The sequence below is a fragment of the Pelophylax lessonae genome (genome assembly GCF_965119305.1).
Source record: "Pelophylax lessonae genome assembly, chromosome: 5".
In the NCBI taxonomy this organism is placed as follows: domain Eukaryota; kingdom Metazoa; phylum Chordata; class Amphibia; order Anura; family Ranidae; genus Pelophylax; species Pelophylax lessonae.
This window is the reverse complement of record NC_138772.1, coordinates 327,827,216-327,899,304: the sequence shown is the minus strand read 5'-3', so window position 1 is coordinate 327,899,304 and position 72,089 is coordinate 327,827,216. Positions and strand designations below refer to the sequence as shown.

The window sequence follows — 72,089 nt, the reverse complement described above, 5'->3', positions numbered from 1 at the left end:
ACTGAAGGGGAAATTTGAAAGGTGGCTGAGAAAAAATTAGATGGAAAAAGATCATACATTAGTGGACGGTTATATTGGCTGATGGTCTTTTAGATGATTTTTATCCTCTTTTCTACGGTGTTTTTTATATATATATATATATTTTTATATTTTTTTATATATATTTTTATATATATAGAAAAACATTTTTTAAAAAGAATAATGATATTCTTTAGTATAATGATACCATACATATATTTACGGTTTTATTATTATTATTATTATTATATCATTGTATTATGATAATATATCCCTATGTGTAACAATATGTGGATGTATACATATACAATGTGCATTTTAAACTTGTATAATTTAATTTTAGCATTTTTTAATTTTTTATCATTATTTCATTATATTATTTTATTTTATTATTTTTAGTTTTATTTTTATTTTTATTTTTATTTTCTCATTATTCCTTTTTTTCAATTTTTCATTTTTTCTTATATTTTTTTATTTTTTATTTTTCTCCAACCATTATTATTATTATTTTCCTTATTATTTATATTATTATTTATTTTATTCTTATTTTTATTTTTATTCTTATTTATTTTCACATTAATTCCTATTCCCATTTATTCCAAAATTTCTTATTTTGTTGAGAACTAGTTGTAACAGATTTTTTGTTACTATATATTTGACTACTGCTCTGGTTTCTTTTCATAATGTACACTGCCCCTGTTCAGTATCACAGCGGGTTCCTCTTGAATGAGGATTATTGGCACTCTTTAGGACCCAGCTGGCTCTGCCTCCTGGTCTACTTAAGCCCTTGAGCAAAATGGCGCATTATCGGCCTGAGGAAGGAGCGCATGCTCCGACAACGCGTCGCCGGCGCCAGTACGTATCCCGGAAGTGACGTCAGAGCGGCCAGCGCTGTGTCCCCAGTAGACGGGAAGTATCGATCCTCCACTCGTTACAGCCCGATGCTTTGAGACCGCTTGTGCCATCCTGAATTTGGACACTGGGATTACCATTTCCTTTACCACTGATATGCTGTTTTTATATCATCGTTTGTGAGTACCTTTCTATTTGGTCTATTAAACGTTTATCCAGATATACTGCACTTAGTGTGGCGCCTGTTTTTCCTCCTACAGTTCGCCACAAGTCCCTTCTACTTGCTTACAGAGCAGCCTGCGGAGTGTAGCATATGGAGACGTATGTACATGGACTTTTTATGGACTCTTCTAATTCAATTTAATATCTTTAGGCTACTGTGTCATTTAAGTAGCATATGTCTGTATTGGAGCTTGTGGAAGTTTTTGGACACTCATTTCCCTAGTTGTGCGCCAGGTTTAACCCCCCTCTTTCTTGACCGGGTCGGATGGCCTTTTCTATTCTCAGTACTCAAATATATCGGGATGGGAAATTCGATGCTAGATAAGATAACTAGAGTCTACACAAACCCAGTAGCTAGGGTAAAAGCCAATGGGTTAATATCAAACGCGTTCCCAGTAAAGAATGGCACTAGGCAGGGGTGCCCATTGTCACCCCTACTTTTTGCCTTGACGTTGGAACCCTTCCTTTGTAAAGTCCGCCTGAACCCAGACATCGAAGGAGTGAGAGTAAAGGAAAAACAATTTAAAATAGCCGCTTATGCGGATGACATGTTATTTTCGCTGACTAACCCAAATATCTCGCTGCCGAATTTGATACAAGAATTTAAAAGATATGGGGCAGTTTCGAATTTGAAAATCAATTTTGGGAAGTCGGAAGCAATGGGAGTTGGGATACCATCGACCCAAATACAAACACTGAAAAATAATTTTGACTTCAAGTGGAATGAAACTATGGCTGGGCGATATGGCTGAAAACTGTATCACGATATCAGTGTTTCATATCGGTCGATATCGATATATATTGATATTTTTTATTACCCATTTAAAATAAGGAACCTAGGGTGAGAATGCAGGGTACTGGCATGGTGCAGGAGAATGCAGGGCACTGGCATGGTGCAGGAGAATGCAGGGTGACTGGCATGGTGCAGGAGAATGCAGGGTGGCTGGCATGGTGCAGGAGAATGCAGGGTGACTGGCATGGTGCAGGAGAATGCAGGGTGACTGGCATGGTGCAGGAGAATGCAGGGTGACTGGCATGTTGCAGGAGAATGCAGGGTGGCTGGCATGGTGCAGGAGAATGCAGGGTGGCTTGCATGGTGCAGGAGAATGCAGGGTGGCTGGCATGGTACAGGAGAATGCAGGGTGACTGGCATGGTGCAGGAGAATGCAGGGTGACTGGCATGGTGCAGGAGAATGCAGGGTGGCTGGCATGGTGCAGGAGAATGCAGGGTGACTGGCATGGTGCAGGAGAATGCAGGGTGACTGGCATGGTGCAGGAGAATGCAGGGTGACTGGCATGGTGCAGGAGAATGCAGGGTGACTGGCATGGTACAGGAGAATGCAGGGTATTGGCATGGTACAAGAGGATCCGGGGTTGTGGGCATACTACAGGAGATGCAGTGCTGTGGGCATGGTACAGGTAGACTATGCCCGCAGCACTGCATCCCTTGTAGTGTGCCCGCAGCCCTGCATAACGGCAGATAGTGAAGCTGTTTCACTTACCTGTTCCAGAGGCGCCTTCGTTTTAAAAATGGCGCCGCCCGGCGCCGATACGTCATTGCGCACGCGCCACCTCCGCTCGTGTAATTTCGGCTATTCCCGGCCTCTCCCGAGCGGCGGCGGCGCGTGCGCAATGACGTGTTGGCGCCGGGCGGCGCCATTTTTAAAAGTTTAAACCCGTCGGAGCGGACTTTTCGATTTATCGTTCAAGTTTTCTTATTGCTATCGAGCACGGGACTATCGCGATACCTATCGGTATCGTTTTATCGCCCAGCCCTAAATGAAACAGCAGTGAGATATCTGGGGACATTTATACCAACAAAATTAACACGAGTATATGATCTCAAGAAACTTCTAGAACAATGGCATGGGGGGATGCAGTCATGGTTCGGCAAGTGCAACCTGCTGAAGATGATTGTACTTCCAAAATTTTTATATCTTTTTCGAGCATTGCCAGTCAAGATACCAAATAATTTTTTTATGGCGATAAACTCATTATTCCTAAAGTATATTTGGTCTCATAAAAAAGCACGCATGGCACGGAGAATCTTGTCTCTGCCAAAAAAAAAGGGGGGCTTAGCATTTCCAGATATAAGAGCCTATTACCAGGCCACACATGTAAGCAGGATATTGGATTGGTGGCATACTTCAGAGTCTAAATTATGGGTGGAACTGGAACAAGCACAAACAGAGGTAAATTTGAAAAGAGCTATGTGGTGCTACCAGGACCTACCCAAAAACTTAAAACACCATCTAATAATAGGAAACACGCTACGTATTTGTACAAGACCAAACATATATACTAAATTAACAACAAATAGATCTCCTTTATATCCAATATTAGGTAACCCTCTGTTCCCCCCGGGATTAGACAGTAAACGGTTCATAACATTAAGGGAAAAAGGGCAGATACAGGCGTCCTCTTTTTTAATACAAAAAAAATGGCCCTCGGTGACTAAATTGATGGAGGAGGAAGGCCCATATAACTTACCATTTTGGCAGGCTATTCAATTACATCATTACCTAGTATCCATAACGAATCCAGAGGAGTACGATAGGGTACTAACTAAATTCGAGCATGCATGCGTATAACCAGGGAATCTAACACGCACTTTATCGATTGCATACGGATTATTGACAAACCCGGAGGAACAACCGGAACTACCCTGGGTGAGAAAGTGGGAGGGAGATTTGAACTGTAGTCTGACAAAAGAACAGATCCAGAGGATATTGAGGTTCGTCTTTGGCCCAGTCAAATGCACCAAAACGCAAGAGATGAACTATAAACTTATAACAAGATGGTACACCACGTCCAAGAAATTACAAAAATGGTACCCAAATCAATCTAACTTATGTTGGAGATGCGAAAAAGAAGTGGGCACATTATATCATATCTTCTGGTCCTGTTCTAAGATAAAAACGTATTGGGCAGAAGTGAGATCTATAGTACACAAAGTAGTAGAATATGAAATAGAAGAGAGCCCATCCTTTTTCTTGCTGAATATCTCGGATATACCAGCAACTAAATATGAGAGATCGTTAACCCCACATCTAGTAAATGCGGCCAAGGCAGGTATTTCGGGTCGCTGGAAAAAAACACAACCTCCATCGATAACAGAGTGGATAAATAGGATAGAAGATAATAGGAGATTAGAAGAACTGATAGCCACAACACAAAATAGGCAGGGAAAATATGAGAAACTTTGGAAAGCATGGAATGACTTCCTAAGCTCTGAAGAAGGGAAACAATATATGTAAAATAAATAAAGGTAGAAAAGAAAAGGAGAGAATAAAAAGGAACAACACCATCTCTGTTCACAAGATTATAATAATTATTTATTTTTTTTTGTTTGGTTTATTTCGAGTGGGAGGGAGGGAGGGGAAAGTGGGAAGGTAAAAGGAAAAAGAAGGGAATTTGAAGGTATAGCAAAAGCAGAAGTTATATTGCATGTTAAGATGGAAAAATATGTGACATTGAAAAAGTTTTGTGTATTTGCCTGTTTGTACTTTTAAAATTCCTGAATAAAAAGTTGATATTTGAAAAAAAGAATGGGAAGCCATTTGTTTACATTGTAATCATGTAATCGCTATGACCAATTCACATAATTTCCCTGGCAACTGTACCGAGCGATGTGATCCGCTATGTCCAACAGACACAGGGGTCACGGGATCGCGCTACTGTATGCCTCACGGGGGTGCACCAATGCGCACGTGGTACGTCCCTGAGCCTGGAGCTGCTGCCCTGCCACTGTAATGTGGCGGGGCAGCAAGTGGTTAAAGTGCCAAATTTTTAGTGGATTGCATTGTGAACACTGGAGTGAGAACAATGGTATCCCTCATGTTTTCTACAGTATAACCTCATTCACAACCCGAGCACAGGTGCAAACAGAAAGATTGTAATCAGTTTTTGAACATAGTTCCTCTTTTTTCTTTTATCACTTTAAAAAAAACTGTATTACATTTCTGCAACAGTTCTACATTAGGATACTTAAATATTTTTAGTCGTGCAGAAAAAATGTATGTACCTGAGAAGGTTCATATTGTGTGTTTTACTAAAATCCTATCTTTTACATATGGCCAAAGATGTTATAGGGCTTGAGTTCCAGATAACTCCGATTTTCACAGAGCCGAGCACTGGAAAATGTGCAATGCAGGTCTATCAAAGTTCAAGCCCAGCCATATGAGGTCAGTATGAATGCAGATTAGAATATTTGCAAGTCAAAAAAAGTAAAAAGAAGCAACATTTTACACATTACCTTTGTCTACAGAAAAGCAACAATATATTTTTGCATACACCATCTTGAAAGTAATTTTTCTGTTTTAATCGTTTTTTATTAAGTTTTTAATTCCAAGATAAGCTAAGGTAAGATACACAGCAGTATTAGTACACATAAGGCAACAAGGAACACTGCTCGATATTTAGATTAAAGGTCTGGGTAATTTTTGTGGGCCAACTCTCAGCAGTTCTATGATGTGAAGGACCCTGATTGGAAGGAAAATAGTGGCTTTCCCCAATGTTCAAATTGGGCCCAAAGTGTCAATATTTTTTGTGGCCACCATTATTTTCCAGCACTGCCTTAACCCTCTTGGGCATGGAGTTCACCAGAGCTTCACAGGTTGCCACTGGAGTCCTCTTCAATTCTTCTATGATGACATAACAGAGCTGGTGGATGTTAGCTCCTCCACCTCCTGTTTGAGGATGCCTTACAGATGCTCAATAGGGTTTAGGTCTGGAGACATACTTGGCCAGTCCATCACCTTTACCATCAGCTTCTTTATCAAGGCAGTGGTCATCTTGAAGATGTGTTTGGGGTCATTATCATGTTGGAATACTGCCCTGCGGCCCAGTCTCCTGAAGAGAGGTGATCATGCTCTGCTTCAGTATTTCACAGTACATGTTGGCATTCATGGTTCCCTCAATGAACTGTAGCTCTCCAGTGCTGGCAGCACTCATGCAGCCCCAGACTATGACACTCCCACCACCATGCTTGCCTGCTGGCAAGACACACTTTTCTTTGTACTCCTCACCTGGTTGCCGCCACACATGCTTGACACCATCTGAACCAAATAATTTTTTATTGGTCTCATCAGACCACAGGACATGATTCCAGTAATCTGTCCTTAATCTGCATGTCTTCAGCAAACTGTTTGCTGGCTTTCTTGTGCATCATCTTTAGAAGAGGCTTCCTTCTGGGACGACAGCCATGCAAACCAATTTGATGCAATATGCAGCAGATGGTCTGAGCACTGACAGGCTGACCCCCCACCCCTTCAACCTCTGCAGCAATGCTGGCAGCACTCATACATCTATTTTCCAAAGACAACCTCTGGATTTGACACTGAGCACGTGCGCTCAGCTTCTTTGGTCGACCACGGCGAGGCCTGTTCTGAGTGTAACCTGTCCTGGTGAACGGCTGTATTGTCTTGGCCACCGTGCTGCAGCTCAGTTTCAGGGTCTTGGAAATCTTCTTATAAAGATTAAAAATGTTAAAATATTTACAAAAATGTGAGGGGTGTACTCACTTTTTGAGATATGTATAGTCGATTGGACTACCCGCCTCATTGTTTATATTTTCTGTATTTCAGTTTTTACTTTGTAACTTCTGCAATCATCTTTTATGGTTTTTCACATCGCCAAACATACATTTCCTTGAGACCCTTTCATTCACAGCAATAAGGTGATAGCCACCATACTTGGCACATTTATACAGATTTTGTCCTCCGAGTAGCACTCTGCATTGGATGATTCTTCAGAGGGCAGTTGACAGGGATTGAGGAGATGTTGTGTAGCCTGTTTTAACATCTTCACATTTTATACAATACTTGCTTTGCAGTGGACTTTAAACCAATCCCTCCAGGGTTATGCATTGCTGGGCAGTTTTCCCTGCCCCTTGATTTTTGTTTTCAAAAACATCATTTGACACTGACCTTTCTTATGAGTATTAGGACACCTGTTGTGGCTGTTGATGGGTTAAAGGTTTGTGTAGGTTGCAAAAATCCTGTGAAACAAATCTAGCCAGCATTTTGTCATTAAGATAAATATAATGCACAACATAATGCACGTAGTGCAGAAGTATAATGTACACCATAAAGCAGCCCTCAAATTTTCCACTCGCCTGCTCGCATTTTGCGAGTGGAAAATGATTGAGGACGAGAAGAGAGGAAGAGGAAAGGTGGCCGGATAATCAGAGCGGGGATCGCTGCACTGTAACATCTTTCATTTGAATTGCCGGGCGCTCAGCTTCACACGCAGTCCTGTCTCCTGGTTCGGCTCCTTTGATAGACAGAACACCACCGGTACGTGTGACATCTATCAAAGGAGCCAAGCCAGGAGGTGTGACTGTGTGTATAGCTGAGCGCCCGGCAATTCAAATGAAAGATGTTACAGTGCAGCGATCCCTGCTCTGATTATCCAGCCGCCTTTCCTCTTCCTCTCTCTTCCCCTGCACTGGTGAGGCTGCAATGACAGGCACAGGTGAGACTGCATTTAGGGGCACAGGTGAGGTTGCATTGAGGGGCACAGGTGAGGTTCATTGAGGGGTACAGGCAGGGGTGGACTGACAACTCATGGGGCCCCCCGGGAATCAGAGATCATAGGGCCCCTGTGTCCACACTCAAGCCACACAAAGCCCCACCTACAAATTGCAGCTCAGCCACATAGAGTGGGCATTTAAATATGTATACCACAGCATAGCCTGCATGGAAGTTCCTGGCTTCTATCTGTAGTGTGTAGCCTCTCATGGGGCCCCCTACTGACCCTGGGCCCTCGGGCAGTGCCCTAATCCCCGAAAGGTCAGTCCGCCCCTGGGTACAGGTGAGGTTGCATTGAGGGGCACAGGGGAGACTGCATTGAGGGGCACTGATCAGGCTGCATTGAGGGGCACAGGTGAGGCTGCATTGATGGACACAGGTGGGACGACATTGATGGGCACTGATCAGGTTGCATTGATGGACACTAATGAGGCTGCCTAATGGCATGGGTGAGGCTGCATTGATGGGCACAGATGGTGCAGCATTGATGGGCACAGGTGAGGTTGCATTGATGGGCACTGGTGAGGCTGTATTCATGAGCACTTGTGAGGGGGCATTGATGAGGCTCCATTAATGGGCACAGGTGGGGTTGCATTGATGGGCACTGTTGAGGCTGCATTCATGGGCACTAGTGAGGCTGCACTGATAAAGTTGTTATTAATATTTATTTTTTGTGCAACTTCTGCATTCATGCAAAACATTTAACAGTGTCATTTTATAAAATAATTTATGAGGGCGCATTTAGGGGCAGGGTAGGGGTTAGGTGGGGCAACTGGTGGCGAGTAACCCTTAAGGCCTGGCTAGTAGCCCTGACATCAAGTATACAGTGCAGAGGCAGGAGTAAACGTACAGAGTAGACTAGACAGGAAGGGGGGGGGGGGGGTCAGGAGTTTAATGTACAACATGATTACATGGTATCAGGGCCAATCACAGCGGCCCTGTACCATGGAATAGCTTTGACCAAGCACAGCATCACAGTAGTACACAAGGTTTAATTAAATAAATCTGTACACAGTCTTAAAGGGTCTTAACAAGGTAAAAAAAAAAAAATCCTGATCACCCCCGTGCCCCCAGAGTAGTACAAAAAATATATATAAATTAAAAACAACCCTGAATACATTTTTTTTTTTTTACATACTCTTACCAGTGTCCGCTATTACTGTCACACCAATTATAGTGTCTCTGATCACCTCAACAGAGTCCTAGTGTCCCTAATCACTACCACAACATGCCCACTGCCACACCAGTCACATTGTCCCCTAATCCCCGCCACACCAATCTCAGTGTCCCCTAATCACCGCCACACCATTTACAGCATCCCTGATTATTATCAAATGCGTAATTTATGCCCCTTAAAAATGCTCCATGGATATTGGGCCTAGGTGTGCCTAGGCTGTGAAAAAGACTCACACGTGGAATTGCTATACTAAGGAATAGCAGAATCTGTTTTAAGGTGTAATTCTAAGTACAGTATGTCTATGCTGTGTGTGTGAAATATGTTGTTCAGTGACCGCTTTGTGTAATAAAATACATTTTCATTTTCTTTTTTACATTTTCCAAAAACTTACAGCAAAGAGACTCAATATGCCTTTCAGAAAATACCTTGGGATGTTTGCTTTCCAAAAGGTGTTTTGTGGGTATTTCTCTTGTCCTGGTACTTCAGGGACTGAAGATGTGATAGGTAGTCAGGAAATTAGATGGGTAATTTGCTCTCCGAAAGCTTTAAGGTGCCCCTTGGATTTTGGGCCCCCTTCATGCATCTAAGCTGTGAAAAAGTCCCCATACTTGGGAGAAGTAGCAGAATGTGTTTTGGGGTAGAATTGTATGTATGCCTATTGTGTGTGTGGCAAATCTTATTTAATTTAATTTTCCAAAAAATACTCTGACAGGATGTAAAAAAAAAAAAAAAAATCTTAAAAATAGAAGAAAAAAATGTTTAAAACAATAAAAAATATTTATTCATTTTTTTTTTCAATACTGTCACCAGTCAGTATCCTTGATCAACATCTCACTAGTCATATGATGAAGCTGTACTTCACTAGTGACTATATGTATATGTAGCAATATTTCCAGGCATTGGGCCTGATGTGGGTCTGCCATGGTCACCAGTAACACCTTCAGCCCATTTAAGCTGAATACCCAAGTGTGAGATTTGAGTCAAGACCAGTCCGGCATCTTTGGTTTGTTTTGTTTATTTTATACTGGGGATGGGAGAAGGGAATTGAGTGGGATACTCCTCTGGCTCAACTAGGTACAAAATGGGACACTTGAAGAAAAATGCCTTTCAGCACTGCTCAAAAGTCCTGAACACTGCTCCCTCCAGTCCTTCCTGAGACTATGGCTCATGTGGTGGTGATCAGGGACATTATGACTGCTGTGGAGGCGATTATGGATACTGTAACTGATGTGACGGTGATTAGGGACAATAGAACTTGCATGGCAGTGAACAAGACAACTGCAACTGGTGTGGCGGTGCTCAGGGACAATATAATTGGTATGACGTAATAAGTGACATTATAGTTAATCAGGTTAAAAAAAAAAAAGACACAAGTCCATGTGGCTCAACCAATAAAAAACAGTAAAAAGAAAACACAACCATACAATGCCATATACACAATCCTATACCCGCAGTTGAGCCAGAGTAAGGCAAAAAAAAACCCCAGCAAAGCATGATCCAATTTGCTACAGCAGGGGAAAAAATTCCTTCCTGATCCGCCGAGAGGCAATTGGATATTCCCTGGATCAACTTGATCTATAAACATATGTACCCAGTTATATTATTTACACCTAGGAAAGAATCCAGGATTTTTTTAAAGCAATCTAGTGAGCTGGCCAGAACCACCTCTGGAGGGAGTCTATTCCACATTTTCACAGTTCTTACTGTGAAGAAACCTCTGTTTTTGGAGACGAAATCTCTTTTCCTCTAGACGTAAAGAGTGCCCCCTTGTCCTCTTTGATAACCTTAAATTGAATAACTCCACACCAAGTTCACTATATGAACCCCTTATGTATTTATCGTTGATCATATCCCCCCTTAATCTCCTCTTCAAGAGAGAATAAATTCAGTTCCTCTAATCTTTCCTCATAGCTGAGCTCCTTCCATGCCTCTTCAGTTTGGTTGCCCTTCTCTGCACTTTCTCCAGTTCCCCGATATCCTTTTTGAGAACTGGTATCCAAAACTGAACTGCATATTCCAGATGAGGTCTTACTAATGATTTGTACAGGGGCAACATTTTATCTCTCTCTGGAGTCCATGCCTCTGTTAAAATAAGAAAGGACTTTGCTTGCTTTGGAAACTGCAACTTGGCATTGCATGCTATTATTAAGCTTATGATCTACCAGGACACCCAGATCCTTCTCCGCTATGGGATTCCCCGAGTTCTACTCCGCCTAGTCTGTATGATGCATGCATATTCTTAGCCAGTCCAGTAGTAGCAATGGCTGTCATTCATACAGCTATTGAGAACTACTGTGATTGGTCAGACAGCCATTGTTACTACTGGACATGTGATCACTGTGATTGGTCACAGCAAACACGATACCTAGTGATGGGCTGTGTCCAGTGGGCACATCAGTCATAGGATTATCGGTCTTGATAATCAGCATAGATGGCAAATGAAGAACACCACAGGGTTGTACGCAGTGTGATAGAGGCAGAAACTGCAAGGCGGTCAACATATGAGCCTGTCCTATCCCTCTAGCCGACATCAGGGAGAGAAGATCATGACACCGGTCAGAAAGCCTAGCATTCCTCAGCGTCCTGCACAAGCAGTCTACCTCGTGGCCACACCTTTGTGTTTGTGAGAAGTGAGGGCTGATGCTCACTTCTCACAAACACAAAGGGGTTGCCACGAGGTAGACTGTGCTTGTGCAGGATGCTGAGGAATGCCGGGCTTTCTGACAGGTGTCATGATCTTATCTCCCTGATGCCAGCTAGAGGAATAGGACAGGCTCATACGTTGACAGCCTTGCAGTTTCTGCCTTTATCACACTGCGTACAACCCTGTGGTGTTCATCTGCCATCTATGCTGATTATCAACATTTTCACATGTAAGTGTACGATTTGTTTTTATGGAATAAATTAAATTCTAAAATAAATTAAAAATAAAATAAATTCTTCCTTGATACATATGTCGTCTACTTTTCAAAAACCACTGAGTTAAGGTTGGTACAGACAGTTGCCTCCAATACATAGGAATTAAGGATTTAGCATTACTGTATTTAATAGAAACATAGAATGTGTCGGCAGATAAGAACCATTTGGCCCATCTAGTCTGCCCAATATATCTGAATCCTATGAATAGTCCTTGGCCCTATCTTATATGAAGGATAGCCTTATGCCTATCCCATGCATGCTTAAACTCCTTCACTGTATTTGCAGCTACCACTTCTGCAGGAAGGTTATTCCATGCATCCACTACTCTCTCAGTAAAGTAATACTTCCTCATATTACTTTTAAACCTTTGCCCCTCTAGTTTAAAACGGTGTCCTCTTGTGGTAGTATTTCTTCTTTTAAATATGCTCTCCTCCTTTACCGAGTTGATTCCCTTTATGTATTTAAAGGTTTCTATCATATCCCCTCTGTCTCTTCTTTCTTCCAAGCTATACATGTTAAGGTCCTTTAACCTTTCCTGGTAAGTTTTTTCCTGTAATCCATGTACTAGTTTAGTAGCTCTTCTCTGAACTCTCTCTAGAGTATCTATATCCTTCTGGAGATATGGCCTCCAGTACTGCGCACAATACTCCAAGTGAGGTCTCACCAGTGTTCTGTACAGCGGCATAAGCACTTCCCTCTTTCTACTGCTTATACCTCTCCCTATACATCCAAGCATTCTGCTGGCATTTCGTGCTGCTCTATTACATTGTCCTCCCACCTTTAAGTCTTCTGAAATAATTACTCCTAAATCCCTTTCCTCAGATACTGAGGTCAGGACTGTGTCAAATATTCTATATTCTGCCCTTGGGTTTTTACGCCCCAGGTGCATTATCTTGCACTTATCCACATTAAATTTCAGTTGCCAGAGTTCTGACCATTCTTCTAGTTTTCCTAAATCCTTTTCCATTTGGCATTTCCCTCCAGGAACATCAACCCTGTTACATATCTTTGTGTCATCAGCAAAAAGACAAACCTTACCATCGAGGCCTTTTGCAATATCACTTATGAAGATATTAAACAAAATTGGTCCCAGTACAGATCCCTGAGGTACCCCACTGGTAACATGACCTTGTTCTGAATGTTCTCCATTGACTACAACCCTCTGTTGTCTGTCACTCAGCCACTGCCTAATCCACTCAACAATATGGGAGTCCATGTTCAATGACTGTAGTTTATTGATAAGTCTTCTATGTGGGACAGTGTCAAAAGCCTTACTAAAATCTAGATATGCAATGTCTACTGCACCTCCACCGTCTATTATTTTAGACGGTAGATAATGAGGGGTAATCTACCTCCAATATCAGCCTATTGGTTCTGAAATAACCCATGGGTCATGTTGAACAGCCTCCTTTTGTATTATAAAAATCATGTTGGTAACGGTCTGCGAAAACTATTAAATAAAGGGACTCTACCCCAGATGTGGCCATGGGAGCCACAACTTCCACACGGTCCAGCACAGAAGAGAATTTGTAGGGAACATTGCATGTAACTTTACAGGCTTGCAATGCCACCTAGCAAGCAGTTTATAATTAACTTTCTCTACTCTGGAAGAGAGGGAAGATACATGAGACAATTGCAGGATCTTATCCCTTTGTACATCATTAGGACAGGATTGTAAATCAGTTTCCCAACGGGCAAGATATGCCGGGTAACCTGGCTCTTGTAGGAACAGGAGAGCACTATAAAATTGTGAGACAGGGCTGTGAAGGGTCTTTACGTCGCAGCATCACCTCCGCAGGGGTTATGTCATCTAATGATCAAATGGGCTGTGGTAAACAGTGCACAAAAATGTCATGAGTAGAAATGTATTCTTCTCCTAGTTTATTATGGAACTAACATGAGTTTAGGCAGTAGACCAGACAAGCAAGTTTTTTTTTTTTTTTTTTTTGAGATATAGTATTAGGGGTCCACATATCTTTTTATAGATTAGCTCATTTTATTTGCACTATATATATGTATTTAAATTGATTGATCAGGCTCATTACATAGAATATTTGCCTTAAAGTTGTCAATTCTCACATATACCGAGTGAAGTGAACAGCTGGTGACAGACAGAGATGAAACAAATCATCCTACATAGGTTTTATTAGTTTATCTGCAGTCTTCCTCTCTCTACACACTTTCAGAAGTGCAGATTGGGTTATAAATCTTTCATCATCTGTGTCAGCACAGAGGAGGGGGCAGGAACGGAACACCCAGCAGAACTGTGTTGTGAATAGACAAACTCCGTTCTGAGACGTCTCTCCCGCCCCCCCCCCTACCGACACAAATTTATTTCATGTCAGGAAAACTTATCAGAGGTGACTCATGCTAATAACAGAGGAATGAAGCACCAGAGAGAAATGACACTTAGAGCTTTGAAGAGAGAGAGAAGTAAACACTACAGATATATGTGCTTTGTTCAAAATCCATGACTAGGGGATTTTGAGCCACTTTAGGATATAACCATAATTTTAAATTATCTCAAAATCTTTAAAATAGCTCTTTTAATATATGGTCATATGTATATTAGCTTAAACATGGCAAAAAAAAAAAGTGTTTCTCCAATTAAAGTTTACACACTGGTAATTATATTACCTTAGGAATAGTTAACATAGTTAGTTTGACTTTTTCCAATTCCTGTCAATATGGTCCAAACAAGTCACAGACACACAAGTACCAAAAGGTCAGATAAAATTGTCCAGTTTAGTCAGCCTGTCCCTGAAGCAGGTGACATGAAGTAATCAAACACGGTCTGTCCCATAGAAATCAAAGTAGTGATGGAAATCCATCATAACTGCAGGTAGAGCACAAGTCTAATGTCTATGGGAATCTTATAAAATCGTGTGTCCATGCACACTGTAAATGTTGCCAGCTCATCTGTAAGATGGAAAAATTACACAGCAAGTACTCTTTAGACATTGCTGTACATTATTTGCCTTTCTTCGTCTTTGCGGTCTTCTCTTTTCTTTTTTTCACGTGTTTCGGGACCTTGTTTTTCCTCTTTTCTCTCTGTGCTTCTTTCGCCAGTTTCTTCCTTTCCTATTAAAAATAGGAACACTTCGTGAAAAAACAAGCTGCATGCGGGTCTTTTTAAAGCAACAGGGAGCCACGTAGGAATTCACACAAACAAGAAGAAGAAAGGCGAGGCTTAATGTGACAGTATAAAACAATTTGGATGGAAACAAAGTAGATGTTTCTGCAGTTAAAGAAAACAGCAAGCAAAAAAAGATTGGAACCGTAGGTTTAAACAAGCCATGTTGATACAATTGTTGAATGCAGCTCTGGAAACAGGGGTCTCTCTCCCCCACCCCTCCCCCCATGCTCCTGCAGTGGTTTGTGAGAATAACAGATTTTCATTCTATGGAAAGCCTGTCTGCATCAGGATAAGGAAGAACATTTTTGACGAAAGTGGTTTCAATGAAAGCTTTTTACTTGCTCACAGGAATATGGTGGTGTTCTTGCTGTGGGGGAATAAAATTCCCTTTCACCCTGCCCTAATCACCCCCCCCCCCTCTTTTTCCACCTTTTTCTTTCCTCTCTCTCTATGGTGGCTCCATCTGCAGCTGGCTGTAGATTGTCCTCTGTTAAAAAATGGTTTGGATAGGATGGGGGTTGGCTAGCAGATGATTCTTCCAAGAGATTTACTACCACTAGATATCTCTGTATTGGCTGTGGAATTATCCATTGATTGGTTGTATTGATATGCCTACATTCTTATTTGTCTTTTAAAAAGTAAAGAATGTAAAAAAAAAAAAATACATGTAAAATACATTTAAAAAAGACTGGAACATTTTCCAGGTTCTAAAAACATTTCATGAGGGAATTTACTCTTGGGATATTATATTAAATACAAATATCTTGTTTTCACGATATTTGTAAGAAAAAATGCTGTAACATAAAAATTACAATTTGCAGATCTAATCAAATGTTACTATTATACAATTGTACAAAGTGGTAAGGAAGCAAAATACTAGAGCAGTGATGGCCAACCTTGGCACCCCAGATGTTTTGGAACTACATTTCCCACGATGCTGAACTACACTGCAGAGTGCATGAGCATCATGGGAAATGTAGTTCCAAAACATCTGGGGTGCCAAGGTTGGCCATCACTGTACTAGAGTGTTCATTTGTCGTCTTCCATAATACCAGTCTTCCAAAATAATCCAATTGAAGACCAAGCCTTTTCTGGCACTTTTTGTTCACAAGTTTAAATCAATATTTGTTGCTAGAAAATTACTATATATATATATATATATATATATAATATAGTAATTTTAATATATATATATTTTTTTTTTTTTTTTAGCAGAGACCCTAGGCTATAAAATGGTGATGTTTGCAATTTTTATGTCACATAGTATTTGTGCATTTTAATGAATTAAAAAAAAAAGGAAAAAAAAAAACAACACATATATACCTCAACTTTTTTTGTAGAATATGAAAGATGGTGTTACACCAAGTAAATAGATACCCAGCATGTCAGGCTTTAAAATTGTGCGTGGAACGGCGACAAACCACAGCATTAAAAAATCTCTATAGGCGAGGCTTTAAACACCTTTACAGGTTACCTGCTTAGAATTACAGAAAAGGCCTTGTGCTAGATTTATTTCTCTCGCTCTAATGTTGGCGGCGATACATCACGTGTGGTGCGAACACTGTTTACATACAACTGTGCACAACTTGCGTATGTGTTTGCTTCTGCGTGCAAGCGCAGAGCGATCAGGCATTTTTTTTTATATATATATATATATATATATATATATATATATATACACACACACACACACACACATATATATATATACATACATACATACATACATATATACATACACATGCATACATACATACACATGCATACATACATACACACTGTCCCTTTAATTTTTATTTCATTTTTATTTCTATTACAAGGAATGTAAATATCCTTTGTAATAGCAATAAGGATGACAGGGCCTCTTTCTGGAGAGATCTGGGGCCAAAAAGACCCCAAACTTCTACTTTACCTTTAAAAGCAAAATATCAAAAAAAAAAAAAAAAAAAAAACAATAAATGATTTTTTGTTGGACGTTTTGCTTTGAAAAAAATTGTTTACTTCTACCCTGGACTGGAAGTGCCGTCATGACGTTGCTCCTGTCCTCCAAGGCCAAAGAGGCCATCTAGTCTTTTATCGCCTCTGTGACGCACTACTTTGATGCGACTTTGATCAAAGCTGCACTTAGTCGCTACCTTTCCACTAGTGCAACTTTACTCTGGATCAAAGTCGCATCAAAGTAGTGCAGGCACCTTTTTAAAGTCACTGATTTTCAAAGTGGCAAAGATGGGAACGGGTGCCTTGAAATCAATGGGCTGTAACTGGTCATGTGACTTAATGTGTCCAAAATCGCATGAGAAGTCGCACTAGTGGAAACGGAGCCTAAAACTCATTAATCGCATGTAATGAGCAATAGAAAATCGATCTATATCCTGCTAAAGTTTCAAAAATGTTCCTTTGTACCCTACTTTTTTCATATATTGCGCTGGTCACGTGACCCCCCCCCCCCCCCCTCCCCCTGGAGAAGCTGCTAGCCTAAACGATGCAATGAAGACAGGAGGAGATCATGGTGAAGGATAGGAGAGATGGGGGCTGGGCAGGTTTAGGCATGCCTGCCTAAGACATACCGACAACCTTTTCAGGAAGTGAAAGACAGCTTAACAAATTCAGATAAAAGGGAGATAGTGGTGTCGGTGAAGAACAGGAAGAAGCTGTTTGTCTAGTTTAGATAAGACTTTCTAAGCTACACAAGCAGCTAGCCAGAAAATGAATAATATCAAAGATATTTAACATACTATTAATAGGAAAAACATTTCATTTTTGACTGCAGTTTTCCTTTAACTACTTCAAAACCGCCCACAGTACATTTACGTCATTACTTTGACGTAAATACTGTTGTTATGGCAGCAGGTAGCTGGCATAACCCCGGTATTTTTATGTACTGCGTGCGATTCTGCGTCTAAAATAAAATTTTGTCCCAGCGGCTGATATGCCACAGGATAACTTTTAAAGGTGGCAGGAGAGGCCCCTGCCCCCCGCAGCTTCCCAGTTGTCCTCTGGCTCACTGGACCTGTCGGTTAGCCCTGAGATGATCTAATGCAAGGGTCTTCAAACTATGGCCCTGCAGCTGTTCGGGAACTACAATTCCCATCATGCCTAGTCATGTCTGTAAATGTCAGAGTTTTACAATGCCTCATGGGATGTGTAGTTCTGCAACAGCTGGAGGACCGTAGTTTGAGGATCCCTGATCTAATGTGTTGGGTGCCTGGGCAGAAAGCCGAGTGAGGGCAAGATAGCCCACAATCAGCTCTATGCCCTTGGAGGACTGGAGCGATGCCAGTTGTCACTTCTGCCTTCAGGGGGTGATGATTTTTTTCTTCTCTTAAAAGGCAAAATTACTTTTTTTTTTTTGCTTTTAAAAAAAGGTAAAATGTGAGATCTGAGGTCTTTTTGACCCCAGATCTCTCAATAAAGAGGCCCTGTACTGCTTATTTCTATCAAAGGAATGTTTACAAAAATAAATAAAAATTTAAAAGACAGTGTAAAAAAAAAAAAATCGCTAGAGCAAGAGCAATAATTCTAGCACTATACCACCTCTATAACTCTAAACTGGTAACATATTTAAATCGCCGCCTATGGAGTTTTCTTAATAATAGTAGTTTGCCGCCATTCCACGAGCATGCACAATTTTAAAGCATGACATGTAAAGTATGTATTTACTCTGGCCTAACATCATCTTTCACATTATACAAAAAAAAATTGTGCTAACTTTACTTTAATGCATTTTTTAACAAAAAAATTATGTTAGTAAGACCGCTGCGCAAATACAATCTGACATAAAATATTGCAACAATCGCCATTTTATTCTCTTGGGTCTCTGCTAAAAAATATATCTATATAATGATTGGGGGTTCTAAATAATTTCCTAGAAAAAATACTCATTTAAACTTGTAAGCCAAAAGTTCCAGAAAAGGCCTGTTCTTAAAGTGGTTAATCTTTATTTGTGGGTGATTTAAAGCAGTTGAATCTTTAACTGATTAATTGCAATACATAAATTGAGTTTGTACATCAAAAAGATAATTTGAGTAATCTGAGTGAGGCAGAACATCAGGACTGATTGCACGGATGCAATTTCTGGACTCCAATAATGGCAGTCACAAGATAATTTTGAATATGATCTGTTTTATAAGCGGTCTCATAAAAACAATGAACTCGGCCACTCACTTTTTTATCCATCTCTAGGTTAGGCATCTGATCTTTCCGGTGAACTTCTTCTTCAGAGTCTGAAGCAGACTCATCTCCACTGGGACCATCTGAATCAGAGTCGTCCTGCTGCCCATGATCAGCGCTCTGCAGCAGAGCTGGTATCTGCACACACAAAATGAGGACCTTACAAATGTTCTACATGTAGCCTATGCTTCATCAGCACAGAGCTACTTTTTTTTTCCCCTCATTTGATAACATTTTTTTAAGGATTTTTGTTCGGCAAATTTAGGTCTGGTCTTTTTTTTTTTTTTTTTTGTTTACTGAAAATATCGGCTTTATACAACACAGGATTCACAGAAGATTATAAGAGTATACGACATGGTGTTTTAACAAGCGAGGAGATCAACTGTAATGTAAATGAAGCGAATGGCTGAGTTGCTCCAAAGTACAGCATTGCATTTAACAGTTTGCCTAAAATCCCATGAACACAGAGATAACAGGTAAATACACACACTCAAACTTATAACAAAATAAACATGTATTATTTATACAGCTTTGCTCTGGTTCACAAGGAAACAGGATTGTAACAACATACAAAAACAACCATCAGTCCAAATAAAGAGGCTTAAAGTAGAACTATAGGCAACCCCCCCATTTTAGCAAGGGAGGGTTATAACCCCTTTCAGATGTTTCATTCTGTGTGTCCCATTGCAGAGATTTCCCTTCACTTCCTATCCCACAGGCAAATAGGAAGGGAGAGAAAACTGCAAATTTAGGGAATTCCTTGGGGACCCCCAGGTTACCAGTGTGACGGTACTCCTCATCACTGGGAGTGAAAGACAGATACTCAATGGAAACGGAGAATAGGATACTGTGTATTGTATTTCAGGAGCTCGAGGACCGCCGTCTGCTAGTTAATTGGCTCAGGTTGATTGAATCATTGTCATCTGTTAGTTGCGGAGTGGAAATAGTATACTGTTTGTGTCGGTTGTTCTTTAGATATGTTAATTATATTTCTATATACAATTTAATCTGCATATAATAATGTAATCAGGCAACCCCTGACCTGATGGAGTAGTTTAATCAGGAGGAGGAGTGCTCATGTGTGTATATCTCTTTGTGCCTGTGTTTGAATAAACAGTTTTTATTCTGGAAGGTTCCAAAACATATACAAGCTTAGTTGTTGGCTAGCTTTGTATGGGGGTGGGTGGGAAAATCTGATAGGTTCACGACTGGGAGGAAGCCGAATACCGATGGAAGTCCACAAGTATAGTGTGGGTTGCAGTTCCGTTACAACCAGAACTAGTGTCCCCACTGAAGATTTCCCCTCTTACTTTTCTGGGCACAACCTAAAATTTGGGATTTTCTTTTACTTTCACTTTTAATGGTAATGGTAAGCAAGACAAATAGAGAGGGTGAATCTCCTTAACGGGGGCACAGACAGCAATAAAAAATTGACAAACGTTCTAACCCCTCTCCACTTTATCCAAAACTAAAAAAAAAAAAAAGTTATGCCTTTAGTTATACTTTAAGTGAACTGCTTGTGTATGGAGGACTTTATAGACAACTTGACAACTGTGCAACAAAATGTAAATCTATGCCTATAAGCAAATTTTTTTACCATTTCAGCACCCGACAAGTCTTTCTTTAGGCCAGTGACGGTCTGATAGAGAATCTACAAAGAGAAAAATAGATTGGCTTATTCATATACACTTGCCTCTTGGTACAGGAAACCTCATCTTTGCCAACAACCAATCGACCGATCAGGATCACCAATTGTGTGGATAACTTTTTAGTCTAATGACTTTGTGAGAAGGATTGCAGATATCTGATTATGTAGCAGTGGGGAAAGGAAACAGAAGAAAAGTAACACCACAAACAGACCAGCCAAACAGCACTGTCACACAGGGACGAGCCCTCAGTCCTGTGAATTAATCTAAATTATGACCTTGAGATTACACATGCTTCCAGCTTCCTCCCCTGATGGACAGAAGAAGCAGTGGGGGAGCATAAAGATGTGAAGTGTGTGCAGCTGGTGGGGTCACTATTAGGACTCATTCTCGCCATATGTGCAGAAAATTTTTTTTAAAAAAAAACGCGCAGACTCAACTTGACTCGCATTGAATATTTTGGGCTTGGTCATAACAAGTACAGAGATATGCATATGTCTCTGTAAGGGCACAAAAAAAAAAAAAAAAGTTTTCGGTGTCATGTTCACACCATGACACTGCTGCCACTGATTTTTTTTTCTGCGCAGAAAACTTCACACGTCACAGCACATTTCTGTGCAGAAAGTAACAAAAAAAAAAAAAAAAAGAAATCACACACGATACCAGTGATGTGGTTCAGAAAAACTCCTGTCTGCACATCTTGACAATGAGGCCTTAAAGTGAACCTGTTGTATTACCTTGCATGAACAAAGCATCAATTTGCTAAGCTCCTGACGAGTAAAGTTTTAGGCTTGGACTATTTAGGCTTGGACTAAGTAGCTAAAGCTGAATATGGCAGAATTCTAAACCCTTTTTAAGTAAACCTGCAGTTATAACTTCAGACTATATCAGATGTTTGCAAAACTCAAAAAGGGCTTAATGTAAAAGTATTCTCTTTGCTACGAATGGCTAGTAATTGTAAGCTGCATTTAAATACTGAAGCGGAGTCAACAATGCAATCAGCACCACACAATCTCAGAACAGTACCAACCTAAAGTTCCCATTTTACTTATTGTTCCCCCTTTGACAGTTACCAGCCAACACTGTCTGTGCTTCCTGTCAAATCTGGCTGTCACTAACAGCTTTGGTCCTGCGGTGTCTGATAATGTGATCACTAGGTCAAGCCATGACAGTGATTGCATGCAGGCTTAAAGCTTCATTCCCAAAAAAACTTTCAGCTTGCAGAGGAGACTGAAGCCTGAAGATAGCAGCGTGGATCTGTTTAATTCTATATGCCAACTACAATAAGGCCTTGTGCACATTGGGCATTATCAAAATGTCAGTAGAAAGCTGTAGAAGGAGTTTTTCAGCTTTTTTGCAGTAGCATTTTTTTAACAAAATCTATACTCCCACAAAAGCTTATGGCTCAAAAACCTTGTTAGCACCAAAAAAACTAGTTTTTCAGCGTTTTTAGCTTTTATCAGAGTTAGAGTGTTTTTACAGCTGAAAAACGCCTCCTAAAACCCTCTAGTTTTGGGGTTTTACAGCCAGAAAACGTCCCTGCCAAAAACTGCTGATAACAGCCTATGTGTGCATGGACACATTGGATAACATGCTGGGGAGTTTACTGGCTGCAGAAAAAAAAAACGTCTGACGCCAAAAGCAGCAGCTGTAAAAACATCCAGTGTGCATGAGGCCTAAGGCTACATTCACACCTGAGCGTAGCGTTTTTCGCGCGTTTTTTACCGCGATTTTACCGCGATTTTTGCGGCGTTTTTTACCGCGATTTTTACCGCGATTTTTGTACAGGCGTTTTTAGATTGAATAGAGATCAATGGAAAACGCCTGTAATCTGCCCAAAAAGAAGCTCATGTACTTTTTTGAGCGTTGGGCGTTTTGTAAACAGCGTCAAAACGCTCAGATGTGAACAGGGGCCATTGAAATGAATAGGATTTGTCTTGTTGGGCGTTTTGAGAGCTGATCCTAGAGCAGAAAAACGCCCCAAAAACGCCCCAAAACGCCTAGATGTGAACGGAGCCTAAGGCTCCGTTCACATGTAGGCGTTTTTGGGGCGTTTTTCTGCTCTAGGATCAGCTCTCAAAACGCCCAACAAGACAAATCCTATTCATTTCAATGGCCCCTGTTCACATCTGAGCGTTTTGAAGCTGTATACAAAACGCCCAATGCTCAAAAAAGTACATGAGCTTCTTTTTGGGCAGATTACAGGCGTTTTCCATTGATCTCTATTGAATCTAAAAACGCCTGCACAAAAATCGCGGTAAAAATCGCGGTAAAATCGCGGTAAAAAACGCCGCAAAAATCGCGGTAAAATCGCGGTAAAAAACGCGCGAAAAACGCTACGCTCAGGTGTGAATGTAGCCTAAGAGTATTAAAAAAACATAACAAACAAATAAAAACTATGTGCACATATTTGTAAATTTAATCAATTTATACTGACTGCTATGTTTTGTCTAGGTATCTAGGTATTAAATGTTCTCTGGCGCAGATAGATTAAATTTATAGGAACAGCTTCTCTTATCTTTACTACCAGTATAATAAAGTGAACCTGTGTTTTGCCCATGCAAGGCAAACAAAGAGGTTTGCTTAACCCTTTTTCCGCCACCCACATAAGGAATAAATCAGTGACAGGACTGACCTGTAAACGGATTCCGGGCTATATAGCAGCCTGAAGGTCGTTTACATTTTCTTTGAAGACGGTCATCAATATATTAAAAAAAAAAAAAGAAAAAAAACTAGAAGTAAAGGGGTTAAACCAGTGGTAGTTAGCCTTCCTGACTAATGGGCCATACACACCATAAGATTTTCTGAAGACTTTTTCCTTTAGACTTACCAAAACCATATAATATGAGGTCAAACCTAAACTCGTTCAATTTGTATGCAATCTGGCAGGCCCTTGCACTACATAGAAAAGGTAAATCTGAAGGAAATCTAACCACAAAAATTGGATAGTGTGTATCCAGCTTTAGGGGTCCACAGGTGTGGACCTAGGCATGATAAAAGGGCTGTGCCTAATATTCACCAAATATTTTGCTACAGAAAACTGTCAGACTTCACGCATGCTATAGAAGCGGTTTGGAATTGCAGAAATGCTCCAAGAGACATTCATAAACTGGAGACATATTACAAGAGAGTGCTAAAGATCTTTGCTATAAAAAGTGACTTTATAATCAATCCTTCTGTGCTCCCCGCTGTCCCCTTAAAAATTACTTGTGCCACAAATGATATTCACTCAGCAAAATCCAAAAAGAAGACAGAGGAAACAAAAACACTGAAGAGGAAAGAGGCGGACAGCACAGAAACAAATAAGATGGTGTGAAAAAAACAAATATTTCCCAAATCATCTTCCAGGACAGCCTTGTGAAAGAAGATTGGCTCCATCTTCAACATAAAACACAAACCAGAAAGATTAAAAAGCCCCTCCCTTTGCTTCATCCTCAGTTGTTTTGGGGTTCTTACCATTCAGAAGTACACTTTGTCATGTTTGTGTTTTTTCTCCTGGCTCTAATAATTATGGCTGTCAGGGTCCCCTCAGATGACTAGGTCCTGGTGTGCCTGTGTTCCTGGCCAAGTTTCTTACCTGAAGGTTTTTTTCCCTGAAGACATGTGCTGGACCTTGCTGCTTGACTGATGAAGGCAACTGCAGCAGCCGGTTGCTTTTTTGGCCTGCTCCTTCTGGTGTGGGGTAGTGGTGCTGACGGTCATCAGTCCTCCTGCAGGGTTACATTTTTCCAGCAGTATAGTGCCTCTGGGCAGGTCCCCTGTATGGTAGGCCGAGGAGGACCAGAGAGATGCCAGCTCTGTTCCGGGACCAACCAGATAAGACACACTTCCCGATGAGCCGGATATGTTCTTTCTTCCAGCCACTTAAAAGCGTGAATGTCCACATCCCAGCGCCATTCTATTCCAGGTTCTGATTACTGAGAGGAGCTGGCATCAGGGTGGCATTGGGCCAGTGAATACGAAGGGCTGCAAGAGTGAAGGACATTCTGCTGTGGGTTGTAGGATGTGTGCAGGGCCTAGACAGCAAGCCTCCAAATGAATCCCCCTATGGATCAAGGTGGGTAGTCATCAGCAAGCAATAAAGTCTCCCGGGCATGCTAGATTAGGGTCCACTTCTACTTTCAGAGCTTTACTTCCGAAGGTAAGCCCACCTGAAGTACCTTGTAATTATTGCTTTAGGTTACTGGGCTCTCAGCAATGCTTCTCTACTCATATTTTTAAGGCCTATTAACATGGAGGTTGTGAAATTACGCTTTCTAATTCATATAGCAAGCTTCGTATGAGAAAGGTGTCCTGCTTAAAACAGGATTAAAGTCTGCTGATTGCATAAAGGTTTTTATGATGTCCATGTGTTGGGGAACTGATATGCTTGGATTGTACACTTTTAAGTTGTTGTTTGTTTGCCTCACCTTGTAATGGTGGATTCACATGTGGTGGCTGCAGTTTGCAGTATCATGGCTAACTGATTACCCTATGCCCATCCAAGGATCCACCTCTCCTGTCCTTATTTCACCAGAGAGACAAGCAGCTTCTTATTTTGGGTCATGCATGCCTTGGCATTTCTCTGTGTGCATCAAAAATGTTTTATGAAATACATCTCTTCCAGCATGGTAAGCTCTGTTATTTGCTTTCACCTGCACCTAATCTAAACTAATCACCATTTTGTTTTCACCTGCACTAGACTGGAAGTCCCAGGGATTGTGGAATTTGTAGTTTCTTCACAGGAGGTGACTGTCTTTAGTCTACAGAGGCCATGCATTAACCTGTGCAGTGCCATGTGGCTTGCCTTAGGTTTCAAAGAATCAGAAACATCTGACAATGGAATGTAAAGATTTATTCTACTACAGACTCTCTGTACAGACCAACAAATTACACCAAGGATCTACATTGTCATTGTACATCTTAGACAGAAGAAAGGCTGGTAGGTAGATTTATAATGCCTTTAACCACTTAAGCCCCGGAGGATTTGGCTGCTAAAAGACCAGGGTTTTTTTTGCGATTTTTTACTGCGCGACTTTAGCGGACAATTGCGCGGTCGTGCGACGATGTACCTAAACTAATTTGATGTCCTTTTTTTCCCCACAAACAGAGCTTTCTTTTGGTGGTATTTGATCACCTGTGCGATTTTTTGATCATGCGCTATAAACAAAAAAAGAGCGTCAATTTTGCAAAAATAATATTTTTCACATTTTTTTATATGAAATTCCCCAAAAAAAAAAAATGTAAAAAAAAATCAAAATTTTTTAACATTTCCGGCCAATTTGTTTTATGCTACATATGTTTGGTAAATAAAAAAAAAAAAAAAAAAAAAAAAAAAAAAAATCGCAAAAAGCGTATTTTGATTGGTTTGCGCAAAAGTTATCGTGTTTACTAACAAAGGAAAAGATTTGTCATTTTTGGTGTTTTTTTTTAACGTGTAATGGCGGCGATCTGCGATTTTTTTTTTCGGTACTGCGACATTGCGGCGGACAGATCGGACCCTTGACTGACATTTTTGACACTTTTGGGGGTACCAGTGACATTACTGCAGTAATCAGTGCTATACATATGCACTGTTACTGCAAAAATGACACTAGCAGGGAAGGGGTTAACTTTATTGGACAGGGAGGGGTTAAGTGTGTCCTAGGGGCGTGATTCTAACTGTGCAGGGACATTGCTATTGGTATAAAAACAAAGATCAACGGTCCTACATAGTAGAACCGTCTGATCTTCATTTTTACACCAGGGAGAATGACGGGCGGCTTGTTTACATAAGCCGCTCCGCCTTTCTCCCTTCACCGGAGCGATCGTAGTGTGACCGGCGGACATCGGGTCCGCCGGTCACACGCACTGACTTGTCAGTGAACGAGCCGCGGCGGGCGCGCGCCCGCCCGCAAGTCAGTGACAGGCGAGTGACGTATCCATACGTCACTCTGCCTGGCCGGAGCTGACCGCCGCAGTATATAGTCGTGCGGCGGTCTGCAACCGGTTAAAGGGGGTTAAGGTTGGGCTATGCTTTCCCTCTATCTTTGCTACCCCTAGTAATCAGGACCATCATCCAGGATCAAGCTTCAAGGAGTTAATTCCAAAAGCTCCTGCGTACAAAAAGGAGCTGGGTCTCGGCTCTGAAGTCTCTGGCAGTCGGTTCTCCCGTGACTCTACAGAGTTGTACAGATTTATCATATCTGAACTCTCGACTTTTCCGCTTGATGGCTTGGAGGCTGAAAGGACAATTACTGGGAGAAGAGGATGTTTGGAAGGGGGATTAACACACTTCTCCTTCGCTGTCAAGGAAAAACCAGGAAACTAAACACTAAAGTTTGGAAGACGTTTTAATTCCTGGCCAAAAAAAAAGGCATATAGTTATATTCAATTCCTACAGTTCTAGATTAACTCCAGGAAGGAGTTAAAAAGGGTTTATTTCCCTAAGGTGCAGGTGGCCATTTTGGGTTTTCTGGAAATAAGAATAACAAAGATGTATCCAACTTCTAGTCTTATATAGTGATCCCATCTAGGGCTTAGTGACTCCTAGAGTACCATGGCCTAAAGGATTAGAGATGCAGTACTATTTCAGCAATCATCAGTTCTGGCCAGGTATTACCTGCTAGTATTAGGGCTCACTACTAAAAAGTCAATGGCCTCACCAGAAGCAAAGAGGGCAGGTGCTTCGAGGGAAGAAATCTCTGATGCTGAGGTATGAGCCTCAAGCCATACTTTCAGGAAGCGCTACCATTCGGAAATGTTGTCCAGCCAAGACTTGTCCTTCGGAAAGGAAGGTGTTACAGGCATTAGTCCCCTCCTTAAAAAGTTATGTTTACATGTTTATCCTCTCAAGTAGCTGTCCTGGATGATTTTGGAAAACCATGGTTACACTTACCGATAATGGTATTTCCAAGAATCTTCCAGGACAGCGTCTACATTCATACACAGATGTTTTTGGTGTTGGTGGTTGAAAATTGTTACATTTTTACCTTAAAATTCCCCTCGTGTACACTGGTGGAAGTTCTTCACTTCAAACAACTGAGGATAAGGGAGGGGCTTTTCAATCGGTTTCTGGATTGTGTTTCCAGTTGAAGGCAGAGCCAATCATCTCTCAAGTAGCTGTCCTGGAAGATTCTCGGAAATACTGTTACCAGTAAGTGTAACAATGGTATATACTTAGTAGAACCCAGTCTAAAGAACATTTTCCTTTAATGGCCTAATTAAGAACCCACGTAAGGCCTTAGGGCTGCATTTTGGGTACCAGGGAGGTAAACACTGGCTTTATTTCCTGCATATAATAGCTTTATCTTAATTTCCATCATCTGGTTTTGATGCCTTGACAGATGGGAAATACAAAGTACTTCTGGGTATGGGGAGAATGTTGCACTTTGTCCTTCTTCCAGGATGTAGCACTAGGTGGTTAAGTAGGGAAATCATCAGACCCAAGAACTCAGTTAGGGGTGGAGAAAGTCCTAAGCCTGTGCAAGTTCCAACTGTAGTGACTTAGAGCTTACATAGGGCTTTTTCGCTTTTCTCCAATGGCTGGATAGAGCAGGAGGGGAGCAGAGCGTAAGAAAGCACAGGCAGCTTGGCAGACTACCATTAAAGGTAACCTGTTGCTTTCCCCATCAAAAGCTCACTTAAAATGTAACACATATCACTTACAATTATTGCTATAAAAGGAAATTAAATAAAAACCATTATGTTATTACATCACAGCTACCTACAAATCTGCAAATCAATAAACTCAGATACACTAGGTTAAGTTCCTCACATTATCATGTTGGGTGTTCAATGAAAGGTCCTCTTCTTTTAAGTTCTGCATTACTTCAACATCCCTTTCAAAGTTTTTCACCTCATTCAGAGTTCGGGGAATATATGCCTTCTTAAACACCTATAAATAAAAAAAGAGTGATAAAAATATATGACAGATCTAATTTCACAGATATTGTAAGACCTGCAAAAGTCAAAGGTTTCATTTAGCAATCCGTTTTTTTTTTTTTCTGTTTTTGCTAGAATCCAAAAAATATTACACCCATCACTTGTCATACGTGGAAGACACACAGTTTATCCAGACACAGGCATGACAGACTATAGCATTAAAACATTACATTTTTAAAAACTGTATCCAGTTTCAAACAATAAAGATTAATGTTTTGTAAAATTAAAGTAATTGTAAAAGAAAAAAAATTAAAAAATACACCACACAAACGTCCCCCGCTGGCGCACTGGGCCCCTCTCCTGCTTGCTGTGTGCTTTCTCCCGAGCCGGCTCTCTGTGTCCCTAAGAGACAGAAAGCACGTTCAGCCCCACCCCACTGGCGGTGATTGACAGCAGCGGGAGCCAATGGCTCCAGCTTCTACATCTCAGTCAATCAGGAGGGAGAGAACTGGGAGAGTCTCGGGTCTCGTGCAAATCACTGGATCGAGAGCGGGCTTAGGTAAGTATTAAGGGGGGCTGGGAGGGGACCTGCACACTAAAGATTTTTCACCTTAATGCATCCATTCCTCCTTTTTCCACCATCTTTGCAGACCTTCAAACCAACAGAGTCCCAGTGGAGGCCAGGCCCAAGCTTTTAAATTAGCAGTCCTCAAACCTAACCGCACATAAGGCTACCATCCTCCTCCAAAATATATTCCAGGGGAATCTTTCCATCAAAACCAGATTTTCGTAAACTTTTTAGGACACCCCAATGCCTCATATATCATTCTACAAAGAGGGATATCTGCATTAATCATTATTTTTCATGGTCTACATTAAGGTGATCAGTATGTAGCCATCTCCTAGCAATCAATTTCTTCACATAAAAGAGAAAAGTAGTCATACATTTCTTTGTGGCATTATTCATCTCCCCATTTTCAATAATCTTTAACAGGTGTAGCACATCCCACGTAGGAGCTGCAGATGAACAGGGATCCCCCACTCCTGCACAACCAGGCACAATGAATCTTCACAGGCACATAAAGTCGGAAAACAGTCAGTTGTTGTTTTAGTAGGGGGTTTATAAACTTGGATGGGGATAGGGAGTTTATGGGATGCCCACTTGACTTTAAACAGGAACTTCAGGGACAATTTCCTATATACAGACTCCTCTTCAATTTTCCTCCTGCACACACTTCTGCTGAATCACTCCTGGTGGAACTGACAGACACCTTGTCAGGTAAGTAACTGCCCTTCCAGGCAGGAACTCACAGTCTCTTAAAATAGCACACGTGGAGTGAAACGGTGTGTAACCTTTCCTTCTGCTTCCTTTGTGGCCACTGATCCCAGCACAACTTGTTAAGGCAATGCTAGCCCCCCTGGCGGGAGCTGCTTCTTTCCCCAGTCCCTCCCTCTTAGGCTGCCTCTACACCAGCGCACCAAACTGACTCTCTGGAGATCTCTCAGGGAAAAGGTGGAAGATTAAGCCCATCACTGTCTTTAAGGGAGACTGGCAACATGCGGCAGTCTCCCCCCTTTGTTAGTCCCCACAAGTGTTGAATTACTCACTCAGTCCTCTCATGCTCCTGTGCCTCCAGGAAAGCTTCCTCCCTTTGTGTTTCTGGCAGGATCTATCCAGTACCCGAGCCCCGGCCCAAGACAGGACACCCCCCAGGCTAGGGGGTACCCCTTGGGGCCACCGACAGTTTCCGTCTTCCACCTGACTACCCCACCCACTATCTTCCAGAACATTCTCCAACACTCTGGAAACAAGGAGGCACCAGGGGGCTGCTGAGAGGAGTCATCCAGCCCAAAACACGGCTATACTTCTAGCACACATTGGAGGGTGCTACACCAACATAAAGGATTACAGATGTTGGGGAAGCCAAAGTTACAGTGCATCCAGAAAGTATTTAAACACTTCACTCTTTGCACATTCTGTTATGTTACAGCCTTATTCCAAAACTGATTAAATGTGTTGTTATTCTCAAAATTCTACAAACAATATCTCATACTGACAACGTGAAAAGAATGTTTGCAATCTTTGCAAATTTATAAAAAAAAAAAAAAAAATCACATGTACATAAGTATTCAAAGTCTTTGCTCAATTTATTGAAGCACCAATTAGAGACTGAAGTATTTTTTGAGTATGATGCTACAAGCTGGCACACCTATTTTCGTGTAATTTCTTCCATTTTTCTTTGCAGGACCCCTCAATCCCCTCAGGTTGGATGGGGAGCATCTGTGCACAGCCATTTTCAGATCTCTCCAGAGATGTTGAATTGGGTTCAAGTCTGAGTTCTGGCTGGACCACTCAAGGACATTAACAGAGTTGCCCTGTAGCCACTCTTTGTTATCTTGGCTGTATGCTTAGGGTCGTTGTCCTGTTAGAAGATGAACCTTTGTCCCAGTCTGGGGTCCACAGTGCTCTGAAGCAGGTTTTTCATCAAGGGTGCCTCTGTACATTGCTACATTTCACTCTCCCTCGATCCTGACTAGTCTCCCAGTTCCCGACGCTGAAAAACATCCCCACAGCATGATGCAGCCACTACCAACCTTCACTATATGGATGGTAATGGCCAGGTGATAAGTGGTGGCTGGTTTCCTCCAGACATGACGTTTGCTATTCATGCCAAAGAGTTCAATCTTGGTTTCATCAGACCAGAGAATTTTGTCTCTCATGGTCTGAGAGTCCTTCAGGTGCCTTTTGGCAAACTCAAGGCGGACTTTCGTGTGCCTTTTATGGAGGAATGGCTTCCGTCTGGCCACTCTACCATACAGGCCTGATTAGTGGAGTGCTGCAAAGATGGTGGTTCTTCTAGAAGGTTCTCCTCTCTCCACAGAGAAACACTGGAGCTCTGTCAGAGTGGCCATCAGGTTTTTGATCACTTCCCTGACTAAGGCCCTTCACCCTCAATTGCTCAGGTTTAGCCAGGCAGCCGGCTCTAGGAAGAGTCCTGGTGGTTGCAAACCTTTTTCCATTTACGGATAATAGAGGCTACTGTGCTCATTGGGACCTTCAATGCTGCAGACATTTCTCTGTACCTTTCCCAAGATCTGTGCCTCGACACAATCCTGTACCAGAGGTCTACAGACAATTCCTTGGACTTCATGACTTGGTTTGTGCTCTGACATGCACTGTTAACTGTGGGACCTTATACAGACAGATGTGTACCTTTCCAAACCATGTCCAAACAACTGAATTTACCACAGGAGGACTCCAATCAAATTGTAGAAACATCTCAAGGATGATCAGTGGAAAGAGGATGCATCTGAGCTAAACTTCGAGCGTCATGGCAAAGGCTGTGAATACTTATGTACATGTGATTTTTTTAGTTTTATTTTTTTTAATAAATTTGCAAAAATTCCAAACAAACGTCTTTCAAGTTGTCATTATGGGGTATTGTTTGTAGAATTTTGAGGAAAATAACTAATTTAATTCATTTTGGAATAAGGCTGTAACATAACAAAATCTGGAAAAAGTGAAGCACTGAATTTTTCCCAGATGCACTGCCATAAACTATGTCACTTGAGACTAAAGCAGCCTATCATTGGAACAGCCCCACGCCATATGTAGAAAGGACCGACACCTGGCACTTGTGACATACTGCATTATCACTTTTTTGGATTTTTAAACAGAGTGTAATTTGTTTGATGTAGATATCGCAGCTAAATCACCCTGTCATTAGATGCAATAACTGTGGGTATGTAGGTACGTAAAACTTACAGCTACATCTCCTCTGACAACTCTGGTACAATACTTTGCCTCCTGTCACAAGCTCTCTGTACCAATTACTCATTAGAAGAGGTCAATACAGTGTAATACCTAGATATACATTTACCATGGTCTGCCTCCAAAATTACTATCTGCCATTTAGTAGTGGAGAGGGCAACCTCTCCCTTTATAAACGGTTTAGCTGCAGCATGTTTAAGTTGAACATATTTATAGGCACATGACTTTCTGACTGCAACTCCACAAATTAAATAAATGTGTCCCCCAAAAACAGGTGATGAACATATCTAATATGTGCCCACAAGAATCCATCATTCAATAAAAAATTCCCTCAAGGTCGGATTAAACCATAAAGGAGTGTTAGGGGACAGGGTAAGGTTTCACGTACACCAACAGCTCCAAAAGTTTAAGGTCAGAAGCTTTTGGCGTGTTTTTTTTTTTTTTTGCCAAAGCTCCTAAATGCAACTCTGATAAAAGCCTACATGTACATTAACACAGAGGCTTTCATAGAGTTTAGGAGCTGCTGCGGTTAGGTAAGGTTCAAACTCCCTCTCCTGAACTCGGAAGAATCGCATTTTGACCGCCGGCTCGAGGAAAATACAAAACGTGTGTTGTGTTTTCCCGTGGCAAATGACGGCCAAGTGTACATGAACCTAAGAGATGTATCTGAAAGCCGCTGAACACACAAAAAATATTTTCCTTTGCAAATATATAACCTCCGCACCCTCTAGTGACGGAATCTCTCTTCTGCATAACACATTTATCAGAGTCTCATACAATGTAGCCGCAGCCACCTCCACTGGTACAACAGCGTTGTTCAACTGCAGAAACAATCTCAAATGTAAGCAAATGAATTGAAAAAGGTAAAAAGTACCCCCCTCAAATCAGGTAATGCCAACCCCTCCCCTTCCCTAATGAATGGGCGATTTCAACAAGCCCATGGAGATCCTAGGGACTGAGAACCCCACAGAAAAGTGAGCAGAAGGCATTAAATGTATTTAAAAGTATCACTGGCAATATACAACGGTGAGTTAGAAAGAATTTATAAAAACTTAGGGAGAAAAACCATCTTAACAGATTATTCTTGCCCATAGGAGAAAGCGGAAGATCCCTCCACCTCCTACTCCTGTCCTTGCATGCATGAATAATCAAGAGCAGTATATTAGCGCTAACGTTTTTAACTGGGATTTGGACAGTAATAACCAGATATCTAAACTGGTAAAATACTGGGATTAAGCATGTGAGGGAAACCAGCACTATGGGAAAACTAGCTATAGTAAAAAAAACTAGATTTGGTTCAGTTCTTTACTAAATTCTGAATAATCCCCAAATTCCTGAATTAAGGATCAAGCTTTGGTCAAGAAGGAGTCCAGGTCCTGCAAGCACAACATGTATTCAGCTTATAATGACACGCACTCCTCTTAGACCCTACCCGCCTTTTGACATCCCCTCTCAGTTTTGCAGCCAGTGGTTTAATGCCTAGTGCTAAAAAAAAAAAAAAGAGGCAAAAAAGGTGCACCCCTAACTGGTCACTCTAAATATAGGAAAGGATTTGAAAATGACACCATTGATCTTAAGCCTAGCCACGGAATCTGTAAACAATCCATGTTTTTTTAATCTCATAAATTTACTGAGGCGCATTTATTCATTTTCTGGTGGAAATTAGGAGTGTCAACATATATAAAGTCAGATGAAGTTGATTATAACCACCACCACCACCACTTTTGTGAAAACGCAACCAAATTCATGCTATAAAAATTAGGGTTGCACAGATACCGGTATCGGTGCTGATATTAGGCATTTGCAGGGGTATCGGTGAAAATGTACCAATACCCGAAACCGATACCTTCTAGCTGGATTTCCCTGCTCACAGCTGAAATGTAAAGAAAAGAATGGCAGCAGTTATTGGTTGTTAAGGAGCGGGGCCACCATGTCCTTTACCAATGACATTTCAGCTGTCAACAGGGGGTGTGTCTGACCAGAGAGGAAGAAGCCACTTAGCTCAGCGTTCCTGCCTTCCTGAGGTGTTCAGCAGCAAATGCAGCAACTTTCGAGGAGCAGATTCTGCCATCTAAGCTGCCTCCCGGGATCCTCTTTCACCTGGCTGACATGTGCGAAAGTCTTCCAAGCCCCCCCCCCCCCCCCAACGGTTTACCGACTTCTATCACTCTGCCGGCTAGCCAGGCAAGATGGCGCTGGCTGCATGCCTGGAGATACGGTCCACCTTCTCAGGACACTGGTGAGTTCCCCCCCCCCCCCCAATCTACCCCCCACCACATGAAATCCAGCCAAATCTAGGCAGAGGAGGGAGGAGGACACACAATCAGTTATGCAGCTTCAGGCGGATACTGGAGGGGACACAGCAGCACAGCCTACCCATTGATTCATTCCCTGCTGCTGACAACCCTATCTCAGAGCACACCATGAAAAGTGTGCTGCTCTTTCAAAGAAAATTTCTGTTCAACATTTTGTGTACCAACGATCTAATCCCCTGCTGTGCAGCTATTCCCCTACCCCCCACCCTGCCATCACTTAACCCCCTACCCTGCCTTTACTTACCTCCCAACTCCCCCCCACCCTCACATACCCCCCTACTCCCCCCACCATCACTTATCCCCCCCACCGTCACTTATTCCCCCACTATTCCTTTCCCCCCTACCCTCACTTATTTCCCTACCCCTCTCCTGCTGTCATCCAACTCCCTAACCCCCCCCCCCTTCCGCCCTCACCCAACTCCCTAACTGCCCCCCTGCCCTCACCCAACTCCCTAACCACCCACCCCCCCTCACCCAACTCCCTAACCACCCACCCCCCCTGCCCTCACCCAACTACTTACCCCCCCCCCCCCCCCAAACCACCCCTCTACCTAGGCGATATGTATCCATAATTGGTATCGGCGTGTACATAAAAAGAAAAAAGTATCAGGACTCGTAGTTAAAAAAAAAAAAAAAAAAAAATGGTATCAGTGCACCCCTAATATACATATACTATATTTACACATTGAAACACATCAATAAACCATGCAGCAGCACAAAATTGAAGCCACATTACACTTGCACCAATGTACTTTCAATTGTGCACAGGATAAACACTCGATACTCCAAAAAGTCAACACTGGAGTCTATACATATTCTGGAGAGTTTATTAAAAACAGAGTGGTCTAGTGCACAGCAGAAAGCAAACACATTTCACCTTAGAGATTTACTCATAGCTAGTCTGTTGTCAATGATGAGCTCATTGATAAGCTGCTTGGATCACTCCATTTTTGATAAAACTGCAGATTATTTAAGGACTCCACCATTGACTTTTTGGAATATCAAGTGGATGGGGCTGACAAGAGCCCAGCTGGGAAACCGATTGCATGAGGATAACAGCAAGAAAGTTGAGCTTATTGGTTTGGAGACACAGATTTACCACTATTTATTAGCACAAGTTATCAGATAAATATATCACAAAAATTGAGTTGTCATTTGAGCAGTAGGCAAGGAAAAATCCTCCAATGGGGACACTTGTTCCTGTAACAATATCACACTACAGCTGCATCTCACATTTTATTCATTTAGTTATTTTTTATATTAGTAAATGCAAGGCACTTACCTCTTCATCAACCTTATCTTGACTTGATCTTTCTTCTTCTGTTCTTTCAGCTGCTATCTTCATTGCCTATAAAACACCTATACTTAAGAATTATCATTTAACAGCGAAGGCCTTCACACAAAATCAATCATGTGTTGTGTAGAGCACAATACTTGCAGGGCAAGTGTAATAATATTAGAGTAGTATTAAACCCAAAACCAAAATGTAATATTTTGCAGCTTACCAATCATTAGATGTGGTGTCTTTTTTAGGCTTTTTTCTATTTTTTTCTCCCCCTGGTGATCTGACCAGTAACACACCTCCTGTATTATAGTGCCTCCACTCTGAATGAAGGAGCACAGGGGTACCTTTGGAAAGCAGAATTGCCAGTCTGGGGGGGAGGAGGGTGTTCAAGCTACTAGCACATTTGGATTGGTAAGCTGCAAAATAAATAATTGTTTTTGGGTTTACCACTTTAAAATTGTTGATCTCTAAAAAACTGGATTTTTGATTTACCAGAAAATCCATTTCTCTGATGTTCATTGACGGACACAGCTCCTGATCTTCTTAACCATTGGGTTATGCTGCCCCCTACAGGAGTAGGACACTAGGCAGAAAAAAAAAAAACTCTAGCTACACCTATGGGCAGTCCCCGGGGGTATATTCCCTCTCTCTGCTATAGGTTCCCAGTTTTGTTACAATCGGTGTCAGAAGAATTACAACTCCACAGAGGGGTGGGTGCTGTGTCCGTCAATTAACATCAGAGAAATTGATTTTACGGCAAGTCAAAAATCCCATTTCCTCTTTCATTCATTGACGGACACAGCTCCTGATCTTCTTAACCATTGGGACGTCCCAAAGCAGTGTTAAACATGAGGGGTGGGAACAGCGAAAAAGAAATTCCCAAGGCTAACCATAGCCAACCAGGTAAACAGAAGTTCACCTAAAAAAACAGTACACCCTCAAAGAGGACCAGGTCCTCTAAACAGCAGCCTGCAAAACCTTGCGGCCAAAGGAAGCATCCGCAGATGCCAACACATCCACTTTATAGAACCTTGTGAAAGGTTGGCCTGGGACACAGGGAAGGCAACACAACGTCTTCATTCAAATGAAAATCAGAGACAACCCAAGGAAGGAACAACAGACAAGGGCGAAGAACCACCAAGTAAGGTGGACAGGGCAACGCCGCCATTTCCGACACCCTGCGCGCACAGGTAAAAACCCCCAAAAAGGCCACCTTCAGGGACAGCGTAAACAGGGGAATCTCCTGAATATTCTCAAAAGGTGGCTTCTGGAGGTCTAAAAGCACCAAATTAAGGTCCCAAGGCGGCAACAGAGACCACACTGGAGTGGTCAAGTGTCTAATTCGCTGAAGAAAAGTACGCACCAAGAAGTATGTGGCCAAGGGCTGTTAAATGAAGACCGCTAAGGCCGCACCTGACACTTTATAGTACTCAAGGCCAGTTTTTGCTCACCCCCCGTTGAAGGAAGGTCAAAATCTGAGCCACCGAAAAGAGTGAGGCTGAACCCCAAGAGACTCACACCACGCAATGTACGTCTTCCACGTACAATGATAGATATTCCTAGAAGTAGATTTCTTAGCTTTTAACAGCGTTGGAATCACCAACTCAGACAAACCTCTAACCATCAGCACCTGGCGTTCAACAGCCAAGGCGTCCAAGCCAGCGACTGTAAAGCAGGATGGTAAATTGGTCCTTGGGACAGCAGATCCTCCCTGAGAGGAAGTTTCCAAGAAATGTCGGCGACCAGTCACACCGAACCAGATCGGCATACTAAGCCCAGCGAGGGCAGTCCCAGAATCTCCCTTGCAGGGACCTTGTATGGAACTGTGCAAACGGAACCGCCTCAAAGGTAGACCCCCATCAGGCCCAGAACCCGAATGCAAGTCCGGAGAGATTACCATTTGCTGGACAGCAGGAGATGAATTACAGCCTGCAGTTTCAGGAGTTTGTCTCTGACTAAGGCTGAGTCCAAAGTCAGACCCAGATAGTTCAGCTTTGTGGACGGAACCAGAGCAGACTTCTGAAAATTCAGAATCCAGCCAAACACCCTCAAGCTCGTATGGTGATTTCCAAGGTTTCCACCAGAGCAGTAAGAGACTCCGCTCGCAGAAGGAGGTCATCCAAGAAGCCCACTACCACGATCCCCCATAGGCGTAACAATGCTAGCAACTGGGCCAGCACTTTTGTGAAGACCGGAGGAGCAGAGGCGAGACAAAAGGTAATGACATTAACGGATAATGCTCCTCTGCCACGGCAAAGCAGAGCAAACGCTGGAGACCGACACATATTGAAATGTGAAGGTAAGCATCCCAAGAAGTGCCCACGTCCACCCCAAAACCCTCCAGGGAGGGAGGGGGGGACCGTTACTATACCAGGAACCAGACGGGCGCGATCCAGATGGAACCTTCTCTTGATCTAAATGGAGGGCTGTCGGCCAGGAGGAACGTATGCGACCTCGCGAGGAGTTTAACTCTTAGGCCAGCCCCCGTCCGGTGGGGCGACGTCACAGCTGACATAACGTGGAGCCTTTAAGGTATGCGCACACTCCCTGGCCAGACTGGGGTGACCATCCGGCAGTTGATTGTAGATTTCACAGGAAAAAATCCAGGAGAAATAATTTCCATCTAAGAAGAAAATGCCAGGACCAGAGATCCCAGCAAGGAACTAGATCCTTACTCCTGACTAGGCACAAAAAAAAAAAAAAAAAAAAAACAGTAACTATAGCAGAGAGAGGGAGTATACCACCTGGGACTGCCCGTAGGCGTAGACAGACTTTTTTTCTGCCTAGTGTCCTACTCCCGTAAGGGGCAGTATAACCCAATAGTTAGGAAGATCAGGAGCTATGTCCGTCAATGAACGAAAGAGAAAACAACATTTGTTTTCCTGCCACTTTTTTCTATGCTTACAATGAATGAAAAATCTGCATATTAGGGAAATATGGCATAGCGAGTACAAAAGTAAATTTATGCAAACATTATAAAAAAAAAAAAAAATGTCCTCACTGAAAATACACTTGTGTTTCTTTTTGAGTGCGACTTTGACAAAGCTGTAGTAAAACATTGGGGGGGGGGGGGTGCATGTTTAGGAGAGATTAATTTAAACCTACAGGTAAGCTTTATTATAAGCCTACTTGTAGGTAAAAATATTGAGTTTACTACCACTTTAACTAAATATCATAAATATTCTACATCAACTAAGCTAGCAAGGCTCATTTATTCAGCGCTAAAATCAGACCAGAATAGAGAGGATGGAAATGCTCTGTAAATATTATATTATTGCAGTACAGGAGATATAAAAATGCTTTGGGCTGTATATGGCCCAGAGAAATGCAACCTACCAAGTTCCCTTAAATATTTTATGTTATAAACACACCTACTAACCAGATCATTAATTTTAACAGCAATCTACCTATATGATAATGTGTAAATGTAACTTATCTCATTTATGTTTCTTACCAGTAAGCGCTTCTCTTTTTGTGTAGACATCGAAATACCCCAAGACTGCTGCTGGAAGCCACCATTTCGGATGTGATGTGCAACAGGCTCAGAGCTGTTACTCAATTGAAACTCTATAGCACTCTACAGCAGCCTTTCCTAAACATTCTCAACCCTTGAAACAATTTCCAGGTATCAGGGAACCCTTGCTAAGCTTAATCCATCAAGGGGCATTTGGAAAATGCCCCTTATATTGGTGGCTAGCGGAAAGAATGCCCCCTTACAGTGGTACTTCTAACGTCACCCTTGGAGCTATAAAGATCATTGGTGGCATGCTAATAGCTCCAGCAAATGCTGAAGGGCCTTGGATTTGGAGGGCACCATCAGATGAGAGGTCAATTAGCGACAGCTCAAGAACTCCTGGCAAACCCTGGTTGAGAAGGGTTTCTTTATAGTATTATCCTTTGACCCTCCCCATAAGATCTACATAAAATAAAATGTTATGTAGGGAGATGAGGGGAGGGGCAGAAGAGCTTGGCCAACAAACAATTGCTAGACACCCCCCAAAAAATAGAGCGCTATCATGTGGAAATAGTTTGCAAACAAGCTAAGAGGCACGCTGCAAGTTCATAAATCCTTTTTGCAAATGAGAGAAAATACTGGCAATAAGCATTTACATAACTACAATTTGTTTATGCTATTACCTGAACTTTTTTAAGTCGGTGACAAGGTTTCTTTATCCACTTCAATGCCCCTGGACGTATATATACAGCCTCGTATTGAAACAGTTATATTAGGATCATGACTGCAGCTACAGTCATGGTGCTGGTATTGTTTTCCTAGATCCTGCACATTGTAAAAGTAATCCTAGCAGCTACACAGCTGCCGGATTACTTTTACAAGAGGTGGAAGGGGTGCTCACCTCCCGATTCGAAAGCCTGGCAAAGATGTGACCGGAGGCATCAGCTTCCCCCGGACACATTGAGATGAACTGATGTTCTTCCTCCCACTGTGTGATGTCAGAAGCCGGAAGCAATGAGCATTTGGTGACTTACGGTTTTGGTTTCTTTGTTTACCAGCTACTAATGGCTTGTGAAGCAGCACATTAAACCAATCTTGGTTTGTTCTGCTGCTTTGAAAGCCAGAGAAGACATCAGGGGTCTAATAGACCCCAGATCTCTCAATAAAGAGGACCTGTCAAAAAAAAAAAATATATGAGGTACAGTGTAAAAACAATAAATTAAATAAAAAAAAAACAAAAAAAAAAAACAAATTTTTAAAGCGCCCCCAGAATGAGAGCAATAATTAGTTCCAGACCTCCTGTGTGACTCCAAACTGGTAACCTGTAAAAGGCTTTTAAAGCATCGCCTATGGATAATTGGATGTACTGTAGTTTGTCTCAGTTCTACAGGCATGCGTAATTTTAAAGCGTGACATGTTTGGTATCCATTTACTCAGCGTAACATTTGTTTTTATATTTTGACAAAAATGGGTATTTTATTGTGTTCACTAGAATTCATTAAAAAGTCTATTTTTTTCAAAAATATCTGCATTTGAAAAACCACCGTGCAAATACCATAACATGGTAATGAGATAAAAATTGCAACACCCACCATTTTATTTTCTAGGACCTCTGCTTAAAATAATTTATAATGGTTTGGGGGTTCAAAGTAATTTTCTAGCGGGAAAAAAAAAATGTTGATTTTTATATGTATGACAGAAGTGTCAGAATTGGCCCGGTAAGCCACTGTAAAGCTATTAAAAAATAAAAAGGTCAAAATACCTTTTCTAAATAAGCATCAAGGTTATCCGGAGTAATGGATGGATCTGTGATGAACTCAAACAGTTCTCGTACCGTCATTACTGCAACATTGTACTTCACAAAGAAATCTGCCAAACACAAAAATGTCTTCAGTAAACTTAACCAATACTAAAAAAACTAAACATTTACTAAAACAGGTACAGAAAAATAAATATCAACTGTTTAATTTAGCCGAATATGCATTTATATAGCGTACCCTGTATTTATGGGTGGATACGTTCCTCACAGAACTCATTCACAAACATAGCCCCATAGAAAGAATCATAAAAAGAGATCTATAAATTTCCTCCAGTAAAAACATGTTGTTTATCCACATGTTCATTTAAACTCTGTCACAGACATTGGAGTTTATATAGCCATGCTTTTTTAAGATGAAGTTCTGTTTTTTTTTTTATCCACATTTTCATCCAAACTCGGTTACAGACATCGGAGTTTATTATATAGCCATGTTTTTTTAAGCTGAAGTTCTGTTTTTTTTTGGCCTATATAGCAGCAGGGCCATAACTTACCTCTAATGAAGGGTGTCCCATGTCCAGCTGGCTGCTGAATAGTCTATAAATGTTTTCCGCACAGCACTGATCTTCCAAATGCTGCTGAGGTCAACATCAACCTTCGTAAGAATGGCAGAGTTGTACCACTTGCCAACCCATTACTTCCCTTCTTCTCCATTCATAGAACAAATTCTATTTTGCAGAATGCAAAGGATTCTGTGAATGGAGGATGAGCAGATGAATGACAGGATGCACTTCTTCCAATCACAAAACATTTTGCATTCTGGGAAATAATACTAAGAATTCAATGAATGAAGGAAGAAGGCCCACAACAGTTCATGTTAAGATTCCTATACTATGCAGCAGGCAGCCAGACAAGAAACACTTTTTTTTTTTTTTTATTATTTTAAAGATGTGTCACAGATTTAATAAAAAGACAACTTCGCATAAACAAAACAATTGTACATAAATATAAAGAACCCTTCATTCAGGTTGTGTTAAAGGCAGGTTTGTTTGTGGGAGGATATCCACAAATCTCCAGAAATATCTCCCACGTCACAGGGAAGTCTAAAAAGTAACATGTCTGTGCACACCCTTTTTTTAAAGAAATAGAGAAGAAGCAAATGAAGAAAGAGGGAGGGAGGGAGAAGGAAAAAAAAAAAAAAAAAAGTGTGGGGGACCCAAGGAGCCAGGGTTAACAGCACCAGTCCGGCAGTGAAGATCACCGACAGTAAATCCTAATTATCTGTATTGGAGGAGTTCATCAGAGAAGCAGAAGAGGTCCCAACAAAACCATCTGAGCTTATGTTTCCTTTGACTTGTCCCGTAATGCAGAGATTAGATCTTCCATTTGTTCAATGTCCTTGACTCTTGCAGGCTATTGGGCCACCATTGGTGCGGAAGCCCGTGCAGCGTTAAGGAGATATTTAAGAGACCATCTACCTTTGTAAACAGGTTTCATGTTACACTCATATTTAGGGTGGAACACAAAACGGCCCTTACCCCCAAACCACTTCCCACACTTACCTAAATTTCAAGGCGTTTCTCTACGTAGACTTCTGTTTCGTTTTTAATTCAACGCAGCTGTGCATAGTTCCGCCAACACAAAAACTTCATCCATTCACATTTATCTGTGAATGGAGAGACTACTAGTCTCATCTGCCACCACAGCAGAGGGACTTGTAGAGGTTAGTGGAGTGCAGGGACATCACTGCCCACATTTGTTTACTACCTCTAGCCTCACAACTAAGGAAAGGGTATACAGACGCCTGTGCATTGCAGCTGTGATCCACTAATTATTGTTGCAATGGTCTGCAGGCTCCAAAGCAATTATTAAAAAAAAAGTTTTTTTTCTTCATTCTAGTAGACAATAACCTTTCCATAAAAGAAAATTACATTTAAACACCCCCCCTCCCCAACCGCACTTAGCTACTATAAAGGCCATCTCTCTTTATTATTATTATTCAGGATTTCTATAGCGCCAGCAGTTTACGCATGCCCACATCAGCTGGTGTAATGGGACAAAACTTTACAATGCATTAAACACCACTTGTGGTCATTGATCAGCGTAGCCACATGACTGTGCTGACAAATGAGAATTGCGTCTATATCCTGTAACGCCACCTGGGAAGAAACAAGAGATTCTCAAACAAGTGTCAAATCAAAACATGTGCAAATGCGGAAAACTCACCATTTATATTGACACAGTCCTTGCGAAGAAATTCCAAAGCATGTGGGTGATCATGCTCCACTGACTGAGATACATCAATTATATAAACTTGGCCATTCTGATAGCTTTTATATTGAGGGGTATGAGTAAAGAAAAACAAAAATTAGTTATCTAAATACACTCTAATCAAATTCCATAATGTAAAAGAAAAGAAAGATATGAAAAATAACAATCTGTTTGACCAAGTTCCTGCTGGAGCCACACAAAATGTATATCCTACATAAAAGGCCTGAGCATTGTATGAATAACTCATTTCTCATTAAAGTAGAACTATAGGCAAGACTTCTTCCCCCCCCCCCCCCCCCCATTTTGGATAGAGCAAGGAAGGGTTATAAGTCCTGTCAGATTTTGTTTTGCCATCTTTGTCCCGTTGCAGAGATTTCCCTTCACTCCTTGTCCCATAGCCAAACATGATACTTGCAAATTAAGGGGTTTCCTTAGGGACCGCCAAGTCACCAGAACTAATGTACCCATTGGAAGATTTCCCCTTTATTACGTGTTTGGGGACAATCCAAAATTTGGGATTTTCTTTTAACTTTTATTTTCAATGATAATGGTAAACAAGACAAATAGAGAGGATGAATCTCCATAAAGGAGGCACAGACCAATAAAAACTGACAAGCGTCTTAATCCCTCTCCACTCTATCCAAAACAAGTTTTGCCTTTAGTTATACTTTAACTGTGCAAATAAGACAATAGTACACTGGCATAGTGCATACATTGTATTTATTAGAAAACTAGTAATGGCATGAATACATATGGACCACTGGACCCACTTTAGCTAATGCTAGGACTAAAACCTAGCCAGCCATTCTTCCTCAAAGTGCTTTCCTGCCAAACATTTCCCAGTCATCTCTTATAACAGCCACAAGGGTAAGTATGACGTACATGCCTACGGGAATGTAAACTTGTACTTGATTTTCTGGACACACTATCAGACTTTCCTTTGGATTTGTTTACAATGCTGAAATTATCAGTCAAGCTTTTAATTCAGAAGCAACAATGTTGGCTCTCCGAGTCATAGGGACACATTAGTGATCAGTTGAGGAAAGTCTGCTGGGTTTTCAATACACAAATATAAAAGTGCTTCCTTGGCACTGTATCTAATCCAAGTATTTTCCCGTACAAGAATACTTCACAGTCAAATGACCCGAATATAAAAGCTTTGCGTTTCATTAACTTATTGAGCTTTATTAACCACTTTCCAACCGCGCTACAGACGAAAGACAGATACAGGGGGGTAGCCCTGTTCTGGGAGGGCGTCAATAGACAATCCAAACAGTCAATAGACGTTCTCCAGGAACCTCACCCCCTGTGCACCTACTGCGGTGCACATAGGGCGTGCTCTGTGACCTCTGTCTTTCAGACACAGCTGATTACAGATCAGGGTAAAGGGCCAATTACAGCAGCCCTTTATCATATGATCAGATGTGTCCAATCACACTCTGCGCCTGTGGGAGAAAATGAGAGCTGTTGACTGGAAAAGCCTGTCAGCACATCGTTTACACTAATAAATCAGTGCAGCCCCATCAATGCTACCCATCAGTGCAGCCTCATCAGCACCCATCAGTGAAGAAAAATTACTTATTTCCTAAATATAACAGAAAACAAGAAAATTTTTTTTTTTTTTTTTTTTAAACAGAAAATAGAAAGCCCCAGTGGTGATTAAATGCCACCAAAAGAAAGCTCTATTGGTCTAAAAAAAATGATAAACATTTCATTTAGGTACAGGGTTGCATGACTGCACAATTGTCAAAGTGTGAGCACTGAAAGCTAAAAATTTGCCTGGGCAGAAAGGGGGTAAAAGTTCCTGGCAGGCAAGTGGTTAAAGCATTTTTTATTTTTGCTTCAACTTTAATAACAAATTACAAAAAAAAGAGTCCATGCCACGCTTTAAGTAAATTGGGATTAGCTACTTTTTATTTTCTTTTTTTCCTTTGGTGGTGGGGTCTGTTTTTTTACAAAATAAATGTATTAGCCAATGAATTGTATTTATTTTAGCATTCACACTTGCTTGGGATTAGAATCAGACCTAGATCTAGTTCCATACAGATCATGCTGATCCTACTGCAGATAATAGGACTTCTGTTAGGAGTGGTTTAGAAAAAGTTTACGCCTCAGTACTGAACACATTTCTTCCACCCTAAATCACAATTGAAATATGGAATATGCATTACTTACAGCATGTTAAATTCACTGAGATCTGCATGCACAAGCCTGGCATCCTGGTACATCCTTCGCATGTACTGAATGATGTCCAAGTAACTCTCTCGGGCTTTGGAATCCGATAACTGGGCATTCTTCAGCAAGGGAGCTGGCCTTAAAATGTAAGCAAAATATTGCTGAGAACAGAAGAAAACCAATAAGAAAAATATAAGAGAAAAAGGTTTTTAAAAAAAAAAAAAACACAAACAGAATTTACCCAATTTGTGTGTCTGAAACTGTAAAAAGCTGTCTGAGCTCCTCCTAAATAACTGGACTGCCATACAAAAGCAGGACTGAATTAGATCCATTGCTACAGGGCAACACATTCCAGGCACTTTAAAAAAACACAGCTTTAAAAAACTCGGACTGCTAACGAAAAAGTAGTTCACTAACCACTACTTGCTCAAATAATTTAGATTCCTAATCCTCTTAAAGTTCACTTTGAAAAGTGAATTTGAAAAAGTTACTCACATGTCATTCTTCCCAATAAACTCCATCACGAGGACATGACTCTTTAGCAAAATGGGCTCTGGACAAGGAATTCCTGCAGTGTTTAACCTTGAATAATAAAAGCAGACAATTAATGCGATTTTAATTTCATTTCATTTTAACTGCTTAGTGAAATCAGATCTTTTGTAGTGAGGAAAAAGGTTTTTAACTGTAGGAAAAGTACATCCATGCAGAATGTACTAGGACCAAACAGGACAACGAAAATCTATTTTTATAAAGCAACTATTTTTCATTGCCCATCACTGTGCTCTTGCACAGGTAATAATCGTTTGCCAAGGTCCCTTCTGCCAGCAAGTGTATCGATGAAAAGGTTTTCTTTCCCATGCCTTTGCATTAAAGTAGAACTTTAGTCAGAAAATTAAGTCCTGCGCTAAATCACTCCAGGCTGGCTTTTTGACCCCAGATCTCTTCATAAAGCAGACCTGTCAGTCATTCTGATTTCTATTACAAGGGATGTTTAAATAGGGAAAAAAAATAAATAAAAAATAATAATAATTTAGGCGCCAGCATCCCTCAGAAAATGGCGGCCCTGCACGGCTACTAGAGACCCAGGAGGGATTCCTAGGCCTCAGAAAACAGCATAGGCAGGAAGAGGGGTTTCCCCCCCCCCCACAGTGGATAGCCTGGTCACCAGCGGTGCACCCCCCCCCCAAATCGCCAGCACAGAACCCTGCCCCCACCCCAGGCGGTGGACCAGGCCGACCCACAGCCCCTATGTCAGTAAGGGGGGGGGATGGTTGACGATATGGCCCACAGGGACAACCAGACCTACTCCTGTAGGGGGCAGTATAACACAATGGTTAAGAAGACCAGGAGCTGTGTCCCTCAATGAACAAAAGAGAAATACTGATTTAAGCTTGTAAAAAAAAAAAAAAAAAAAAAAAAAAAAAAGCCAGAAAAAGCCTGGTCTTTAATTGGGTAAAATCCAATACTACATGGCTTGACCCTGCTCTGCACATTGCCGAGTTGCTCTTTATTTTTAGGAATTTTTAGGCACGGCTCAGTTTTTAGAGGCTGATCTGCTGACAGAATTAAACCCTGCTATACTTTACAGCTAAGGAAGCTGCTTCGGTTTGATCTTCAACCGCTATGGTGCTGCACATGTGATCAGTTATGATGGTTTGACAGTTTGGTTATGGACAAAAGCAAAATGTGAGAGATGGCAATCCCGGTATTCCAGAAATGTAACTATTTTTTTTAAACCTTTAAATCGATGGGTTTAGTTCCACTTTATGGTTTACTGCTGTTCAAGGGATCTGGGCTTCAGCAAAATGAGCCTCCAGCAAGAAGAAACGAGCAATGCTTGAAGCAATATACAGCACACACTAGTTTTGGTAGCATAATTATTAATGTAGAATGTATGTTCCTTACTAAAGCACATGATTTTTATCAAGTTGTTATGGGTTACGCTTACAGGTTAAAAAAAACAAAAAGTGTATGGCCAGCTTTACTCCCTGAAATTCACACAACACTTAAGCTGGATACACACTATACAACTTTTGTTGTTAAGATTTCCTTTAGATTTACCTTCAACTATGTAGTGCAAAGGCCTGCCTGATTGCATACAAATTGAAAAGGGTTTAGATTTGACCTCATATTATATGCTTTTGGTAAATCTAAAGGAAAACATCTAAAGACAATTGTATAGTGTGTATGGCCCATTAGTCCTTCTCACACCAGTTTTATCACTCAATGTGCTTTAACTAGAAAACTAGCAGGACCTGGTGCCAAGTGCCTCACTAATCCCATTTCCCGGATCAGCATCTGAACCTCACCAGCCATATGTCTAGGCCCCCTTTTTTTCACACAAATAGAGCTTTCTTTTGTTGGTATTTGATCACCACTGGGTTTTTTCACATTTTTATTATATAAATGAAAAAAATACAGAAATTTTTTTAAAAAACCCCAATTTTTTCAACTGTTATAAAATACATCAAATAAAATTCATAAATTTAGGCCAAAATGTATTCTGCTAGGTCTTTGGTAAAAACTAGTATAGTTCTGTTCGTGATCAGGCTATTGATCCATACAGACACCATACTGGAAATGGCAATGATTAGCGACTTCTAGTGTAACAGTGGCAGGCAATCTAGCGCTAACAGACACTAGCTTGGAGAGATGCTGACAGCGACGTCACTAGTGACACAAATGAAATGATTAGTGATAATACTGTACCCTGTTCTAATGGCATTTATTGGGAAGGGGTTAACATCAAGGGGCAATCAAGGGCTTAATTGTGCACTTAGCAAGTGTAAAGTGACAGATCGCTGTCTGTGCACAGAGTTCTGTATGTTTGTGAACACAGAACACTGTGCTGTGATTGGTGTCAAGTTTCAGCCTTAAAGAGGAAGTAAACCCTCCTCTGAAACTTTTACCTATAGGTAAGCCTATGATAAGGCTTACCTATAGGTACTGTAAATATCTCCTAAACATGTACCTGTACTGGCGCATGCGCTCTGTTGGAACGGCCGCTGGTGCCGTTTCTTCAGAGACCCGTGCCGTGACTGTCGGCTCCCGCGCGCGTGCGCGGGAGTGACGTCACCGCGGCTCCGGCCAATCAGATGGCCGGATGCCGCGATCCCGGAAGACGGGCGACTGGACATGTCCAGTCGCCCGTCAGAGGTGAGCAGACGGCACGGCGGGGGCTCCTTCTAAGGTAAGTATTTCATAATGAGCTAGTATGCGATGCATACTAGCTCATTATGTGTTTCTCTTTCAGCTTGTAAAAAAAAAAAAAAAAAAAATTAACTGAGTTTACAACCTCTTTAAATCATTGGCTAAAATCTGTCCAATCACAGCACAAGTCAGCAGGGGGTGCCTGCACATGCATGATGCCAAACCATGAAGTACACCGTCAGGTACAACATGGTATGAGAACGGAAAACAAACAATATGTAAAAACATATAAATGTAACCAGTAGCGCAAGGATGGTGGTAACCTCACACCATCAATAGAGTAAACAGAGCGTATGTGCAAACAATCCTTCTACTCAATCTCACATAAAATCACATTGATAAACAATAATCAATGAGAGTCCGTCAAGGCATCAGAATATCCATCCATAAATAGATGCATCCAAGAATGTGAACTTGATGGGATGTAAACTTGATAAGTGGATGTAATACGAGTCACCTCTTAACACCACCACCGTGCAAGCGAGGGCGAGTAGATCACACTCACCAACACTAATGGCTCAGCCACTCTCGTGGTCAAGCAAACCCACTAGATGTTAGCAATATCCACCATAGACAATCCCGACTGCTCACAGGGATGAGGGGAACCAATATACTCAGGATCCTGAGTACGCAGACACCAGGCTGTTTACATGTGAATTGACAGCAACAGAGCAAGCAAGAGCGCTCTCCTCCCCCTCGCCAGTCCCAAGAGTCCCAAGTGTGTTGGGACTGTGGCAACGGGGGAGGAGCGCTCTTGCTTGCTCTGTTGCTGTCAATTCACATGTAAACAGCCTGGTGTCTGCAGGATCCGGAGTATATTGGTCCCCCTCATCCCTGTGAGCAGTCGGGATTGTCTATGGTAGATATTGCTAACATCTAGTGCGTTTGCTTGACCACGAGAGTGGCTGAGCCATTAGTGTTGGTGAGTGTGATCTACTCCCCCTTGCTTGCACGGTGGTGGTGTTAAGAGGTGACTCGTATTACATCCACTTATCAAGTTAACATCCCATCAAGTTCACATTCTTGGGTGCATCTATTTATGGATGGACATTCTGATGCCTTGACGGACTCTCATTGATTATGGTTTATCAATGTGATTTTATGTGAGATTGTTGAGTAGTAGGATAGTTTGCACATACGTTCCGTTTACTCTATTGATGGTGTGAGGTTACCACCATCCTTGCGCTACTGGTTACATTTATACGTTTTTACATATTCTTTGTTTTCCGTTCTCATACATATTATATTTCAACTAGCAGCACTATGGATTAGCAGTTGGGTTGTCCTGAAGTGCTTGGGTTGTTCACACTTTCTTTGGGCAGGCCTTGTGAGCATTTTTATACAGGTACAACATGGTGGCTGGCTGTGCTGCCCGCTCGCAATACATCTACAGTGAGCAGGTTGCCAAGAGGTTAAGCTGCAAAACCAAAATAGTAGGCCCTGATATTACACAAAAAAAAAAAAAAAAAAAAAGTTTTCCATAAGACAGGTATTCAGTTTTTTTATCTCCATCCATCCATCCATCTATCTATGCTTCTGGTTTCCACACCAAGGACTTCAACTACACAATCTGCCCCATCCATCCTTTTGGCCCATGCCCCGCACCCTACATACATGGCATAAACAGGTACAGCATAGTATACAAAATACCCACCTTATGAATGTAATAAAGCGATCACAGCCCAGAATAAATTTACCTTATTAAATTTCTCATTTCTTTCTCTGCCCAGGTCTTAACCATTTTTCGCGGGTTCCCTTTGCAATAGCCGTGTCGAAATCTAAAAAATAAATAAAAATAAAAAATAATATCTTCAAGCAAAGAGGAGGGAAAACATAAGCAAGTTGACTGACATTTGAAAACCTTATCCAAACTGGCTTGTCATTTGCACAAATTCTCCTGAAACTGTACTCTAAATCAGCCAAAATACTTTTTGACCACTGACAGGTCAAGTAAACAACATTGAAGTTGTAGAAATAAATCGGCAAGTGTAAGCAGTTGAGTTACTTTGAAAAGGGCCCAATTGTAAAAGCTAGATGATTAGGTCAGAGTAACTCCAAAACCGCAGTTCTTGTAGGATGCTCCTGGTCTGAAACGGTAAAGACCTAGCAAAAGTGGTTTAAGAAAGGAAAACTGGCAACAGGGTCATGGCAAGCCAAGGCTCATTGATGCATATAGGGGCGAAGGCTGATCCAATAGAAGAGCTATCATAGCTAAAATTGCTGAAAAAGATAATGGTGGTTCCAACAGAAAGGAGTCAGAACACAGTACATCACAGTTTGTATATGGGGCTGCATAGGTGCAGACCGGTCAGGGAGCCCATGCTAACACCTGTGTCTACAGCCAAAAAGACCTACAATGGTGAAGAAGGAGGCCCAGTCTGATGAATCCCATTTTTTTTACATCTTGTGGATGGCCAGGTGCGTGTGCATCACTTACCTGGGGAAGAGATGGCACCAGGATGCACTATAATAAGTCAAGCTGGTGGAAGCAGTGATCTGCTACTGATGGCTTGGTTCCAGATACCACAGCATACCTTCAGATGTCTAGTGGAGTCCATGCCTCGAAGGCTCAGGGCTGTTTTGGCAGAAAGAGAGGGACCTACTCAATATTAGGTGGATAGTCAATGTTATGATGGGTGGTCATATTGTTATGGCAGATCAGTGTATAATGATTAGCCAGAACATTATGACTAACCAATAGAACTCGTCAAGCCATGGACGCCACTAAACCTCTGAAGGTATGTTGTGGTATCTAGCACTAAAGCATCATTAGCAGATCCTTTAAGTCCGGTGAGTTGCAAAGTAGGATCTCCATGTTTTTCCAGCGTATCCCACAGATGATTGATTTAAATGAGATTTTGAGAAATTGAGGCCAGGTCAACACCCTAAACTTGTGTTCCTCAAACCATTCTGAAATTTGTAAGACTAGGCCACCTTCTTCCATTGTTCCATGGTCCAGTTGTGATGCTCACATGCCCATAGTAGACACTTTTCACTGTGAAAACAGGTCAGGTCAGAAAGGGCAACCCTGACCAGTCTGCAGCTACACAGCCCCATAGGCAACAAACTGCATTGCGCTGTATGTTCCAACATCTATCAGAACCAGCATTAACTTTTTCAGCAAACTGAGCTACAGTAGCTCTTCGATTGAATCAGACTACACAGGTAATCTACCTCTCCCCACTTGTAGCATTGAGCCTTTGGCTGCTCTTGACCCTGTCGGCAGTTTGCCAGTTTCCTTTCTTGGGACTGGTAGGTCTTGACTACTGCAGACCAGGAGCATCTCATTAGAGCTGCTGTTTTGGAGTGACTGACTCATCTAGCCATTACAATTTGATCCTTGTCAAAGTCACTGAAATCCTTACGCTTGCCCATTTAATATGCTTTCAACACATCAACTTCAGGGAAAACAGGTTTACTTGTTGCCTAATATATCCCACCCACTTTCAGATGTCATTGATGATAAATGCTATTCACTTCACGGGCCAATGGTCATAAGGTTATGGCTGATCGGTGTATTTTTTATGTTTCATACTTACCGGAGCCCATCTCTATCCAACAATGTTGCAAGAGTTTTTCAGCTGCTCGGGACTCCTCTCCTCATTGGCGGAGACTGCAACAGGGCTCGATTGGCTCCCGCTGCTGTCAAAGTCAGTCAGACAATCAGGATAGAGAGGGGCAGGGCCGGGTCACGGCTCTGTGTCTGAATGGATACAGGGAGCTGTGACTCGGCTCGGGTGCCCCCACAGCAAGCCAACAGGAGGAAGGGGGGGCCAGGAGCACAGAAGAGGGACCCGAGAAGAGGAGGATCCAGGACACTCTGTGCAAAACCAACTGCATAGAGCAGGTAAGTATTACATGCTTGTCATTTAAAAAAAAAAAAAAAAGGAAAAAGAAAGTGAGACTTAAAGTGCAGTTCCACTCTAAAAATGAACTTTGAAGCATCATTTAGAGTAAAAAAACCTGAAAAAGAATTGGATAATATTTTTTTTTTGTATCGCTTAACTGGTTTTGAATGAAAATTAACTTACCTTCCTTCCTCTTCCCATTTATGCGGCCGCGGCCCCCGACGTCACTTTCACCTTTGCATTGCATCCTGGGAGAGGAGCGTCATCAATCCCAGAATACAATGGGAATGGCCAACCGCTACTCTGATTGCTGATCGCAATCTACAGCACATGCACAAGATTGCAATCGGCATTCTGGGTAGCCAGGAACCAGGAAGAGGGACACAGCGGCTTCAGATGCCCACACTGGAGATGGCCGCTATCTGCAATCAATTTTAAAGGTAAAAATGTATCTTTATTCCATTACTGTAATGTAATGTGGGGTTAGTGTTAGTGTAATTGGCGATAGCTTAGGATTAGGGGGGTATTTTTATGTAAAAAATGTTTTTGTGGCCGGAACTCCGCTTTAATCACTTTAAACAAACTACCAATCATCAAATACATAACAGAGCATTACAGCTATGCTCAGTGAACTAGGTATCAATTTTATATTACACACCTCAGGCAAGCTCAGCTCTGCCCAGTGTAAAGGAGCTAAGCAAGCCAGCTTGCAAAAGGCACATACTCTGGGTCTGAGATCAGTTTCTGCCCAGGAAGCACACCCTACCCACCGGGGTGGGTGGGGGTGCTTTCTCGGAAATGCCAATAGATCTCTACTTGGGAAAATGATTAGCACCGGTGGCCCACTAATATTGCCTTTGACGGTGGCAATCAACTACTTTTTTCTATAGGCTCTATATGAGCATGTAAATGACTAACAGTGGCAGATAGGGGTGCAGGATAAAATATCTTAGGTTGCCAAGGGTCATCCCTAGTAGTGGTGGCACCCTAGGCCATGGCCTAAGTGACCTAGCCTTAAATCTGGCTCTGCTTAAACAACATATTAGGATTAATAATGCAGGAAAATGGTAACATCCTCACATGCAATTTAAAGTTCTCACCTGAATTCCCCACTCACATATTTATCACGGTCTTTAAACATTAGGATGGAGGTTTTATAAATCTTTATTGCTCGGTTTTGTCCATCTGTAGTACTTGCATGGTAGACATTAGCCTAAAGAGAGAGATTCCTTAATAATTATGCCAATGTATAGTAAAAACAACACATATTAAAAGAAAAAGGACAGGATTTGTGTATCACACCCTCAAATACCAGTATACAGTATACAACAATTAAAGCCAAAAGATAACTGCAATATCCATTGATATTTTACATTTTAAAATTATACATCAAAGTAATCAACCTTTTGAAAGGACATTTTTCTTTAAATAATCTAGCCAATTCAGTCTGGAACTGTTTTGTTAGTTGACCTTAGGAAAGAAAGATGCCAATTGTTTGGGAATGTCTAATCTTTCATACTGGGAACCACTCATCACAACATTTTGACAACATGTAGTTATTATAATTTTAACCCTACAGAATTTCAGCAAATATTTATTCATCAAACCAATTTCTAAACCCTAAAATTATCAAATTTTCTGTGAATGTCACAGGACAAAAGGCTCCAATAGTATAAAATCTTTGGGTTAATTTTATTTAAAGAATAAAATTACACTTACATACGCAAGCAGAAAAAACACCAGAAATGTACAATAGCTCGCTGGCATTCGGCTTAAACCCGCACTTCCGGCATCAGCAGGGAAGACATCAACACGTAGCACTGCCCTTTATGAAATCGTGGCTCAATAATTTCTTGTGTAGAGTTTGTGTACATTTTATACTATTGGAGCCTTTTGTCCTTCTATACTCCTGTCCACGGCTCATGTGGAGCTTTATAGGGAAGAGACCCAGTGGTGTATTCCCTATAGGAGCCGATCAATATGAACATCTGAAGGACCCCTTTGGTGACTCTGATCATTGCCAATGTGACCTTTGACGATTCTGATCATTGTCTTTCTAGAGATAGAAGGCTCATATTATCTGGTAAGCGCTCTATATATCAGAGGTGGAAGGTTCACACTACAGAAGTTTGTCGTTTGGCGTTGGATTACTTGGAATGAACTTCTAGAAGATTTTTTTCGCCTAATTTCACGTGGACTTTATTTCTGTCACTGGTTTATATTTGATAATATTATAAAGGATATATTCGCAGCTCTGATTTTGTTTATTTTTGTATGTATTATGTCTAGATCACATGGTTGAGTTGCAGCTCAGCGCCAGGTTTTATACAACTGTCATAAACATTTTTGGCATTAGCTCAGTGTCTGTACACTTATACAAGGGTTCATAAAGCACTTTGTTGTATACTTACTTCTTTACCTGTGCTGATGCAGCCATTTATTTCAGATATTACCCCTCTTGTAAGCATCTTAAACAGAATCATCCGTGTCCTCGGGTCTAGCACCTTATAAGCAGATCAGATTAACATGTAACAGTAAGTAATGACCAGATGTTTCTTTTAACATATCCAAACCAATAAGCCAGTAAAGCCTAAAGTGGTTATAAAGTGAGTTTTTTTTTACCTTAATGCATTCTCTGCATTAAGGTAAAAAAAAAAAAAAAAAAAACCTTTAATAGTGGTTTGCCCGCCAGCCCGCCTAAATACTCACCTGAACCCGATCTAGCACTGTGCACATATGCAACAGCTCTTCGATTCCCCCCCCCCCCCCCCCCCGGCTCTCACAGGCTTGGCTGAGAGCAGGTGGAACCATTGGCTCCTGCTGCTGTCAATCAAACCCTGCGAGCAGAAAGCGGGGGCGTGGGGACGGGCCAGGCTGTGTGTCATGGGAAGCGGCTTCCTATGGGGGTTCTCGTGGCGGGGGGGCAGTAAAGGGAGAAGAGCCAGAAGTGCAAGCGGGGCACCTGGGAAGAGAAGGATCCGGGATGCACTGTGCAAAACCATTGCACGGAGCAGGTAAGTATGCCATTACTGTTGTTAAGAAAACAAAAATATTCAAGATTTACAACCACTTTGTTTAATCTGCCCATATTTTTTCTTACCCTGGTTCCTCATTCCCTTTTTATCAACATAACATTTTTCTAGTAAAAACTTATTTTAGACTGAGTGAAGTTATCAATGGGTCTCTGCAATGCAAGCAGATCATGGCTTGTGGGAGGGGCCGGCAGGATGCTGTGCAGAGATTTCCTGAAAACGTCACAGCATGCTGCCTCAGTATTCATCTCAAGAGTCCTCGGCCCTAATGCCAGCAGTGAGCTGGCTCTTGAAAGAAGTAATGCAAATTTCAAAATACCTTTATGAGAGGATTTCAGTCTGGAGAAGTAGGTGCTCATAGGCAGGCTATATTTTCATGCAGACTGCGTAAAGAAACACCCACATGTAATGCTCAGCCGTCATGACTGAAAGAACAGATATTCAACCAATAAAAAGGGGGGCCAAGAACAGTTGGGCTGGTGAGGCTAGACATTAATCGGGAAATGAGACAGGCTCTGTTTGTTTTGTTAACCACTTTAAGACCGGAAGATTTTCCTGCTTAATGACCAGGCCCTATTTTGCGATTCACATTCTGCTATATAACATTCCCAAAAAAAAAAAAATGCGAAAATCAAATTTTTTAACATTTTAGGCCAATTTGTTTTCGGCTACATATTTTTGGTAAAAATCACAATAAGCGTATTTTGATTGGTTTGCGCAAGCATTATTGCGTCTAACTACAGGAAAGATTTATGTCATTTTTATTGCTTTTTTTTTTTTACTAGTAATGGCGGCGATCTGCAATTTTTAGCGAGACTGTGACACTGCAGCGGACAGATCGAACCCCTGACATTGACACTTTTGGGGGTACCAGTGACATTACTACAATAATCAGCGCTAAAAATATGCACGGTTACTGTAATAATGCCATTGGCAGGGAAGGGGTTAACAGTGTTGGTGATCAAAGGGTCAAATGTGACCCTAGGGGAGTGATTCTAACTGTGGGGAGGCGTGGCTTGTGAGATGACCATAGAGACATGCAATCCTATATAGCAGGATTACATAGTCTCTGATCATCTCAGGGAGAAGGACGGATCAGCCGTCCGTCCTTTGTCAGCGGGGGGAGATCGCCGGTGTCAGGCGGCAATCTGAGCCGCCTGACACGCACTGGCTTCCCGTCCGACGATCAGGAGCGTGCGCTCACCCCCTAGCCTCCTGAGAGCGAGCGAAGTAGAGCTACGTCGCTTTGCCCAGGAGCGGCTGCCTGTCGCAGTAAATCTGCGGTGGGCAGTCATCAAGTGGTTAAAGCTTTTAATGCACATTGTAATAAATTCATTGCACAGTGAAATTAAAAGTATGTACCTTCAGCAAAGGAGTCTGTACAACTGTGCAAAACTTATGCCGGCTAAACATAGGTCAAAATTCAGCCTGTTCAGCAGGGACCAGCCGAATTTCAAAGCACGTATGGGCAGGTCGGTTGTAAGAGAAGTCGATCTACTGATTGTCTCCTTTACAACCATCCTCTGACTCTTCCTGCTTGATCAGTGCCACTGGCAGTAGCCAGTAGAACTGATCAGTGTATTTTGTTGGCAAGGAAGTCTCTCCACTGTCAAAATACAACTCAGCGGGGAAGATTCCCCAATTTACATAGAGTGTGTGGATGGGGTAATCGGGTACATTTCAAACCAGCGGGTTTGAAATAGCTAATGTATGGGTTGCCTTAATGTAAATCTGAAGTTCCGTTTTTTAACTCCTAATACTACTCTTACATCCCGATATTCTTAAAAAAGTTAAACTAAACCCCTGAAACCAACAATTCAGCCATATTAAATCCTCATGATGCTGCATCTACCGCCAGTACCAAGAATACAGCTTCAAAAACAACCGTTTTTGTGGAACAATATAGTTCTATGGCAAAATCAAAAAGAAAATTGAATACCTGTTCAACTGTAGCTCTGTCAGATTTATCTTTAACTCGATACCTGTTAAAAAAGAAAATATTGTTTGTGTAAAAAATATGCCACCTGCATATTTCTATAATTCTATACTTTGTTGTTTTGCTTGCAAGTGATTTAAAGAGAACCTGTCGGGACAGAGATGTGGAATCTGCGACTGTAGGTTTAGGGGGCTGTCATTGTCCTTTTGCTAGAAAGACACTTAACTAGGTTAGGCAATCCTTGGTTGAAGCGATTCACTAAAAGTTATTGTCTTGGGACATTTCAGTTTTGATGCGGATACATTTTGGTGAAGTATTATTTTAAAGATTTGAGTTACAAGTGGGGCTGCAATGAATGATTACTTTCATAATCAACTCCTTAACCGATTATAGTTTCGAATTATTTGGATAAAAACCTCAAAAGAAAAACTAGTATACAATTTAGTTTAAGTTAATTTAGGTTTAAAAAAAAAAAAAAAAAAAGTATTGAATATCTACACGAAGTAGTAAATATAAATAACTAGCTACATGATTGGGAAAAATATCGAATCCACTTTGAAAATAACAGAAGAGATACATTATATATTGTCAAAAGTATTGGGACACCTGCCTTAACACGCATCCCAGTCTTAGTCCTTAGAGTGTGTCTATGGTAATGTTTGACCATTTTTCCAGAAGCGCATTTGTGAGGTCAGGCAATGATACTGGACCAGAAGGCCTGGCTTGCAGTCTCTGCTCGAATTCATCCCAAAAGTCTTCTTTCAGGATGAAGTCAGGACTGTACAGGCCAAGTTCCTCCACCACAAACTCACTCATCCATGTCTTTATGGACCTTGCTTTGTGCACTGGTGCGCAGTCATTTTGGAACAGGTAGGGGCTATCCCCAAACTGATCCACAAAGTTGAAAGCATTAAATGTCTTGGTATTCTGACACCTTAAGGAGTTCCCTTCACTGGAACTAAGAGGCCAAGCACAACCCCTGAAAAACAACCCCACGCCATAATCCCCTCTCCACCAAATGATGTAAACCAGTGCACAAAGCAAGGTCCATAAAGATATGGCAGAGCGAGTTTGGGGTGGAGGAACTTGACTGGCCTGCACAGAGTCCTCACCTCAACACTTTTGGGACGATTTAGTTGGAGACTGCGAGCCAGGCCTTCTCACCCACATCACTGCCTGACCTCACAAATGTGCTTCTGGAGTAATGGTCAAACATTCCCATAGACACACTCCTAAACCTTGTGGACAGCCTTCCCAGAAGAGTTGAAGCCGTTATAGCTGGAAAGGGTGGGCCAACTCAATGTTGAACCCTACGCACTAAAACTGAGATGCCATTAAAGTTCATGTGCGTGTATTGGCAGGTGTCCCAATACTTTTGGCAATAAAGTATATACAGTATCTCACAAAAGTGAGTACACTCCTTATTTTTGTAAATATTTTATTATATCTTTTCATGTGACAACACTGAAGATATTACACTTTGCTACAATGTACAAAGTGTACAAAGTAGTGAGTCACCAGCTTGTATAACAGTGTAAATTTGCTGTCCCCTCAAAATAATTCAACACACAGCCATTAATGTCTAAACCTCTGGCAACAAAAGGGAGTACACCCCTCAGTCAAAATGTCCAAATTGGGCCCAAAGCGTCAGTATTTTGTATGGCCACCATTATTTTCCAGCACTGCCATGGAGTTTCACAGGTTGCCACTGGAGTCCTCTTCCACTCCTCCCATGACGACATCACAGAGCTGGTGGATGTTAGAGACCTTGCGCTCCTCCACCTTCCATTTGAGGATGCCCCGCAGATGCTCATTTTGATTCTGATATTGACCTGTCCGGTCTGGGTGGCAGTGCCTCGGATAAGGCGGAGCTGCAGAGGATGCTGGCGGTGGAGCAGCAGAAGGCTCAGTTTACGGCTCAGATCTGTGGGTTTGTAAGGAAGGAGCAAGCGGTGTTTCTTGCTGATACAAGCGATACTGGTGCCATCTAGTGGAGGAGGAATGTCAGTGTGGCTGCTGCATCCAACTTCAAGATTATAGAGAGGAAGCGAGGCTGTGGTTTCACTGAATAAGTGTATACCTATTACCATCTGGTAAGAGGCTAATTCTTGGTGATTTGCACGTGGTGTTTGGCGATTGGATTTTTCAGCACATGAACATATAATTGCACCTTATTTATTTCCGTTTGGTAAGGACGAATTTCACTTGGTGGTGGATACACGTATTATTTGGATACAACTTTCTACTCACCTGCATCAACTATTTATGGACATTTATGAACTTTTATGTTAATGCACCTATTGATTTGCACATTTTTGTATAGATTGATATATGTTAATTATATTCACATTTATTGTTGTTTAGCGCACCCCATACTACACAATTTATGTCACACTCTAATCAGCTAATTAATTCAAAACATCTGTAAAGGTTTCCTGAGCCTTTAAATGGTCTCAGTAGTCTGGGTTCAGGTTACACAATCATGGGGAAGACTGCTGACTTGACAGTTGTCCAGAAGACAGTCATTGACACCCTCCACAAGGAGGGTAAAGGCCCGTACACACGTACCGATTGTCGGCCGTAAATGTTCGGCCAACGTCCGATCCGCCGATTGTCGGCTTGTTAGTATGATGCTTCCGACAACCGACTGCGACTTTTCGGCCGAACAAAATCTGGTCTGCATGCTATAAAATTTTTGTTGGCCAACAACAGAACGGCCGATTGTTCGTCAGTCAGTACAGATTTCAGCCGACAAACATCAGATGAGCAAGACTGGGCATGCTCAGAGAAGAAAAAACACATGAAAAGTAGACCAGAACATGACATCACTTCTGCAGTTGGTCGTTGTTGGCCGACAAAATTTGTGTGCAGTCTAGAGCACATTTCAACCAACACAACAACACTGGACAAAAGACGGCCGATCGTTTGGCCGACAATCGGTGCGTGTGTACAGGGCTTAAGTCACAAAAGGTCATTGCTAAAGAAGCCGGCTGTTCACAGAATGCTGTATCCAAGCATATTAATGGAAGGAAAAAGTGTGGTAGAAAAAAAGTGCACAAGCAACAGGGATAATCGCAGCTTTGAGAGGATTGTGAAGCAAAGGCCATTCAAAAGTTTGGGAGAGATTCACAAGGAGTGGACTAAGGAGCAGTGTTAATTTCGTCGACTAAAACGTTTTCGTCGACTAACACAATTCAGGTGACTAAAATACGACTAAAACTAAAATGGCATTTTAGTCTTAAGACTAAAACACGACTAAAACTAAAATGGCATTTTAGTCAAAAGACTATAACTAAAACTAAAATCGAAATTTGCTGCCAAAAATTAACACTGGTGCATGCTCAAAGCATAAATAATAACATATTAGATTTTTCACTCCAGGACCAGCAGTAGTATATAATGAGTTTGGAAATTGTAGAGAAATGCTTAAATAATGCATTACAAATTGCAATTGAACTACACCCATTTGATTATAGATGACTAAAATGAGTTTTAGTCGACTAAAATGTAGGGCGTTTTAGTCGACTAAAATATACTGGAGTTTTAGTCGACTAAATACGACTAAAACTAAAACACTTGCAGAAGACTAAAATGGGACTAAAACTAAAATGCCATTTTAGTCCTAAGACTAAGACTAAAACTAAATTGAAATTTGCTGCCAAAATTAACACTGCTAAGGAGTGGCTGCTGTCAGCGCTTCAAGAGCTACCACAAACAGACGTACCCAGGACATGGGCTACAACAGTCACATTCCTTGCGTCAAACCACTCATGAACCAGAGACAATGTCAGAAGTGTCTTACCTGGGCTAAGGAGAAAAAAAAAAAGGACAAAGGACTGGACTGTTGCTCAGTGGTCCAAAGTTTTCTTTTTGGATTTTTGGATGAAAGTAATATTTGTATTTCATTTGGAAATCAAGGTCCCAGAGTCTGAAGTAAGAGTGGAGAGGCCCAGTGTGAAGTTTCCAGTCAGTGATGAATTGGGGAGCCATGTCATCTGCTGGTGTTGGTCCAGGTGAGATGCACCTGTATGAACAGTGTATTGAGCTGTATGTGTGCTGCACTGTATTTCCTACCATGTAAACAAATAATGCATTCTGAATGCAGGCCAACTAATCGGCTGACCAACTAATCGATTATGAAAATAGTTGACAACTATTTTTATAATGGATTATGTTGATTAGTTGTTTCAGCCCTAGTTACATGGTTTGCAATGCGTGGAATGTGTTAATCCTAACTGCATAAACACATCCCACGCACAATCCATTTAAAGCTGAAAGTACCTAAAAGCATTGTTATCATGGCTTGAAATGGCTTGCTTTATAATCCGACTCCCGTGCAGAAAAGCAATACGCAATGAAGCAAGGGTGAAAGTCCTGCAGTTTCATTTTTAAAGGGGTACAGTCATCATGGGCAGCGTCTGTATTCCTGTTCTAATAGCTGCCTTTTAAAAACTAGATCAGTAAAATGTGGGTACCAATCTATAATCAAAAACCAACCAAATGATTCTTTTAAAAAAATAGTAATAATTTTTACATCCACAGTGGTGGAAAGAGTCACTAAAGGGCCCCTTGTTGGTTCTACAGGCATATGGAGACAAGCAACCTTTACAATACTCCCCAAGTTTTCTCAAGGTTTATTCTGGGGCAGACAGCAAACATTCTCTTAGTTTTCAGTCCAAAATATGTTAATAGGACAATGCTGAAGCACTCTGCCTAACTTAGTGCTGGTCAGGCAGGGAAGAAGTGTTCTTTGGGCACCACCCACATATTGCAAACTAGAAGCATGGACTCAGGCATTATGGAAAATGCCCTGACTTCTTACCTGCCCTAGAGGTAGGCAGGGTCTAGGTCTGTGTGTCAACAGGAAGGAGTCCTATTCAAACCACATCCAGTATAAATTGCCCCCTCCCCCTCCAAAACCTTGAGGGCTCTTGTGTAGCTGCACTGACGTCACAAATGCCATGTTTGCTCCGGTACATCTAATAAAATCCAAGAGTCATATCAGTTCAAATAAACAAAACCCATTAAACTCTGCTTTACTCACATGTCTGATTCCTTTTGTCTGGATTTTTCTGTGACTTTATTCATAACTGAATCAGACAGATTAAGTTTACCTAAAAACCATAAAAATATTAATTATTTCACTAAAACACATTTTGGTATACTTTCCTAATTTCAGCATTAAAAATATGCAGTAATGTATCCAGTTACAAAACAGCAAGATTCTCATTTACAAAAGACTTCTAGGCGCTTTAACAATATTTAAAGTGTTAATAAACCTTTAAACGCTTTCAAGTCTGTAGTTGTTTTGCTTTCCCTTTATCAAACTGCTCTCTTCTAAGATACCCATTTTCAGGTGGCATAATTCCCTTACAGATTCCATTGGGCCACCTTTTGTGTGCATGCTCCTGGATGGCACTACTGAAGACTCCCCTTACACTACTTGTGTCCTGAAGCCTAGGGCAAAACGACAGTTTCCAGCTCCCCCAAGGAAGTATTTGACAGTGGCAAGAGCCTGCACTGTCCACTGTGAGCCTCTCTCAACCAGTGTGCTGCAGCACACTTGTGTGCCACGTGATCATGGGAGAGTAAGGCTGTCAGATGAGCCAGATCTCCTGATCCCCTGCTGAACTGTACATCGGCACTGTGAGGGAGCTCTGTCAGCCTCAAAATTGAAATGTATGTTACTTTTAATCCTGACCCCCCTATTCCTGTACTATCAGAACTGCTTTTTTATGGCTTGTTTGTGATAGCAGCAAGGACTGTTCTTTCTCTGAAAAGCAATCCATGCTCAGATCACTTTTCAGAGGCATTTGGCAGGCAGTAAAGGGACAAAATGTTGCCTCCTCACCACCTGTTTTAAGCCTGTAAGTGCAGCATCACGACATGCAATCATGCAATGCACACCATTGCGGGGTAGTTGTAGTGCAGTCCCATTCACCCTGGGTATACCTCCAGCTGAAACCACAGTATGTGTACACCCCCTGCTGCTGCCTCTGCATCTAAAGGGGGAGAAGTTGGGGGGGGGGGGGGGTAAAAACAGCTCAACCATGTGGTTTTACCACCCCCTCTAACCTGACATGTGAACAAGCCCTTGGTTCACATCTGTGTGGCTGCATGCTGGGTGTAGGGCAGCGTATTCATTTCAATTGAAGGAGAAGTACAGCGCCACTAAATGGGATAACTAACTAAACAAACTTGCAGAGGTATAACAGAGTCCATGAGTCCATATAGAGAAAGGTTTCAGATGCGGAAAATATGGCCGTAAATCCAGCACCAGTCTTGCAAAGGAAGTATCCGGCAGAGATCACACAAAACAATAAGGATGTACCCTTACCGGAAAGTTGGACCCCCCGGCCTCTGCGTACAATGAGTGTGGCCGCCAGGGGTCGCTCTAGCGGCGGGGCATCCAGGCGGCAGCAGTGTGGTGTCTGTGACGTCATACTGTGCTGAGTCCTGTGTGAGCCTGTCTGTCCCAAGTTCTCGGTCCCCTGTCCGCAGAATACACCGGCCGTCCTATCACTGCGGGAAAGTCCCATCCCAGGCAGGAGACACCCCGGCCACTGTCATCATCAGGGTCACCAGGTTATCCCTTATGCATACCTGGGGTCTATTGAGGTCTACTGGATCCATGGTCCTACCCGGATGTCCTGCGGATGACTGGAGGAGAATTGGACGCATCGTTTGTCTCTGGTGACTGTTATCGCACGCCTGTTTGACCTTCCGTAACAGGGGGTCCAACTTTCCAGTAAGGGTACATCCTTATTGTTTTGTGTGATCTCTGCTGGATACTTCCTTTGCAAGACTGGTGCTGAATTTACGGCCATATTTTCCGCATCTGAAACCTTTCTCTATATGGACTCATGGACTCTGTTATACCTCTGCAAGTTTGTTTAGTTAGTTATCCCATTTAGTGGCGCTGTACTTCTCCTTCAATTATTCTTGGTCTGATATACCTTGTACGAGCAGCCTTTCTTTAGCTTTTCATTTTTTGTGCGCAGCTTTCTTCCCATTCATTCATTTCAATTGGCTTCCCTATGCACAGCAATACAGGGAAAGTCGTCTCTGACCCTTTTTTTAAAATTGCTCTGCACCAAAAGCACCCCTTGTTTGTCAATGTGTGGGGTACCATTAAGAGTTAATGGTACCCTTAAAGAGCAGAGCATTTGTCGGTGTGTCAGGAATGAGTGCCATTTTGCACGTTCTGCGACATACAGTAACGTGAACCGAACCTTGGACAGAGGTGCTTCAAAACTGAAAATAGTTTTCAAGGGTGCCCCGGCTGGACAAAGGTTGAGAAACACTGATCTAGTACATGTGATGTAATCAGTGCACATGCTTCCTAACATTCTGGGAAGGGATGCAGTTTGACCCGGTGGCAGGGTTTGTAAAAAAGCGTTTATGCACATATATAAAGCAAAGCAAAACAACTAGTGTGGTAATCACTGCACTTGTAGTCGATTGCTCTCCAACTGAAAAAGTCTATACTTTCGTACAGACAGAGAACTGGAGAATAAATCCAGCAGGACTCTGGCATTGCACCCACGATCCACTGATCCCTTGTGCAAGGCTTTGTGGGCTTCTGTTGAAAAAAATAAATGCACATTTTTCCTGAAAAAAATATATGAATTTATCTTTAAGGTGAGTTTAGTCTTTAAAGTAACTTCTGATGTGAGTTTCACCTTAATTGCTTGCTCTCTAACATTTTTGTTATTGCGCTACAGCGTAACTCCACCTTTGTTATGGGTTGCAGCTATGAGATCATACCTATGCGTATGCATATGAAATATTGTTAGATTATGAACATTGGGCTGATAGCCTCACTTTTATATCCTTCATCTAGATAGATTGCCCTATATAATAAGGTGGGTACACTGTTACTTCCACCCATCACCTCCAACCTGTTCACATCACATGCAGTTATACACATTATAACTTGGGAATTAACATGGCCTGAGTAGCAGGTTTGGCTATTTCCATCCATCACTCTCATTCCGTTCACATCAACTGCAGTTATACACATCATAACTTAGGTACTAACATGGCCTGGCCTTACGCATACTTGGACAGGCCAGAGGAATGGAAGATCTCAATGTGCATAAAGACAAGGAAAAGACATTCACCATGTCTGCGCATGAGCGGACCTCGAATAAAGATGGCAGCGCTGGAGAGGAGTGACTATGGGAGAACTATTCTTTCAAGCAAGACATATGTGAACTCCATGGTATAGTAGGTATGTTTTTTTTTTTGTTTTTTTTTTTGACAGGGACAAGTATTAGGGATTTTGATTTCTTTTAGGGGTTAGGTAGGGTGAAGTTCCTCTTTAACTTGAGCTCCAGGCAAACAGCTATATACATAAAAAAAATCCATCCAGTCCACAGTTCTGCCTGGAATGACAGGGAGCCTGATCTTTCTCTGGTACAGTTTTACATTCAAATCTCCTCCCCCACCCCTACCCTGTAACTGGATAGTCTGTTTGTGCTGATTCTCCCTCGCCACTCTTTAAGCTCTGCTGTAGAGTGGAGTGCAAGAGGTTATTAAGTCAAATTAAGGTACTTACATTGCGTGCATTAAAAAAAATATATACATTTAGTAGTATATTAATTATTACAGAGCTGCAATAATTTGTGTTTTTTATATATCTGCCCAAAGTTCAGCTTTAAATACTTAAACTGAGTGTTCTGCATTAGTTCCTTTTATTTTTTATGATAAATCACATACTTACATAGATTAATTTTATTTTCATACTTCTGTAAAACCTTATCCGTCACTGTATACGCCTTATCTTGCCTGTTGGCCTAAAATAAAAAAATAAAAATTTACTGGTAAAAAACATACAAATTAGTAGCAAAGAATCAGTGTTTTAGGGGATTGTAATCCTGCCGTTTTTTTTAATGTTTTTTTGTAACTGGATTTAAATTCCTGGTCTAAATAAAATTTAATTAAAGAAGTGTAATTTACCTACAAGATAAGTGTGCAATTGTCAATTAACTGAGAAGGAAGTGTCCTGTATGTCATGTCTAGGAAAATGACTTAAAGGGTAAGTCATAGTAAACAAAGGGCTTAAACAAAAAGGAGGAAATTTATAGCCAGTTCTCACTTCCTTCTTTGGTCTGGTGGTTCCGCAAAGAACCCCCTGATAACCAGACAGCCTCCCAACATTTTTAAAACCAAGTGCTTCCAAGTAATAAGAAAAGCCACACACGAATACTTCCTTTTGATGCAATTTATTCCAGCATGACAGCAGTGTACAACATGGTAAAATGCTAACGCGTTTCGGCCGTAGCCTTAGCATAGCGATGTCCGCCGGGCACTTGTGTTTGCTCCCCATGGAGACAGAACGGAGGTCATTCAGCAAGCCCATTCCAACACACATTCAACCCTTTGATCACCCTTACTGTTAACCCCTTCCCTGCCAGTGTCATTAGTACAGTAACAGTGCATATTTTTAGCAATGATTACTGTAATAATGTCACCCCTGGTGACAACAAAAAAAGCGACAAATCTGAAAGAAAAAAAAAAAAAAAATAATATTTTTTACTTTCTGCTATAGAATATTCCCAATAAAAAACTGTTATTAGATTTTTTTTCTTTATTAGTAATGGCGGCGATCAGTGATTTTTAGCGGGACTGCGGCAGACAGATCGGACTCCTAACTGACATTTTTGACACTTTTGGGGGGGACCGGTGACATTACCACAGTAATCAGTGCTAAAAATATGCACTATCATTGTAATAGTGACACTGGCAGGGAAGGGGTTAACCTAGTGGGTGATCAAAGGGTTAAATGTAAGCCTAGGGGTGTCTTTACTAACTGTGGGGGTTGGGGCTTGTGAAATGACCATAGAGACCTGTGATCCTATATAGAAGGATCACAGGCGCTCTGTGATCATTTCAGAGAGAAGAACGATCGGCTGTCTTTACAACAGCTGACGGTCCTCTCTCAGCAGGGAGCGATCGCGGGTGGACGGCGGCACCCCCGTGCATCGGCATCCCCACTGCCTAGTGGGGGCGGGAGCGCACACTTGCCCCTAGCACCAGGCGTGCGACCAACGTAGTCCTATGTCGGTCCGCGCAGGAGAGGCTGCCTGCCGCAGTGAAACTAGGTTCAGAAATATAATTGGGAAGACATATTGATAGTGTCTTAACATAAGTGATTTTGCTTTCCTTGTATTACTTGACTATATGGAACACGTATATTATTACAGTAAAACCAGATGGCAACTCATACGGATAAGTTTATGTCCTACCAAAGATGTGCTGTATATGCCGGTGTCCTATCAGATTTCCCTACCTACGTCATTTCCGGTTGAGATCAGCTGTGGATTCATCATGCAGCAGCTTGTAGCCGTGTCACACGTCCTATTGGGCATGCGCAGAATAGGTAGGGAATTTTGATTGCATCGTAAGGGGTCAAATAAAAGTCCTAGTGTGCATGCGCCGGCGCATGCGCAACAACGGTTCGGGCAGCGGGATCTCTTATAACAAACATCCATCCGATCTCCATGGCCCACACTGTGCTGACCCGACACTGCGCCGAGCCGACACTGCACCAACCCGACAATCCGATCTCCATGCCCCACACTGCGCCGACCCGACAATGAGACGGGCGTGCGTGTGTGGGTAAGGAATAGGATTGTCCTATTGTCGGCTCGGCGCAGTGTGTGCCATCGAGATCGGATGTATGTTTGTTATAAGAGATGCCGCTGCCCGATCCGTTGGTGCGCATGCGCCCGCTCATGCGCAGTAGGACTTTTGCCTCACCCCTTACGATGTTATCAAAATTCACTACCTATTCTGCGCATGCGCAGTAGGACGTGTGATGCGGCTACAGCTGGTGCATGACGTACTTGCACCAGAAAGAACGTAGGTAGGGAAATCTGATGGGGTAGGGTTTTCTGACAGAACACCGGATAACCCCAATTGTGTTTGTTTTACTTTTATTTTTGTTTCTTGTACAAGTTTACAATAAAAATAAAAATCTGATTTAAACAAAAATAAAAAAATGGAAGGAGCATAGTACTGCAGTACTACCATGCGTTTTGGTGCTGTGCGATTATAAAATCACACTGGATCCTTTTTGCATATATAATTAAAAAATGCACCGTGCTGGAATGTGCAAAAAAAGCGCACATGCCCGGACATACCCTCTGGTGTGCCCTGGGATTGTGCACAATTTTAAGGGAACCTTGGCTGAAAAAAAGTTGAAGAACACTGCTCTAACCTAAGTATAAACATATGGCAGCAATCGCACCACAAGCGAAGTTTATGAATAGTACTTGGAAAAAAAAAAACAAAGCAATACCTGAGGGTTAGATCCTCTTCCACATAAGCGCTTAGCAAGATTTGTTCTCTCATCTTCCCAGTACCATCCATCATCATCGTCGTCATCATCTTCTACTTCCTCTTCGTATGCATCACCAGAATTCTCCAGGGAAGCAAGTTGTGCTTTCTGCTCTAGAAACTTCTCATACCCAACATTACTATTACAAAAGAATAACATACAGCACGGTTATCAAAATGAATGTAAGGACTATTTATAAATACTGGATTTGAAATAATACATATTAGAAAAAATTCAGATATAAACTAAACAGGTCATTTATAGGAGGATTTTAAAAGAGAAATTTAGGAATTAAAAAAACATGCGGCATCGATTCAATGCGGCATCTGTCCCCCGCCGCCTCTAAGACCAAGAACTGATTGATCAAAGACAGCTAATCGTTCCGTTCTCAGACAGTAAGCGGCTCAGTCAACGGCTCTCTGCTCTGCCCCTCCAGTGCTCATTGGAGCGCCTGGCTGTGGAAGGGACGGGAAAGGGTGGCTCAGGCTCTCAGTAGCTTGCTGAGAGGCAATGTCAGCTGCTGGTCCAGACATCTGGATGGATCCTGTCGGCGGAATATGGGTCACAGGTATGCAGAATAAAATGGGTTTTATTTATTTTTTTTAACACTGAACGACCGCCCCATAGCAGATTTACTGCTACAGGGCAGCCGCTCTATGCAGAATCATATATTATATATATATATATATATATATATATATATATATATATACACATACACACACACACACACACACATACACGCGATTCTGCACTTCCAGGTTTTGGTCGTGAGCACCCGCCACCAGCGGCTCGCTCCCACTGGGATTTTACACAGACGTCGTGTCTGCCGGGACCCGCCAATCATTCGGTACTCTGACAGAAGGAAAGTCTGCTTATGTAAACAAGGCAGGTTGTCATTCTGTCAGTACAGAAGACATGGATTCTTTGTTTCTGTGAAGCAGGAACACCGATCCATGTCTTCAAGTAGTAAAAGCACCTCCCCACAGTTAGTAAGCACTCTCTAGGCACACATTTAGCCCTTTGATCACAACTGATGTTAACCCCTTCCCTGCCAGTGTCATTAGTACAGTGACAGTGCATATTTTTTTTAGCACTGACTACTGTAATATTGTCACTGATCCCCAAAAAAAAGGTGTCAGGTGTCCAATTTGTCGACTGCAATATCACAGTCCCCTTATAAGTCCCTGATTGCCAATCATTACACGTAAATAAATCACAAATATCCCATAGTTTATAGATGCTATAACGTTTGCACAAACCAATCAATATATGCTTATTGGGATTTATTTAACATAGCAAAACGCATATTGGCCTAGATTGATGATGAAGAAATGTGATATCTTACATTTTTTTATTGGATGTGTTTTATAGCAGAAAGAATATATATATATTTTTTTTTTCTTCCCAAAATTGTCAGTCATCCTTTGTTTCTAGAGGTGATCAAATACCACTAAAATAAAGCTCTATGTGTGTGTGTGTGTGGGGGGGGGTTAGACATAAATTTTATTTGGGAACAGTGTGGTACGGCCGCGCAATTGTCAGTGCTGAATCGCAAAAAATGGCCTGTCATGAAAAGGGGGGTGAACCTTCCGGAGCGGAAGTGGTTAACTGACGCAGAATACTAACGCGTTACGGACTGGCGGGTTCTAATATATTAGATTTAATTTTATCCCTGGGGTCAGATACACTTTACCCTTTCATCACTCAATCAAAAAACGTTCTGGATATAAAACAAGTCAAGTCTAACCATGTATGGCTATTTCTATAACTAATGAGCAGTATGTCAGAACATGTACATCACTTAATATGGAAAGGCGTTCCTGTATTCCCCACAATCTGTATAGAGAGCAACCAGCGTTAGCAGAGTAGGATATTACCCAGTACAGACATCTAGCCCTATTCAGAGCATGAATACAGAAGCCATACAATTGTATAATGATCGGGTGACAGTGCTAGTACTTCGTGTATTAGGGGTACTAGTCATCAAAAGTGTATGCAGACACCTCGTGCTCCTTATAATTGATTCTACTTCTAACTGCTCACCTATCCTCCAGCTGTTCCGCATCCGCCGCCATCTTGGTACTCGCATGTGTGAGCATGTGGCTGCCAAAGTGACAACACTTCCCCCCTGTGGCCGGAGGATAACACTTCCCTCATGCGCTGAGGAAACTCCTCAATCATGTCTGACCAATAGCTGGTGTGACACCCCACGACAGCCATGACTTCCCTTATCTCAGCTGAGCACAAAATAGTGGCAGCACCCAAAAAAGTAATTACACTACAGTTCAGTAAACACAGCTCCCAACTGTCCCTGATTCCTAGGGACTGTCCCTGATTTGGAACAATGTCCCTCTGTCCTACTCATTTTGGTCTGATCTATACATACCCACGCCAGAATAAAGCTACAATAGTGGTAAAAAAAAAAAAAACAAGGGTTTAACTAATCATTTTTTTTTAATTCTCTTTTAACCACTTAAGCCCCGGAGGATTTTCCTGCTAAACGACCAGGGGGTATTTTGCGATTCGGCACTGCGTGACTTTAACGGACAATTGCGCGGTCGTGCGACGCTGTACCTAAACAAATTTGACGTCCTTTTTTTCCCACAAACAGAGCTTTCTTTTGGTGGTATTTGATCACCTGTGCGATTTTTAGTTTTTGCGCTATAAACAAAAAAAGAGCGTACATTTTGCAAAAATAACAATATTTTTCACATTTTTTTTTATATGAAATTCCCCAAAAAAAAATGTAAAAATCAAAATTTTTTAACATTTTCGGCCAATTTGTTTTATGCTACCTATGTTTGGTAAAAAAAAATCGCAAAAAGCGTATTTTGATTGGTTTGCGCAAAAGTTATTGCGTTTACTAACAAAGGGAAAGATTTTTGTCATTTTTGTTGGTTTTTTTTTTAACGTGCAATGGCGGCGATCTGCGATTTTTTTGCGGTACTGCGACATTGCGGCGGACAGATCGGACCCTTGACTGATATTTTTGACACTTTTGGGGTTACCAGTGACATTTCTACAGTAATCAGTGCTATACATATGCACTGTTACTGTAAAAATACACTGGTAGTGAAGGGGTTAACTTTATTTGGGAGGGAGGGGCTGTGTGTATCCCTAGGGGCGTGCTTTCTACTGTGATTGGCTGTGGCTTGAGCTGTAAGGACACTGATCAA

General features: G+C 41.7%; 1 protein-coding gene across 1 annotated transcript; it reads right to left on the bottom strand.

Moving 5' to 3' along the window:
• Positions 1-14,408: 14,408 nt before the first annotated feature.
• RIOK1 (RIO kinase 1) lies at positions 14,409-71,044 on the bottom strand. Its single transcript, XM_082259206.1, has 17 exons — positions 70,957-71,044; positions 68,872-69,049; positions 66,292-66,364; positions 62,611-62,680; positions 57,570-57,612; positions 55,010-55,102; positions 53,699-53,811; positions 50,448-50,528; positions 46,036-46,122; positions 45,541-45,678; positions 43,321-43,424; positions 41,101-41,207; positions 35,882-35,947; positions 28,406-28,525; positions 20,622-20,675; positions 19,019-19,162; positions 14,409-14,799 (listed from the first exon to the last, which is right to left on the bottom strand). The coding sequence occupies exons 1-17, from the start codon at positions 71,010-71,012 to the stop codon at positions 14,689-14,691; spliced, it is 1,638 nt and encodes a 545-aa protein (XP_082115332.1). The 5' UTR covers positions 71,013-71,044; the 3' UTR covers positions 14,409-14,688.
• Between the last annotated feature and the right edge of the window lie 1,045 nt (positions 71,045-72,089).

Excerpts from the sequence above, each read along its gene's own strand:
- RIOK1 (XM_082259206.1), bottom strand. The coding sequence starts at position 71,012 with ATGCTCACACATGCGAGTACCAAGATGGCGGCGGATGCGGAACAGCTG. Across the intron at positions 66,365-68,871 it reads GAAGAGGATCTAACCCTCAG|GCCAACAGGCAAGATAAGGC; the intron begins GTATTGCTTTGT and ends TTTTTATTTTAG. Across the intron at positions 19,163-20,621 it reads ACTTGTCGGGTGCTGAAATG|ATACCAGCTCTGCTGCAGAG; the intron begins GTAAAAAAATTT and ends TTGTGTGTGCAG.